General features: G+C 48.0%; 1 protein-coding gene across 1 annotated transcript; it reads left to right on the top strand.

The window, feature by feature from the left end:
• Positions 1 to 11,823: 11,823 nt before the first annotated feature.
• STK35 (serine/threonine kinase 35) lies at positions 11,824 to 49,290 on the top strand. The gene is made up of 4 exons (XM_052650781.1): positions 11,824 to 12,129; positions 12,721 to 13,321; positions 24,570 to 25,319; positions 49,073 to 49,290. The coding sequence occupies exons 1-3, from the start codon at positions 11,824 to 11,826 to the stop codon at positions 25,280 to 25,282; spliced, it is 1,620 nt and encodes a 539-aa protein (XP_052506741.1). The 3' UTR covers positions 25,283 to 25,319; positions 49,073 to 49,290.
• Positions 49,291 to 71,300: the final 22,010 nt, after the last annotated feature.

The following is a 71,300-nucleotide window of genomic DNA, read 5'->3' as shown; positions in this document are numbered from 1 at the left end:
CTGGCCAACCAAAGTCTCCAGAAAAGTCACAGTGCGATACAGCCGGAAAAGACTGAGGACCCAGTGCTTCTTTCTGGTCCTCCCGAGATCCTAGGTTCCTCTATGACAGGAACTGGGTTTCACTCATCTCAGTCCCTAATCCAGCAGACAGTAGGAGCTTAATCAATACTCACTAAGCAAGTGAGCAAGGAAGTGCAGTCTACATTATTGCACATTCTTATAAACTGAATTTTATTTCTTTTTATATCTACCAAAAAGTACTTAAAAACTAATACCAAAGATTATATACATAAAAAGTTCAAACAATACAGAAACGTTGAAAGAATCACCTAGCGAGAATTCTTTTTGGCATGTAGAGTATTATTTATCCAAATGTTTCCTTTATGTATGTAGAAACTAACATGAGTACATATAAATACCACCAGCTTTGGAATCAGATATACCTCAGTTTGAAACCAAGCTCCATCACTTCTTAGTGCTATGGCTTTGAGAAAGTAACCTAACCTCTCTGAGCCTTAGTTTCTATGGAAAATGGAGATAATAATGAAAAAACCTATAGGTGTATTGGAATAAATTAGTATTTATTTATTTAGTATTTATTTATAGCACCTAGGACAGTCCCAAATACAGAGAAACAACTCAGTGAAGGCTAGCAGCTATGTATATATATTTCACAAACTTTGAGGTTATGTTAGTTTCCAGTTTATATTTGCATTTTATGTAACAATATGTTCAGTTTCCTGATAGCTCAGTTGGTAAAGAATCTGCCTGCAATGCGGGAGACCTGGGTTCTATCCCTGGGATGGGAAGATCCTCTGGAGAAGGGAAAGTCTACCCACTCAAGTATTCTAGCCTGGAGAATTCCATGGACTGTATAGTGCAAGGGGTCGCAAAGAGTCAGACACGACTGACCAACTTTTCTTCTATGTTCAGTTCAACTGCTCAGTCCTGTCCAACTCTTTGCGACCCCATGGACTGCAGCACACCAGGCCTCCCTGTCCATCACCAACTCCCAGAGCTTACTCAAACTCATGTCCATCGAGTCGGTGATGCCATCTAACCATCTCATCCTCTGTCGCCCCCTTCTCCTCCTGCCTTCAATCTTTCCCTTCATCAGGTGAGTCCGTTCTTCACATCAGGTGGCCCAAGTACTGGAGCTTCAGCTTCAGCATCAGTCCATCCAGTGAATATTCAGGGTTGATTTCCTTTAGGATTGACTGCTTGGATCTCCTTGCAGTCCAAGGGACTCTCAAGAGTCTCCTCCAACACCACAGTTCAAAAGCATCAATTCTTTAGCACTCAACTTTCTTTATCGTCCAACATCCATACATGACTACTGGAAAAACCATAGCTTTGATTAGACAGACCTTCATAGGCAAAGTAATGTGTCTTTGATATAATGTCTAGGTTGGTCATAGCTTTTCTTCCAAGGAGCAAGTGTCTTTTAATTTCATGGCTGCAGTCACCATCTGCAGTGATTTTGCAGCCCAAGAAAATAGTCTCTTACTGTTTCCATTATTCCCCCGTTTATTTAGCGTGAAGTGATGGGACCAGCTGCCAAGATCTTTGTTTTCTGAATGTTGAGTTTTAAGTCAGCTTTTTCACTCTTCTTTCACTTTCATCAAGAGGCTCTTTAGTTCGTCTTCACTTTCTGCCATAAGGGTGGCGTTATCTGCACATCTGAGGTTACTGATATTTCTCCTGGCAGTATTGATTCCAGCTCATGCTTTATCCAGCCCAGCATTTTGCATGATGTACTCTGCATATAAGTTAAATAAGCAGAGTGACAATACACAGCCTTGACATGCTCCTTTCCCAATTTGGAACCAGTCTGTTGTTCCACTTCCTGTTCTAACTGTTGCTTCTTGACCTGCATACAGGTTTCTCAGGAGGCAGGGAAGGTGGTCTGGTATTTCCACCTCTTGAAGAATGTTTCACAGTTTGTTGTGAACCACACAGTCAAAGGCTTTGACATAGTCAATAAAAGCAGAAGTAGATGGACTGGAAGAAACACAAGCTGGAATCAAGATTGCCAGGAGAAATTTCAATAACCTCAGATATGCAGATGACACCACCCTTATGGCAGAAAGTGAAGAGGAGCTAAAAAGCCTCTTGATGAAAGTGAAAGAGGAGAGCGAAAAAGTTGGCTTAAAGCTCAACATTCAGAAAACGAAGATCATGGCATCCAGTCCCATCACTTCATGGGAAATAGATGGGGAAACAGTGGAAACAGTGTCAGACTTTATTTTTTGGGGCTCCAAAATCACTGCAGATGGTGACTGCAGCCATGAAATTAAAAGACGCTTACTCCTTGGAAGAAAAGTTATGACCAACCTAGATAGCATATTCAAAAGCAGAGACATTACTTTGCCGACAAAGGTCCGTCTAGTCAAGGCTATGGTTTTTCCAGTGGTCATGTATGGATGTGAGTTGGACTGTGAAGAAAGCTGAGCGCCGAAGAATTGATGCTTTTGAACTGTGGTGTTGGAGAAGACTCTTGAGAGTCCCTTGGACTGCAAGGAGATCCAACCAGTCCATTCTGAAGGAGATCAGTCCTGGGATTTCTTTGGAAGGGATGATGCTAAAGCTGAAGCTCCAGTACTCCGGCCACCTCATGCAAAGAGTTGACTCATTGGAAAAGACTCTGATGCTGGGAGGGATTGGGGGCAGGAGGAGAAGGGAACGACAGAGGATGAGATGGCTGGATGGCATCACGGACTCGATGGACGTGAGTCTGAGTGAACTCTGGGAGATGGTGATGGACAGGGAGGCCTGGCATGCTGCGATTCATGGGGTCGCAAAGAGTCGGACACGACTGACTGCCTGAACTGAACTGAACTGAGATGGTTTTCTGGAACTCTCTTGCTTTTGCTATGATCCACTGGATGTTGGCAATTTGATCTCTGGTTCTTCTGCCTTTTCAAAATCCAACTTGAACATCTGGAAGTTCTCAGTTCATGTACTATTGAAGCCTGGCTTGGAGAATTTTAAGCATTACTTTGCTAGTGTGTGAGATGAGTGCAATTGTGCAGTAGTTTGAACATTTCTTGGCATCTCCTTTCTTTGGGATTGGAATGAAAACTGACCTTTTCCAGTCCTGTGGCCACTGCTGTGTTTTCCAAATTTGCTGGCATATTGAGTGCAGCACTTTCACAGCATCATCTCTTAGGATTTGAAATTACTCAGCTATTTGTTGTGAATTCTTATTCTGTGGTAGCATACAGGAGATAACTCCTTCATTTTGGGCTACATTATATTCAAATGTGTGGCTATATGTAACTAATCCCCTGTCTCTGGCCCTTGAATATTTCTAATATTTTACTATTACAAATGACCAGAATAAAAATCCTTGTAGCATACATACTCTTCCATGCATGGACATGTATTTCTATAGGATAAATCCCAGTGAAATCCCTGGTTCAAAGTGTATGAATTTTTAAATATATTAATAAACAATGAATTTTCAAATTCCCTTCCTAAAAGGATGTATGCTTCACACTTTGATCATTTTGTGTACTTTGATGCCTTCCAGTCATGTACATTTCAACTAGACTCCTCAATAGTTTATTTTGAATGTCCCATAGTAGTTATAGAATCAAGGACTTTGCCCTGCCAGCTCATTGTATTCCTTTACCTTTCGAAGAATCAAAAACAACTCCTGAGAAATTAACAGCAAATTTTCTGCAGCAAATACTCAGATAAGAGCTGAACAAAGAATTTCTATGCCATTCCCAGAAGAGAGCAGTGGAAATTCTGAGCACTGAAGTGGCTGATAGGAAGAACATTTGAAATGAGAACAATCCATTAAGTTGGGAAACAGAGTGGCTGTATCTGCTTCCATCTTTGTTTTCTGACTCAGGTCCTCAATAAATAGACAAGAGGCCACCTCTGTTGAGTCTCACTGGATATAAAGTCTCCAGTGTAGTGTCCCCAGGGTGTGATTTGGATACTTACTGCTTGTAGCCCTCCAGATGCTTCTAGGCAATTCAAGGACAAGAGGTGGGTATTGTGGCCAGAAGCTGAACAGCGCCACCAAGCTGACAGGCTGTTTCAGCGATGGCTAAATCCTCTTTTATTTTTAATTTCAATTTTAATCTTGGTAATAAATATATATATATAATGTTTAAGAGTCAGTTACCGCTACAAGTTAGATAGTACTGCTGCTGCTGCTAAGTTGCTTCAGTCGTGTCCGAGTCTGTGCAACCCCATAGACCACAGCCCACCAGGCTCCCCCATCCCTGGGATTCTCCAGGCAAGAACACTGGAGTGGGCTGCCATTTCCTTCTCCACTGCATGAAAGTGAAAAGTCAAAGGGAAGTCGCTCAGTCGTGTCCAACTCTTAGCAACCCCATGGACTGCAGCCTACCAGGCTCCTCCATCCATGGGATTTTCCAGGCAAGAGTACTGGAGTGGGGTGCCATCGCCTTCTCCTAGATAGTACTACAAGGCTCAAAACAAAAATCCCTTTCTTGCCACTGAGACCCATTCTATGAAGCAACAACTCATTCTGTGGTTACTTTCTGGAGGCGAGGAGCTGCGCTAGGTCTTAGTTGTGGTGCTTGGGGGTAGTATCTTTTGTTGAGGTGCACACACTCTCAAGTCAAGGTGCGTGGGATCAATAGTTTCGGTGCTCAGCTTAGTTGCCCTGTGGCATGTGGGATCTTAGTTTCCTGACCAGGGATCAAACCCAAGTCCCCTGCATTGCAGGGTATCCACCTGCCACCTGGGAAATGCCCACTTACTTCTTTATACCTGATTATGGTATCATGCTAAGATTTTAAAATTTTAGACTTTTTCTATTTCTTACAGCTATAAAGAATAAGGATACAGTTTTTCTCTTTCTCTACACACACACACACACACACACATACACATGCTCCCACTCCAATTTTCCCCAAATAATTATATCATAATTTCTGGTTAAATCAATGTACTGTTTTACACTATAATGACAATGTAATATTATTTCCAGCTGAGTGTTATAGTTTATGATGATTACAATGTTTTTCTTAAAAATTGTTTTTATTTTCTTGGCTTCAATAATCACCTCATGACTTATTTGCTTAAGTTTTCAATGTAATAGCTCCAATCCATCCCGATTCTCTGCCAGAACTCCAGTCCTCTACAACTGTATCATTGTTGTGCTCAGTCCAGGGGCAGTCTAGCGTGTGCATTAGTTTTCAAAGTGTGGCTCCTGGGCCAGCAACATCAACATCAGCATCACCTGGGACCAGTGAGATGTAAATAATCAAGCCCACTCTAGGACTCACTGGTTAGTGGCTCTGGGGGTGGGGCCCAACAATCTAGGTGATACTGAGGTGCACTCAAGCTGGAGAACCTTGGTTTGTATAACAGTTAAGAGTTTAGATGGAAACAGTGACAGCCTTTATTTTCTTGGGCTCCAAAATCACTGCAGATGGTAACTGCAGCCATGAAATTAAAACACTCTTGCTCTTTAGAAGAAAAGCTTTGACCAGCCTAGACAGCATATTAAAATCCAGAGACATTACTCTGCCTACAAAGGTCTGTTTAGTCAAAGCCATGGTTTTTCCAGTATTCATATATGGATGTGAGAGTTGGACTATAAGGAAAGCTGAGTGCCAAAGAATTGATGCTTTTGAAGTGTGGTGTTAGAGAAGGGACTCTTGAGAGTCCCCTGGACTGCAAGCAGATCAAACCAGTCAATCCTAAAGGAAATCAACCCTGAATATTCATTGGAAGGACTGACGCTAAAGCTGAAGCTCCAATACCTGGGCTACCTGATGCGAAGAGCCGACTCATTAGAAAAGACCCTGATGCTGAGAAAGATTGCAGGCAGGAGGAGAAGGGGATGATAGAGGATGAGATGGTTGGATGGCATCAGCAACTCGATAGACATGAGTTTGAGTAAGTTCCAGGAGTTGGTGATGGGCAGGGAAGCCTGGTATGCTACAGTCCATGGGGTGGCAAAGAGTTGGACAGGACTGAGCAACTGAACTAACTAACTAAGAGTTTGGATACCAAAACACAAGGCTGCTGGGTATCAGATTTCAGCCATTCAGCTTGTTTGTGATGTGACAGCTTCTGAGGCTCTGTCTTCTCATTCATAAAACGGAGTCAACCGTCTCTCCCTGTAGTTTTGAGAGACTAGTTAGAAAGCATGACAGGCTCCAGTTTTTCTTGGAGACAGAGCTCCTGGAGCCTCAGAAATACAGTTCTGTCAAGGGAGGGGAATTCAAGCCAACAGCATAGCCTTCCCCCCAGCTCTTCCCAGTGTCCCCGGCTCAGAGTACACCGTCTACCTGAGGCATCCACCTCAAGCTTCTGTCCTTCAGCACCTCCACGGTCCCCTCCCATACCCTGTATCAGCTTCTCCCCCCTTAGGAACCCCCCTGAGCTGCCCTGTTAAAATTGTTATTTCAGATAATTCTCCACCATGGCCCCCTGCCACCTCCTGCCCCCAACCCTCAACCCCCAAGCTTTCTCCTCATTCTCACTACCCTCTCACACAGCCCACTGGAGCAGCCTCAGCCTTCGGTCAGCTTCCATCCCTTCTACCCTTCTCCACTCACCCAACCTTTCCCTCTCAGGCCAGAGCCTAATGCTCTTCTCACAGAATCACTCCCCACCAACCCAGGGTCAGCTGCCCCTTGGGTATTCTCAACCCCCTGAAGTACCAGTGATGAGAAGGGAGCATCATCATCCTGCTTCCCACTACTCTTCTCTATTCCCGTGCTCCAGTCACACCAGCCTCTTCACCTGCTACCGTCTCAGGGCCTTTGCACCTGCTCTTCCCCCTGACACAGAACGTTCTTCTAGTCCGCGTGCATTTGGCTGATTCTTTCGCTTCTACTAGGCTCTGCTCAATCGTCAACTCCTTTCCTGAACCCTCCATTCTAACATAGAACCTACACCACCCTTTGCTCTTCCTTCACCGGCTTTATTGTCCTTTGTAAGGCTAATGTTATTTGGAATCACATAATCCCACTATGTCTTACTTTCTATGTCAGCCCCTCAAAGGCAGGGTTCTACTGGAAGGACCTAAAGTCTCCCTGCTTCGCCTCCCTTTTCTTTCATCTCTTCTGTCACTAAATACTGAGCTCTAGTCATATCTGGCACTGTGCGAGGCTCCAGGGAACTGGAGGTAGGGCTGTTTGTCGACAGAGAAAGGCGTGAAAGAAGTTTTGCCATAATTGTTCAAGTAAATGCTTACCGTGGGGAGGCCGAGCAGGGTAAGGTGGTGTGAAGAGCCTGAGGTGCCAGTTCAAATCCCAGTTAATCAAACTCCTCTCTGTCTCTTCACCTGTAAAATGGGGCTAATGACAGTAACTACCTCACAAGATGGGCATGAGAATTCTCTGTTAATTTCTGTGCTGGACAGAAAACATTAATACATATTGGCTATTGGTCATAATAATAAGAATAGGTTATTTCTGTAACTTAAACCAAAGTGCAGGGAAAAAACATCAAGCCATCAACAATTTTTCAAATAGCCTGGCCCTTCTCACAGCATGAAAAAGAGTTTACACACTCATTATGGTTCTCCCAGAGCTTCAGGTCTGATCTCTCCTAAAGTTCAGGTAGGAAAACTACAGGAAGGGCCACTCCACGGGGCTTGTTCAACACGAGGCCAGTGAGGACAGGAGTGGAGCCAGAGCTGTGCCTGAGCTCGATGCCGCCGTCTGCCCTTAGAAACTCTAGGTAGGACTTTTCTGGCGGTCCAGTAGCTAAGAATTTGCCAGCCAATGCAGGGGACTCAGGTTCGGTCCCTGGCCCAGGAAGATTCCACATGCTGCAGGGCAACCTAGCCTGGGCAACACAACTACTGAGCCCACATATTGCAACTACTGAAGCCAGCATGCCCCAGAGCCCACGGTCTGCAACAAGAGAAGCCAGTGCAGTGAGACACCTGTGTGCTGCAGCCAGAGAAAGCCTGCCAGTAGCAACAAGGAACAAGTGCAGCCAAAAATAAAATAATTTTAAAAATAATAATAAATTATTGAATGAAAAAGAAGCTCTAAGTAAAGATATGGGTGTTCATGGTGGCACAGTATGGTTTTCTCATCTTTTAAATCAACTTTACTGCAATGTAATTTACATACAGTAAAACTCCATCACCCAGAAAATCCCCTTGTGCCCCTAAGCAGTCAATTCCCACCCAAAGATGACCACTGATATGATTTCTGCTACCATAGATCAGTGTGGCTTGTGTTTACATTAATGGAATTACACAGTATGTACTCTTCCCCTCCGCCCCCATTTATAAAGTAGCTTTATTTAGGTAAAGGTGTTAACTTGATGTACAAAAACTGCACTTATTTAAAGCGGACAGTTTTTTTTTTTTTTTACACATATTCCCCTCTTGAAAGTATAGTAAGATAATTTCATGGTCACGAACATATCCACCCCCTCAAAAAGTTTATCAAGTCCCTTTATATTCCATCTCCTCCTCCCTACCCCAACTGCTAATCTTCTTTCTTAGTCACCATAAATTAGTTTGCATTTTCAAGAATTATATATAGAATTACCCAGTATAGACACTTTTGTACCTGACTTCTTTACTTGGCATAATTATTTTGGTTCAGCCATGTTGTTCTATCAATATTTCATTCCTTTTTTTCACCCAATGAACAGCATTTCTTGGTACAAGAATACAACAATCTGGTTATTCATTCAAATATTGTTGAACATTGGAGTGTTTTCCAGTTTGGGACTCTTAAAGAAAAAGCCACTATAAACACTCTTATGTAAGTGTAATAATGAATTCTTACTGGGCTATAGTGTAAATATAAGAAACTGCTAAACTTTTATCTCCAAAGTGGTTGTACCATTTCACATTCTCACCCACTGACTTAATTTGACATCAATCATGTTCCTGTCTCACAGCTTCTGTACTTATTCCCTCTTCCTGAAATGCCTTTCCACCAGCACAGCTACCTTGAGGTTCCAGTTCATGTCACTGTCGAAGACTTAATTGTGTCACTCTCCCTTCACACCCTTGCCAAACTCACGTGTGGAATTTACAGTCTCCCAGTACCTTCGTTGTTCAGTCATTCAGTCGTGTCCAGCTCTTTGCGACCCCATGGACTGCAGCATGCCAGGTTTCCCTGTACTTCACCATGGAATTCACAATCCCCCAGTACCTTAGAATATTCGGAGATAAAGTCTTTAATGGGGTGATTAAGCTAAATGAGCTAGTTAGGGTAGGCCCGAACGCAGTATGACTGTGTCCTTTCTAGAGGAGGGAAAGATAACCAACACAGAGGGATGGTCTTAGGCCTTACAGCCAGAAGGCAGCAGCTACAAACTAAGGACAGAGGTTTCAGGAGAAGCCAAAATGCCAACACTTTGATCTTGGACTTCCAGTATCCACAACTATGAGAAAATAAATTTATTAAGCCACCCAGTCAGTGGTATTTTGTTATGGCAGCCCTAGCAAACTAAACCAGAGGCTCTCCCACCACCAATTTGTGATCATTGGAAAAACTGACCGGGGCAAGAATCCTCAATGAATGTAAAAAGCTGGGTGAGGGTCTGAGGCAGAGCAGGATAGTCTCAGGGTATCTTCCCATGAGATACTTAATAACCAAGAAGGGGAAACAGCAACTTTCCAGTGGAGGACCTTGGCAGACACCAATGGATCAAAGTGGACGTCACCAGTACTGGGACAAAACGACGTCACCTGACCAAGTGATCAAAGTGGACGTCACCAGTACTGGGATAAAATGACATCACCTGACCAAGTGATCAAAGTCGACGTCACCAGTACTGGGATAAAACGACATCACCTGACCAAGTGATCAAAGTGGACGTCACCAGTACTGGGATAAAACGACGTCACCTGACCAAGTGATCAAAGTAGACATCATCAGTTCTGGGATAAAACGACGTCATGTGCCTCCTAATGTGGTCCACGGAGGACTCGACCTCTTTTGGTGCCATTCCTACCAAAAATGCATAACCTGATTCTGATCATGAGAAAAGATCAGACATATCTAAATTTAAAGGACATCTAGAAAATAACTCATCAGTACTCTTCAAAAACGTTAAGGTCACAAAGACAAAGAAAAGCTGAGTAATTAACTGCTTTTCTGAAGAAACTGAAGAGGCATGGGGAATCCCTGGTGGCTCAGTGGTAATCTGCCAACAATGTAGGAGACTCAGGTTCGAGCCCTGGGTCGGGAAAATCCACGGGAGGAAATCGGAACCCACTCCAGTTTTTGCCTGGAGAATCCCCGTGGTCAGAAGAGCCCGGCAGGCTACAGTCCATGCAGGTTACAGTCTAATACGACTTAGCAACTGAACCACCACCACCAAAGAGGCATGACAACTAAATGTAAATATGTGATCCTGATTGGATCATGGGAATAGCTATATTATTGGGACAAGTGGCTACATTTAAGTATGGAAGACGTATTAAAAATTGTGTTATTGTCAAAATTCTTGATTTTGATAGTTGTACCAAGGTTTTGCAAGACAATATTCATGTTCTTAGGAAATACACACAGACGTATTTGGGATTAAAGAGGCACGATGTCTGAAACATAAAGTGGTGTGGGGGGAAAAGTACACCCACGTCTATATATAATACATACACAAATACACAAGAGAATACGACAGTGCAAATGTAGTAAAATATAGCAAACTATTATCCTGGTTTAAAAAGTTATGAGAATCTTTACCATGCTTGCAATTTATATATAAATTTGAAATTTCACCCCCAAAATTTATTTCAGTGATCATACCAACAAAAGTGGCCTGTCCCCAGCCCCCTGGCACTCTTTAGCTCATTCTTTTCATCTATCACACTTACATTGTGAAAATGATTCTGTGTATTAATTTATTTAATAATATCTAACATTTAATGTGTGTGAAGGCCCTAAGTGCTTTAACCTTCTAAACTCAGTGAATTCTCACATACTGCTCTTCCCATTTTACAGATAAGGAGGAGAGACACAAGAAAGTGTGTTAACTAATTTGCAGACACCCATATGATTTGATACCCACTCCAGTGTTCTTGTCTGGAGAATCCCAGGGACGGGGGAGCCTGGTGGGCTGCCATCTATGGGGTCGCACAGAGTCGGACACGACTGGGCGACTTCCCTTTGACTTTTCACTTTCATGCATTGGAGGAGGAAATGGCAAACCACTCCAGTGTTCTTGCCTGGAGAATTCTAGGAACGGGGGAGCCTGGTGGGCTGCCGTCTATGGGGTCAGACAGGGTCGGACACGACTGAAGTGACTTAGCAGCAGCAGCAGTGAACAAGATATTTTAAAATTCCTGCCTAAACGGAGCTTACATTCAGCGCTCTCAGCCCTGCACCCAATTAGCCACTTTCTATTTACATCTAAATATTTACATATTAACATTTTATATAAAATATACTTATTTAATTTGGGACTATCAATCCTGGGAGGTAAGGGCCAGTCTACCCATTTTGCAGAAGAAGAAACTGAGGCTCCAAGTGGAAGCAATGGTTTGCCCAAGATCAACAGGTTTAGTAGGGAGACAGGGTATGGAGTCCAACCCAGTCCGGGCGGTTCCCAGGCAAGACCCATGAATCAATTAAACCGACCAATCCAATCGACCAATCAGTATTTATTAGGGCCTACTGCGTGCAGCTCTTCTCGCAGCGCGGGCGAAGAGAGGAGGTTGCGGTGCACAGGCGGCTGCGAAGACTAGAGGCCATAGCCGAATCGCGGGAATTTGGCGCCTATTTTTTGTTGGTTGGGTGTTCTCGCCTGTGATTGGGCCCCCGCCCCGCGTGGGTGCGCCGGGCTGCGGCTGGTCGGCCGACCCTGGCAAGACGCCGGCGGCGCAGCACTCAGCCGGCCTTCCGGGGGATGGGCCACCAGGAGCCTCCGCTGGCCCGACTGAGGGCCGGACGTGCGGCTTATATAAAAAGGTTACGTAAAGGGCTCAGCTGGCGCGAACACGTGGAGAGCCGCGGGAGCCCGGACGCCCAGCTGTCCCCCGAGAGCACTGCTGCCGTCACTCGTGCAGTAGCAGGCGCCGTCGCCCGCCCGACTCGGGCCGCGGCCTCCCGCGCGGCTCCGTACCCGAGGCAGCCCTGTCCCGGGGCGGACCATCCCCAGCCGGGGGCCTTAGGAGGGAAACGCGCTGCCCGGAAGTGGAAGGGCGCCGGCCAGGTAAGCGCGCTGTCCGCGGCGTAAAAGCTAGCACCGAAGCTGGAACTACGGCTGCCGCCTCGGGCGTCTGTGGGGGCAGTTCGGCCCCAGGTTGGGCGCGCTCAGAGACGCCGAACTTTTAAGCCAACCCCTTACACCCGCAGTCCGGCGGGACTTGGGTCGGTCCGCTGGGCTCTGCTCGGGCTTAATTCAATGGACTGTTTACACCCGGGAGAACTCAGGGCGGGACGCGGGGAGGGGCATCCCAGAGGGAGCCAAGCAGCGGAAAAAGATTTCTACAGTCTGAATTGCTTCTGAAGGCGATTTTCATCAGTCATGGAAACTGCGGGTCCGTGTTTTTCGTACTGCTACACGATAAATTAACTGAAAAGGCGGGAACTTTTTGCTCTTTTCTCCGGCTCCCCCCTCTGAGCCAGTGCCCCGTGGTTTCGTCTTTCCCGCTTTCCCCTCCCCTCCCCCGTTCGCTCTGCAGCCGTGGCTTCCGTCTTAAAGGGGCCGCAACGGCCGGAGGAGGAGGTGGGACGCCCTGAGGCTTACGCTCCAGGCCTCTCCGCCTTGGCCTAGTCGTTTAACCGACTTTTTCGCCCGCAGGTCACAATCCAAGGTCCCGCTCTTCCGCGTCCCGGGGCCGGACGGAGGGATGAGACAGGGGGGTCCCGGGCAGCGCCGTTGCTGCTCCCCCCGCCGCCCGCAGCCATGGAAACGGGGGAGGAGGACGGCGCTCGCAGAGGTACACAAAGCCCCGAGCGGAAAAGGCGAAGCCCAGTGCCGCGGGCGCTCAGCGCGAAGCTGAGGCCGGCGGCAGCGGCCCAGGCCATGGATCCGGTGGCGGCCGAGGCCCCGGGCGAGGCCTACCTGGCGCGGCGGCGGCCGGAGGGCGGCGGCGGGTCGGCGCGGCCGCGCTACAGTCTGTTGGCGGAGATCGGGCGCGGCAGCTACGGCGTGGTGTACGAGGCAGTGGCCGGGCGCAGCGGGGCCCGGGTGGCGGTCAAGAAGATCCGCTGCGACGCCCCCGAGAACGTGGAGCTGGCGCTGGCCGAATTCTGGGCCCTGACCAGCCTCAAGCGGCGCCACCAGAATGTCGTGCAGTTTGAAGAGTGCGTCCTGCAGCGCAACGGGCTCGCCCAGCGCATGAGCCACGGCAACAAGAGCTCGCAGCTTTACCTGCGCCTGGTGGAGACCTCGCTTAAAGGTAGGAGCGCTGAGGGCCGCCCTGGCCACGCCGGGCCTGGGCCCAAGAGTCTGGTGGCCAGACCCGAACTGACCCCGGGATCCCTAGAACCTGGTTCCAGTCCTGTCACCCTGGACCCGACACACCCTCCTTTCTGCGCCAGGCAAAAAGTCCGCCCTCCCCTCTCCCGATCCGGAATCAATTCCCAGCCCTAATGTTAGCTGGTATTTTCATAACAAGGGCTCATTAAGTGCTAACCATTGTGGTACTAGTGCTCCTTAAGTGAGCCATTATTATGAAACGTCTAGCACTTTGAAGGTCGGATTTGGAAGTGGAGGGGGTTGGGCTCAGAGTTAGTGGAAGAACTCCTGAGCCCCCTCACAGGCTTGGGCCCTTCTCTTTCCCTCCCAAAGCAAACAGAAAGGAAGAAACTCAGCCGGACCCACCCACACCCACTCCTTGTCTGGTTCCAAAAATCCCCGAACCATCGGGCTCCACCCTGCAGACTCTGGTTCGTCTTTTTCCTCTGAGACCCCCCAGCTCTTCTTCCCAGGGCACTCCAGCTAACTGATAGTTTTTAGGCTAGGTCCTCTTGGGACCCGCAGCATAATAACCCCACAGGTGGGCCAGAACTGTCACACAACAACATCGAATATCTTTTTCCTCTTGTTTTACACGTTCTTAACTTTCTGAGGCTGACTTGTAAGTGGTTTTATTTCTAGAAAAGGTAGGGCTCAGTGAGGCAAAGGGGTTTTGCAGTCCTGGGCAGGGCAAGTCCTCGTTTGGGGGTTTTAACTGCAGTCAGGGGGTGTGTCCATCCTGAGTGCTCAACGTGTCTTGTTCAGACTACAAGTAGCTGGGGGTCTCTTCCTAGCCAGTGGGCTAGGAAGGCCTGAGGAGTGTTCTCAGGGGAGAGGTTGCTAATCTGAGCCCCAACTCTGCCCTAGATCTCTTACAGTGACTGGAGGTAATAACTTTAAAAGTAAATCCTCTCCTCTTTCTATAAACAGAGAAACTAAGGATTAGAGATGAACTTGAAGGTAAGTTGATGAAGGTTAATCAGCTTGTAAGGGATGTAGGGTTGTCCTCCTGTTTTCTTTACAATTTTTCATAGCTTAAGGGATGTGATCCCAGATTTGTCTTGATTCAAGGTCTCAATCCTTTTAAGAGGGGGAACAATTTCCTCTTCTCCCCTGAAGATGCACTAGATCTGACCTTAGTAAGGATGGGTAGGGTCTGGGGTAGGGTGGCATCAGCTAGTGCATTTTGTTTGGAGCTTTTGCCTGATCTCAAGATTCTGCAAGGCCCATCTCAAGAGAACTTCTTGGCCCACTTCAGATCAGTTTGATAGTGGATTGAGAACATGCTCAATATCACCTGGGGTCCTTTTTCAAAATAGGCCTCCACTTTTTATGCCCATCTCTGCCCCATCTGTCCTGAAAAGCCCACCCTCTCTCCATGGTGAATCTATTTGTTTTGAAAAGACTTTCCAGGAGATTCTTCCAGTTTCCCTGTATTCTACAAGCTCTTCAGTTCACTCTTAAACTGTCTTCTCTGTGGTTAATGAATGGTCTGGACTTAATCTTACACCACTCCTTGGGATGTAGCAATTTGCATTGCCAAAGGGTCCCCTATGTCAGTCTTGAAACTTCAACATGGGTTGGAAGTCTTGGCTTTGTCTCCCTACATGTACTGTTTTTTCCCTCACTTGTAGAATTTGTCAACTCCACAGTAAACAGTGGCAGCCTAGCATGGGCTTTGGGGTTTAGATTTGCTTTTAGACATCTCTTGTCTAAGCTGACTGCATGAAACATGGGACAAGTTGTTTCGAATCTGTGGGGAGCAGTCCTTTATTCATAGGGTGAGGGTTCCTCTGTCATAGGGTTGCCGTGCAGCCTGGGAATGTCCACAAGTGCTCCAGAGTCGCTGCTTCAGTAAGTTCAGGCTGCGTTGTGAACCTTCCAGTGTCATCCCCTTCAAGATTCACAAAGTTTCTGTACAAGTTTCCCAACCTGGACCGTGGAACACCTTCTCTTTCCTGTGTTGTCTGCAGCGCCAAGTTGACAGAAACAGTGGTAGTTTCTTCCTCCCTTTGTGACTAAAACTGAGACCTAAAAGAAATGAAATATTTTGCTTTAGGCCACACACTTAATGCATCTCTTTCAGTTATTTGAAGTCTTCAATATATGAGCCTCTGCTATGGGTCAGTTAATGTTCTGGGCCCAGGGAAAGAACAGTAAAGGCAGTGTATATTGCCTCTGCTTATAGGCTGATGCTCAGAGTGTTAATTTAACAAGCAGTTAATACGCGTGTTTTTTACTGTCAGTATTAAAGTGAAGAACAGTAAGTATCCAGATTACCCCAAATTAAGTTTCCCTGACTTCAACTTCCAAAATTTAGCAGTCCTGATATACCCTGGAGCAGATTGCTTCAGTTTGCAGATAATCTGGTTCAGCTCTGTCTGTAAACAGAATGTCCTTTGCGGTCGCCTCTTGACCAGTCTCCTGTAATTTAGAATAAATAACAGACTAAAAAGTGTTAATCTCCCTTAAAGTCTCAATGAACCAAACCCACAAACTTACTGAGGTCCGTATAGTGGTATTTGCAGAGGGGGAAAAAAAAAAAGCACAACTCTTAGCCCCAAGGGAACTTAATTTGAAAAGTTTGAGAAGCTGTAGAAAACTCAAATGCTAATCAGGGTCACTGGAGGAAAAGGCAGGTTGGCTCCTTAACAACAGCTTTGGACTGTGTTGTGCAAATTAGCAAGAATGAGAACCAGGAGGTAGCAGGGAAGGTGGGCTTTGAAAGAAGGGAGCCAGCCTGAGAACACATGGATAGGTAGAGAGAAAGTGAATTTTACTTCATGATTCAGCTGAATAGAGACTGGTTCATCCCTGTCCCCGAGCCCTACTTCAGTGTCAACTCTACCCGAAGACATTTCTATAGTTTTTAAAAGTTATGTATGAATAAACCAGTGTCAGAAAAGGGGTAGAGGACTTCTTAATACAGTTCTCATCTTATCCAACTTTGGCAGACTTCTGTGATTTATGTCCTTCTTTTCCCTCTGAATATAGACCAAAAGGTCCTACCCAGAGCATTATATAGAGAACAGAAGTTTGACAGTCAGTAGTGAGCCGTCTTAGACGTCTCATCTGGCCTTCTGTTTCACAGGGGAGGAAACTGAAGCCCAGAAAAGGGACAGGACTTACCCCAAGTGAGTGAGTGGTAGTATTCAAACCAGTCTGTCAGGCTTTCTCTTTTAAAAAAACAAATTAACAGTCTCGTAAATTATTTGGTTGATGGGTTGGTGGCTTTGTTTAGCTTTTAAGAACTTTTCATTAAAAAGGAGTTTACAGTTTGCTTTTTATCCCCTTGTTTTCATTGCCAAAGCACCCTGTCTTTTGCACCTAAAACTAAATTTAAGGTTACTGCCACTTAAAAGATGGCAACCAAACCTGAGCTCACTGTCAAACTCAGAAATTCTGATGCTCTAAGGTACACACTGATCCTTCTAAGAAATAACAACAAAAAGGACCAAAAAGAAAATCCAGGACAAACCCTCAAGATTCATAAAACTGAATAATTAGAAGTTTGGAAAAGCTAGGAACCTAGCTTATCCCAGCTTGGTAAAACTTGTTCCGTTTGACTGATTATTTGATGTTTATTGTACTCGAGATACCTTGAGGGTCTTCAGGTGGGTGAGAATCTTGGCCCCTGGGAGGTAGACTTGTCTGCACACTGATGCCTAGTGATGACTGTGAGCCACATATTATTCTAGAGAAAGCTATGCAGTTTCCTCCACGAGGCATGCAGAAGACTTCCCTATAAGATCTTACTCTTAAGGGTGAAAGGTGAAAGGTCACAAGTGGTGGGTTTCCTGGAAAATAGTAGAGGTTCCCTCTGGGAGCAGAGAGGCCTGAGGAAGCAAGGGAAGGAGGTGGACCTCAGTAAGCTGAGGGGGAGCCAGTGTGGGGAGGGCCCAGGATCTTAGTGGATATGTTGTCGGCCTGCAGACTCCTCTCAGGCGTTGAGAACCCAGGGAAACCTTGGGTTCAGAGCTGGGTTGCCCCCCTTCCGGGCCCCTAGAAAGCAACTCTGAATTCTCTACTGCAGCTTTGGGGCCTCAGAGTATAGAGAGTCCCCCAGGTAGAGGCAGAGAGCTGACTGGTAATCTTTGGCTACCCTGACAGAGATAAAAAGGCGGCATTAGGGGCCCTGGAAATAAATGGGATACAGTAGAACATTGGCATTGTCAGAGGCTGTTAGTCCCAGTTTTTCACCCTGTTCAACAAAACGCTAGACCTCACTGATTGCTGTGTGCCCAGAGCTGTTCTGAAGGCTTACCGGTTAACTGATTTAGTCCTCACAAGTACCTTTTGAAGTGTATACTGTGATTATCCCTATTTTACAGGTAGGACAGTTGAGGCACTGAGGTTAGTGAAATTGCCTGATATAAAGCAGCTAAGCAGATAGCCAAGTCAGGCTCAAAGCCCTGGCGTTCTGGATCAAGCCTGATTTCCTTCGCAAAGCTGTGCTGCACTTTTGAGACAGGTGGCTTATGTCTGAGCTCTCCTATTTCTCTTGGTGGTTAAATGGGTGTAATGATATTTTACTCAAAAACTATTGACTGCTATATATTTTAGATTCTGTATTAACCAGTACTCGTGGCGCTGCTTATTTCTGCTGGTGCCTCCCCTATGTCTCAGCTGCCAGGGACCCTCTACTTCCTTTCTGTTCTCTTGATTGTCTTGGGACAGCCACATAGACTTTTATTTTCTCTTGCTACTGGCAGACTGCCTTCCTTCTGTGTGCAGTGGGGGTTTTAGATACCAGCCCCAGGAGATAGAAGCAGCCCTTACTTGAGAGCTTTGATTAATTGGGATCGTGTTGGGTAGGGCCTTTTATGGCATAAATAAACTGTCAAGGAGAGCTTAGGGTCCCAATAGAACATCAGTTTATTTTCAACTTGAACTTGGCTTTCAGTGGTATTTAACCAGTGGCCCTCCTCATGGGCTCACAAATTCTGGATGCTTGCTTAGTTGTCTTAATCTACATATTCTGCAGGCCCTATACTAGAACGTTTTGTTATTTCTCTGTTTTACGCCTTTTCAGCTAACAGCTCTCATCTTGATTCATTTCACCCACTTATTGATCACTTACTCAGTGTGTGTGAGGTACATCATGGGAGCTCAGAGACTTGGCCTTGTTTCACGGTGATGCCCAGTCTAAGGGAGGAATCAGACGGGCACAGCACAGCTGGTGATACTTGACTGCAGCCTGTGAGAGGTGCTCTAGGGGGACAGCTGGCAGGAATGTGGACTAAGTTGAGCAGAGGGAAGGATGAGTTATTAAAGGGCAAATCAGAAGTCGGCCTGGCAAGGCCCATTGCACATGGAGAGAGAAACAACCAGGACTGCCCTGGCCCATCTGCCTGGCCAGTGGGATCTGCATTTTTAACAAGATCCCTGGAATGTTCCAAGTCCTAATAACTAACCTTAGATTTTCATGGTTCATCCTCTCATTTAATCCTTTCCTCTTTAGGTTAGAGTTTCTGTTACCTAGTTTTACACACAAGAAAATCAAGAGCCATCAAGCTGAGTAACTTAGAGTGTTGTAGCGTTACTTGAATAACTTGTTATACTAGTAGTAACTTGTAGCGGTGTAGGGTCAGGGTCTAGGTTTATATCCAGATGTTCTTCCCAGTTCTTGACCTGCTGCTTTATGACTATCCTTCTTTATGACACGTTACCATGATTAACATTGGATAGTTACCTGCTCTGGTGTCCAGGCACCTTGCAAGATGCTTTCTGTGTCACAATTAAGCCTTATTCCAGCCTATTGGGGTACGTGTCTCTTCCAAGTTTATGAGAAATGAACCATTCATGGGGTCTTTTTTAGAAGTTGGCCTAGGGTGACATAGCCATGAAAGTGTCGGAGTGGGTGATTTTGGCCCCAGGAGGGCCACTGGGCCAGAGACTTCAACGTTGGCCTCATGGCCTCTGTTGGACACTGTATCTTGCTCTGGCAGCCACTCGGAGGGGGTCTGTTCTCTAGTGCACAGTGACATTTGATTAATGAAGTACTTTGAATTGAACACAGCCTGTGGTGTTGACACTGGACCCAGCCTCTTTATAGTGACACAGGTCAAGGTCATTGAGGCCGGGACCAGGGCTTGGTCTATGAGCTCATCTTGGGAGAACATGCTGGGTGGTCCTCGTCTTTGGCATCTTCTTGGGACTGATCTTCTCAGCCACTTCTTCAGTTAAAAGTTATATATTAAATTTTTTATTTAATACAAAATAGGGATGGCTATGGTCATAACAAATTTTCAAACCTCAATTCTGGCTTCCTTTATAATGTTTTTTGAACATAACTTAAAAATTTTGTACCTTATTTCCTATTTCACATTAACTATGCTTATGATGTGTTACGTGACCTTTCTCTTTTGGCTAAGTAAATTTTGTTGAGTAAAGCATGACCCTGTGAGCATTCAGCTAAGCTGGCAATGCCATTACTAATCGTTGCGTACTCGTGGACGGCCGTTCTGCCTCCCCACTTTACTGTGCTGGGTGGAGATCAGTGCTGCATGTTTGAGTGCTTGGTGTGCTGCTTTTTTGATGCTGGTAGATTTTTGTTTTGTCTTTTTGGTTCTCTTAAATTCCGGGAATGGGATTTTTATGTCACATTGACTGAGCATTTTGAAGACTTGTGATGAATATTGCTGAATTATCTCAGCACACTTATCAAAATCATAGTTAATCCTTTATGAAAAATGCATCAGCATGTTGTGTGATTGGCCTTGATGAATATTAAACTCCTTGGGGGCATACGTAAGAGTACTTAAGGAGCGGCATCCAAGTGGGAAGTGGAACATCCAGGTATTAACTTCTGCTGCTGGCAGCAAGAGGTGGCAGGAAAGCGTCACAGTTAGAACCCCGGGCTGTGGAGGCTCTCAGGTCTGCCTCTGTGAGACTGCAGGGAGACCGTAGCCTCTGTGTCCTCACTTGTGGAAGGGTCGTGTGAGTAGAGCGAGTTTGGAGTGAGGAGAGGATTGCCTTCTTCCTTCCTGCCACGTGGGACAGACACGTGATACATTGCTAAGTTTTGTTGATTCTACATCTCCAAGACCTTTCCCATCCCCTCCTTGCCTCCTCCCTTGCTCTCGCGTCTTCTGACGCGTCTCTTGGCCACGAGTCTGTCTTCCATTTCTAACTCCTGCCTCCAGAGGGAACCTGGTTCTCGGATGTGTTCTTCCACGTGTTGACATCTCTGAAATCAGCACTAAGTGGCAAGCCAGAGTGTTGTCAGCTTGGATGTCTTGCCTAAATGGTATGCCTTACTTGACATTAGTGACCTCTTAATTTCAGTAAGCAGCTTATTTTTCTAAAGTACTTCAAGGACTTCTAGTCACTTGCCGTTTCTTAGAGTTCACATTCTCTTGACCTGACTCCAGGACGTCTCCAGCCTCATTTCTCCCTGTCTCCTACCGCATTTCTTCTGTGATTACCCCAGTGACGTGGGTCCCTCACTGCAAGCACGCAGCCCCCTGAGCTGTGTGCGCTCACTCTCTTCATCCTGGGAGACACAACACGTGAGCCTCTTATACTGTCAGCCTGCCTTTCTCTTATCCTAACCACCTGTCCCTACTCCTCAGGCAGGACTGCCTCCTGTTCTTTACTCACATAGCTGCAGTCATTCTGCTTCTAGGGACTGGGAGCCTTCATAAGGGCAGAGAGTGCCACTTATCCCATCTCTAGTGTCAGAGAAGCAGTAGGTACTCTAGTACGACCATGTACTTATACTAGAGCATAGCAGATGTAAATGAATTATTATATACAGGATGGATAAACAAGTTCCTACTGTATAGAACAGGGAGTTATATTCAGTATCCTATGGTAACCTATAATGGAAAAGAATATTAAAAGAATGTATGTGTATAACTGAGTCACTTTGCTATATAGCAGAGATTGGCATACATTATAAATCAACTGTATTTCAATTTTTAAAAAAAAAGTCTAATTTCTGGAGGATGCTTGGAAACAGGCTTATAAAATTCTGGGTATTTTGTATCCCTTTCCAGGAAGTGCCAGCCTTTCCATAGCTCATATTGATTCATCCCTATCCCGAGTCTGCTGGCCTCAAGTTTCTCGATAGAGCCCATTTTGTTGGACGATTTCAACACTACTTATGCCCATGAGTAATGAGATGTGAGACACCTGCTTAATTTTGTTGTTAATTATATCTCTGTGAACTGTGGCACAGGTTATGTTTTGAAGTACAAAGTTTATCTTGTGGTCTTCTGGCTACTGGACTTGGAGAAGGTAATAAAATGCCTGTGAAAGTGGCCTGCTCTAGGTAGCATATGAGTTTTAGCTGTTACAGCCTGAGAAATGTGATGTAATCACCCACTTTCATTTTCTGGTCTCTGTTTCATCTTTGCCTAACGTGTGAGAGGTGAGTTCTCTGGCCTCCCGCACTTGGGAGTACTGAAATCAGTGACTTGCTGGGCCTTGGCCTGAGGTCCGCTGGGAATGATGGTGTAGGAGATGGCAAGGATGTGATTCCCCCAAAGCACCTTAAGCTCTGCTGACTGTGGCTTACCTCAGGAATATGTGGCGTGTCATTCTCATGAAGTGGATGAGAAGATGGAAGCTGAGAGGTTCAGGGACTCACCCCACGTTCTAGCCAACTTCCCATCATACTCGGTCTCAAAGTCACCCAGTAAACCACGGAGCAGAATTGGGGTCTAAACCTGGGCCTGACTTCTGGCCCTCTCTCACTGTTCTCCTGCTGGCTTCTCGACAGAAATGCTCCCAGTGCGTCCAGTGCCCTCCCTCCACCTTGCTGTGATGCGAGGTCACTGAAAAGAGGTCCAGGGAGGCAATCTGCCTGAAGGAAGGGACCAGAATTCTGACATGCCTCTCCCAGTTTTTGTGGGCAGCCGGGATTCCTGCATGAAAACATATGCTGCAGCTTCTCATAAAATAAGCCCAATGCCCTTGCCTGTGCAGAGAAGTGCTTTTTGTCCCTGGGACATGTTGCCATGTCCCCCCACCTTCCATTCCGTCACGCTCACTGATGTGTCTGCTTCCTGTCCAGCACTGGCATCTTAACACAGAGCCCTCTCCTTAGGTGTCTCCTGACCTTAGCTTATTCTCCAGAGCAAGTCCCTCAGTCTTGGGTGTCTCCACCCACCCACCCACTCACTGACTGAGGGCACTTTTTCACCTTTTTTTTTTCTTTGCCTGGATTCTCATAACCTGAACTTAACAGTTATGTAGTCATTTTTGTAGAGTTGTTTTCTTTTTACTTCAGTTGCCATAGTTACCAACTCTGTATATAAAATAATCATCCCCACCCTCTGTTACCCCACCAGAAGTCTCACTGTTTTCTGATGTGGCCTTTGCAGAAGGAATCTGATGGCTTTTTAATAGTTTCCTTTCTGGCTCTACCATCAGCAAACATTTCGTGGTCTCCTTTTTATGGATCTTTACTCTGAAGTCTAGATTGATCGGGGCTCAAATCATTGCTTTATTTTGCAGTCTTTTTAGATAGAGCCTCAACCCGCTAGAGCTGATGACCTAGAAAGAGGATTAGGAGACGGGAAACAACTGGTTTTTTTGTTTTTTGTTTTTTTTTTTAAAAAAACCATCTGCCCTAAACTGGTTCTACCTGTATTGCTTTTGATTGTGAGCAATATAAACAAATTATATAATTACAGGGGCAATGTGGTTGTCAGATGATGGTCAAAAACCTAAAGCATTTGCCTTGTGCATCTAGTCACCTTCTTGCATCAACCTGAAATTCCCAAACCACTGGCTTTTTGTTGACTGTGTGCCTTGGTGATTTGGGGGCTTAGTGGGGTCTCATCTGAATCACCTGTTCTCCTTGTAATAAAGTAAATGGTAAAAGGAACCTTCTGGCAGAGACTTGTGTGATGGGGTGCAGCCTTCATTTTTGGTAGAATGAAGACACCATGTGAGGGGTCAGAGGACTTGTCATGAAAGATCCGTGTGACCACCCAGGGCAGGCCCAGCCTCCTCATCAGCAGGATGAGACACCTGCCTACTTAGGCTCAAGCTATTTGGGCTCAAGCTATTTGGGCTCTTGCAATCATCAGATAGCTTCCTGCTAAGGTTTCCGTGAACTGTTATTGCTTTATAAAGGATATTGGGATTTGTTTGGGTGCCAGTCACCAGCTTTCCTGCAGTTTCTGTGCTTCGAAAGGAAAGACTTTCTGGAGAAGGCAGAGCTAGAGTTTCAAGCCCACACAACTTGATTGTATCTTACACCCACTTCAGACTTCCTCTTTACACCTCTCTGGTCCTTTTGTTCCTGGGCTTCATTATCCATCCCATCTCAGCCTAGAGTTCCCATCTGGCTGTCCCCTGCTGATTCACTGCCTGTCTCTTAGGGTCACTCAAGTCCTGCCCCTTTGGACTTTTTTAGATCTGGTGACTCCTGCCCACTCTTCATTGTTCATAAAACTTGACCTTGATGCCGATGCACAACTTAGGATGCTTGCTGTTGTAAAGATCTGTTCTCTTCAAACTAAACTTCATAGAGACGGGCCTATCACATATCTAACTGGTGTTGGGGGGGCTACCAGAACACACTGAGTGAAAGATGGCTGAAATAAAATTGTAGTGCCATTCTAGATACGTCGATAACGAGAATCCTGTACAAAGCAGGGAGGGATGGAGGCAAGGTCTTTGGCCTCTCACGGGGTAACAGACATTTGACGGTCTTCTCACATGTTTTCAGTCATCGCAGCAGCAGCCCTGGGAAGTATGCTACCTATTTGGACACAGTATAATGAAACACAATGGCTCTGCAGTCACAGATTTGAGTCCGTGAACCCTTAAGTCTCCGTGAGCCTTGGGTTCATTTCATTAGATGGGGCTATTGTTTTCCTTCTGCGGTGCTGGTAAATTTTAAATGGAATGTCAGGTGCCTGCATTGGTACTGTGTCTCACACACGGCCATTGGCAGGTAAAGAAGCAGAAGCGGAAACTGGGCAGGGCGTGCTCCTCCTGGCTGAAGAGCGGTGAGCCCGGGCTCCCTTCTCATGCTATCCCTTGACTCCCCTGAGTGAGTGGAGGTGGGTCTTCTTGTGTAGTTAGCTCCGCGCCAGTTTTGCCGGTCCTCCTGGATCGAAGCAGTCGTCAGCACCGTCGTTCCTTCTCCCACGTGCCGCATCTCTGTAGTCCGTAAGTGGTGTGACTGCGTCCATCTCACTCAGGCTCTTTCTGGTCTTCCCTTGATTTAGGAGAAAGGATCCTGGGTTATGCTGAGGAACCCTGCTATCTCTGGTTTGTCATGGAGTTCTGTGAAGGTGGAGACCTGAATCAGTATGTCCTATCCCGGAGGCCGGACCCAGCCACCAACAAGAGCTTCATGCTGCAGCTCACAAGCGCCATTGCCTTCCTGCACAAAAACCACATCGTGCACAGGGACCTAAAGCCAGACAACATCCTCATCACAGAGCGGTCTGGCACGCCCATCCTCAAGGTGGCAGACTTTGGACTAAGCAAGGTCTGTGCTGGTCTGGCCCCCCGAGGTAAAGAGGGCAATCCAGACAACAAAAATGTGAATGTGAATAAATACTGGCTGTCCTCAGCCTGTGGCTCAGACTTCTACATGGCCCCTGAAGTCTGGGAGGGACACTACACAGCCAAGGCTGACATCTTTGCCCTGGGCATTATCATCTGGGCAATGATAGAAAGAATCACTTTCATTGACTCTGAGACCAAGAAGGAGCTCCTGGGGACCTATATCAAACAGGGGACTGAGATCGTCCCTGTTGGTGAGGCGCTGCTAGAAAACCCAAAGATGGAGTTGCACATCCCCCAGAAACGCAGGACTTCCATGTCTGAGGGGATCAAGCAGCTCTTGAAAGATATGTTAGCTGCTAACCCACAGGACCGGCCTGATGCCTTTGAACTTGAAACCAGAATGGACCAGGTCACATGTGCTGCTTAAAATTCAGGGCAAAGCATCTTGGGTGTTTCTCAACTAGGTGAGTGTCCCTCTGTTCGCTCTGCATGTGCACTTCCTGGACTGCTGGATTCCTCAGACTTGGCCCCGGGATGGGAGGGGACGTGGGAATGGAGTTGGGGGAAATGCAGGGTGGAAGAGAAACGAAGTGCTCGTTACCACACGTTCCTCCCAAGTCTCGATGAGGAGGCATGGGATTGTTTGAGTACAAATTAGAAAGTCTAGAGAAGTTTTGAGTGGACACGGCATTTGAACTGAGTCTCTTAAGATTTTTAGAAACACTTTTTCTCAATAAATGCTTACTGTAGAAAATGTGCGAAAGTACAGGCAATTTTTTTTCAGAATAAACACTGTCCCCAATTTGTATCCTTCTAGGTGCACATCCAGTTCTGTGTAGTTTAGATCATGCTGTTTTAGGTTTAGTTTCCTGTTCTTCCATTCAGTTCTAACCTGCACATTTCCCCAGGTCATTCCTTGAAAGCATCAGTTCAGTTCAGTCAGTCGTGTCCGACTCTTTGCAACCCCATGGATTGCAGCACACCAGGCTTCCCTACCCATCACCAAATCCCAGAGCTTGCTCAGACTCATGTCCATCTAGTTGGTTATGCCGTCCAACCATCTCATCCTCTTCTCCTCCTGCCGTCAATCTTTCCCAGCATCAGGGTCTTTTCCAATGAGTCAGTTCTTCATGTCAGGTGCCCAGAGTATTGGAGCTTCAGCTTCAGTCCTTCCAGTGAATATTCAGGACTGATTTCCTTTAGGATTGAGTGGTTTGGTATCCTTGCAGTCCAAGGGACTCTCAAGAGTCTTCTCCAATACCACAGTTCGAAAACATCAATCCTTCAGCACTCAGCTTTCTTTATAGTCCAACTCTCACATCCATACATGACTACTGGAAAATAATTGATGTTCCATTATAGGTGCCATAAGTAATTATTCTCCCCCTTCAGATAGCAAATGGTTTCTCCATTTTAGATACTATAAACAGTGGGTGAGTGAATTCTTACAGAGAAATCTTTGCTTATTTAACAGATTGGTGGTGGACTTTAATTTGTCAAGCACTATGCTAGGCTTTGGAAAAATGATGATAAGCAAAATCGGAAACATGCCCCATCCTTGGGACTTCTGCAGCTTAGTCAAGGAGAGAATCATTAAATCATTATTTATCATAGTTGCTTTACAACGTAAGGAAATTGACCTTCCAGAGAATGGTGCCCAGAAACAAGAGTAGGGAACTGGAAGCAGAGGGGAGTGTTCGGGTAGAAGGCCTAGTCTCTGCAAGGGAGCTGAAGCCAGCGGCAGCCTAGCAGTTTGGGGTAGTGAAAGATGAAGACAGGTAGTAGTTGAGGAGGACCTGCAAGAGCGTGAATAGAGCTGAAGTAAAAGCATACGAAGGTGTATACCAGGAACAGCGGTGGTAGTTCAGTTGGACCAGAGTCTGAGATGTGAGCAAAGGAAGCAAAGGTTAGAAATAAGATGAAATATGGGACCCTGGAATCTGACCTTGACTTAGTAGGCATTTGGGAGCCATCTATAAGCTGGAGCAGAACAGTGCATTAACAACTTCAGCCTGTGCATGCTGGTTTGAACTGGAGTTTAGAGGACCAGTTGGACCAATTGTTTGATTCATACTAGTAAGAAGATGTTGAACCTAAATGGATAGCACTGAGGGTAGAGAAATACCCTGGATCTTTGGGGCAGAATTAGCAAGGCAGCTGGCCAGTGTGGAAATAATAAATACTGGGGGATTGATACACATGCTGGCTAGTGTATTGGTCAGATTTGATTTATTTTCCTTAAAGGGAAAAGAAAAGGACATTGATCACCTCGAATGCTAGGTATTTTCACATGTACCGTTTTGTTTCATATTTGCAGCCCTGCAGAAGGTTAAGTCATTTACCCAAGATCCTACTAATTTGAAAATAGGGGCTTCCTTGGTGACTCAGTGGTACAGAGCCCGCCTGCCAGCGCAGGAGATGCAGGTGCAAACCCTGGGTCGGGAAGATCCCCTTGGAGAAGGAAATGGCAACCCACTCCAGTATTCTGCCTGGGAAAGCCCATGGTCAGAGAAGAGCCTGGTGGGTTACAGTCCATGGGCGGCTGCAAAAAGCGTCAGACACTATTTAGCAACTAAACAGCAACAGCGATGTCTTCCTCATGCCCCCTCCTCCCCAGCTCCATTTTTTCTTAGTATCAAGATGGCAAGCTGAAAATAAGCTAGTCTTAGATTTTGCTGAAGCCTTGAGAGGGGTTGATAGGTAGTAGAAGCCGATCCCTGTGGTCATGAGCAAGGAGCTTCAGCACCTGGGGCTCAGAACTCTCCCTTACCTGGGTGGGTTCTTAGTTCCTGCTTTCCCTTGGTCACCCTTAGATTTCTGGTTGGAATTGGTTAATGCTGAGTCAGTGAACGTCTCCAATGAGTCACTCCAGGTTTAATTCTTCCATTCCACAAACATTTATTATCTTCCAGGTGCCAGGCCACTTTGTCCTACTGCCCAGTAAGAGAACTGCATTCTTAAAGCTAGGTTTGGGGTAGTACCATGTTCAAGCCTAAAAAGAGTTGGCTGGACAGTATTTTAATTGTATTTCATGCTGACAATTCCCATCTCATCTTTTCCACTTTAAAAAAACTTCTTAGAATTCAAGTTTGCCCTGGGGTACGAAGAAGGTCGTCATTGGAAAAGGGACCTGAATTTGGGTTAGGGTTATGGGGTTGTCCTAACTAGTTGAAATTGTGGCTCCCATTTGGACACCCACCCTTGGGATCTGTGCTGTGTTGCAGGGCAAAGTTAAAGCTAAATAGGAGTACTGTTTCAGGTAGGAGAAATAAGTGACCTTGAGAAAAGATCGGGAACCTGGTATGGCCAAGTGTCCCACACTCTGACAGCTGATGAGGACAGGGGTTGGTCAGTGGCGTCTGTCCTGCTCTGTTCTAGCTGAACACTTAGAATTTGGCCCGGATTCAGGGCTCAAGTCTTTGTGACTGGGAGCTGAACCTTGTGCCAAAGGTTCAAATCACTTGTGGTATAAATGAGTATCTGGCTGGTTAGAGAATCAGAGGCTTGGGCTGGGAGGATCTGTGGAGTCTAAACTCCCCTTTCTGCCAATCAAGCTTTATATATAGATGGAGAAACTAGTTCTGTATATTCATTCAACATACTTATTGAGAAACTATTTGCCAGGGACTATTTCAGACACAGAAGATAATTTGTAAACAAAACCAACAAATTCTTGCAACTGTAGAACTTATATTTCCTGGAGAGATGAACAAACATAACTGTTAGCTATAGGTTGGCAGGGCAGGGTGGGGGATGGTGGTGGTATAGACCAAGATAAGTGAAATTAGAATGCAGAGAGGTGAGGGATGGGGGTGTACTTCTAAGTGGAAGAGATCGGGGTGGGTCTCCTTAAAGACGGTGACTTTTGATCAGAGGTTAGAAGAAGTTGAGGGAGTGAGGTACTAGGATTCCTGGAGGAAGAAAATCTCAGAGGCAGTAACCATTATAACAGCTTGAAGGCTAGACAGAGTGATCAGGGAGGTGAGTATAGGAAAAGAAGCTAGAGAGGTAATTAGGAGTCAACTGAGAGTGCTTGGACTACAAGGAGATCAAACCAGTCAATCCTAAAGAAATCAACCCTGAATATTCACTGGAAGGATTGAAGCTGAAGCTCCAACTCCTTGGCCATCTGAAGTGAAGCGCCGACTCATTAGAAAAGACCCTGATGCTGGGAAAGATTCAAGGCAAGAAGAGAAAGGGACAACAGAGGATGAGATGATTGGATGGCATCACTGACTCAATGGGCATGAGTTTGAGCACGCTCCAGGACAGGGAAGCTTGGTTTGTTGCAGTCTGTGGGGTCACAGTGTTCTTACCTGGAGAATCCCAGGGACGGGGGGAGCCTGGCGGGAGTCCGTCTATGGGGTTGCACAGAGTTGGACACGACTGAAGCGAGTTAGCAGCAGCAGTGGGGTCACAAAGACTCAGACTGAACGACAGAAGAGACATTGTAGGCCACTAAGGATTTTGGCTTTCAATCTTCAGTAAGATGAAAGGTCATTGATGTGTTTTCAGCTGTGTGATATCTGATCTTTTGAAAGGATCACAGTAACTACTGTGCTAAAAGTAAACTGGAGGGGGCAAGTGAGGGGATAGGATGGGAGGTTACTCTGATAACACAGGTGAGAGATAAAGATGGCTTTGAACAGTGGAGGGAAGATAATGATTGGATTTGGGGTGAATTTTGAAGTCAACCGATAGGATTTCATGCTAGATTGAACATAAGATGTGAGAGAAAGGAATTAAGGATGACTCTAAGTTCTTGGCTTTGTAAACCATTGGAAGCATAGAGAGGATCAAATGAGATGGGGAAGAACAGGTTTGGCTGGAGGAATTTAGGTCTTGGTCATCAAAGTTTGGAATGCCTGTTCAGAATCCAAGTACAGAAGTTGAGTAGGCAGGTGGAGGAGTCTGAAGTTCAAGGGAGAAAATGGTCTAGAAGTACAAGTGTGGAGATGGCCAAGGATGTTTTAAATGTTTCTTTCAAATGCATAATTTAGTTCCATGCTATCGCACATAATTTATGAAAAACAACTTTCCAAAAACATTTAGTGAGTTGTTCAGTTGCTAAATTCTGTCCAACTTTGGTGACCGCATGGACGGTAGCCCACCAGGCTCCTCTGTGCATGGGATTTCCCAGTCGAGAATACTGGAGTGGGTTGCCTTTTCTTCAGAGGATCTTCCCAACCCAGGGATAGAACCTGCATCTCCTGTATCGCAGGCAGATTCTTTATCGCTGAGCCACTGGGGAAAGCCCATGTTTAGTCAGTAGGTTGGCATTGTTTTATATTTTTGCAAATCAGCATCTGCTTTGATAGTCAGCTGAATTCTCATTTGCTTCCGCTGTGCGCCCTGGTGCTACATCACTCGTCGTGTAACTTCTGGAAAACTTCACCATACACTTAGAATGAAAGTGAAAAAGACAGATAACTGAAAAGTTTTGTCTCCATGTATTGCCAAGCAGCAGACCACATTTTGATGCCTCTTCCTGTTACCATGATGGGGAGCCGAGACGTCGGAGAGACTTAGAAGAAATTATTCAGAGTTCCAAATGAATGGGCAGCACTTGTGTGACCTGATTCCTGGCCAGCTTTCGTACCATACCTGTGGCCATGGATCACATTCTAGCTGCATAAAGGGAACCCAGTTGTCCCGAGTATCCGCATGATGAAAGGATGCCTCAGCAGTCTAGGACTGTAGATTTCAGAGTAGTGTTTAAATTGGGGCTAAATGGTTTCGGTGTTTTGCAAACCTTGAATGGAAATGCACTTTGGATTGGAAACACGGGATTCCTCTTAAAGGAGTGTTGCCTCGTGGACTGCCTAGAATTGAGTCCCATCTGTGCTTTTTAGGCTGTGTGACCTCAGGCAAGTTATTTACCTCTCTGGGTTTTATCGTCTGTGAAATGGAGTAGATCATATTTATCTGAGTGAGGCTGTTGGGGGAATTGCAAGAGGCTGTGAAAGTGCCTTGTGTAAACTGTCTAAATGAAATACTAAACGGTAAAGTTTTAGATACCCACTTGGGCTTGAGGTGGAAGCATTGTCTCTTCTCTGAAGACAGTGGCCTTTAGTTGCCTTGCTTCTGAGGATTACCAAATAAATAGCTTTCTTTTTTGAAGCAAAACTATAATCAAGGCAACTCGGTTTAACAGCTTGTTCCAGAAAAATGTATCTATTTTTTTAAAGGTTATTCAATGATGGGCCCTACTACTGCCTTATTTGTCAGTTTTTGAAACTATTTAATAACTCGTAATGGTGCCTACCAGCCAGCCAGAAGCCTTACCGAAAGCAGGAAGCCAGCCAAACTAATGTTCCAGGTGCCACTGCCCACGTGTTACCAGGGAGGGTGTTGAGGGATAAGAGACTCCATTCACGGCCAAGTTTGCTGTCTGTTACACAGACCTCAGTTACTGGGGCCTTTTGAAGCCAGGGCCTTGAATGACGTTGTGTGGAGTGGGCAGTTCAGGCCTGAGGAAGGGGCGCAGGTGTTGGTAGATCTGAGGGGTCACAGAAAACGTTCTGTGTACCATATGCTGTCTTGGTGGCTGCTCCACATCAGAAAGAAATTGAGCCTAATTTCTTGAAGCGATGTGTGCGTGTGCCAAGTCTCTTCAGTCATGTCCTGCTCTTTGTAACCCCATGGACTGTAGCCCGCCAGGCTCCTCTGTCCATGGGATTCTCCAGGCAAGAATACTGGAGTGGGTTGCCATTGCCTTCTCCAGGGGCTCTTCCCGACCCAGGGATCAAACCCGGCTCTCTCCCACATTGTAGGCAGATGCTTTACCATCTGAGCCACCAGGGAAGTTGAAGTAGATGATTAGGCCCTTGGAAAGAATGGAAGCTTTAGTTAAAGTAGAGAGATGGAGGCAAGGGTATTTAGACAGTGACTGTTAATCTTAGACCCAAGCAGGACTGGAACTGCTGAGCCTCTTTTGAGTCCCTGTCTATCAGTGGGGGCCCCAGCCTTGTTCTGCCCTGTCTCACTAGCCTTTACAGAGCTGTGAGAGCAGAGGGGTGTGGTTTGTTTCTCTTTTTCTTGGGAACGTCAAGCTCGGTGTTCACTGAAGGACCTGGTAGCTCCAGGTACTGCCAGTATGCAGTGTGCAGGCTGTCCTTTGCTCTGGGTCTGTCTGCTGGTGTTTTCTGGGAGTTTCAGTTGGGGAAGGCTGGTGGTAGTAAGGCCAGGCCGCTCCCTGGGTGCCAGCTTTTGCCCCTGCTGTTGCCCTCTCTGTCTGTTGCTCCTGCTGTATTAACATGAGGAAGCTGAGCTGTCTGTTATGTAACGGGATTGGTTGCCCCCAAGGATAATCTGTCCCTTGAAGCTCTGCAGGACATCAAAGCATCCATGAGGGGACAGGCCTTCCCCAGGGCTGTTGTTGCTCACTTTCTCCTCCTCCCTGGCATCCTTGGCTCCTCCTAGGCTAGGCAGCATCCCTTTGGGCAAATCAAAATAGATCTTATAATCCTCCAGCTGTGAGCCAAGCTCCTGATGGTTGAGGTCCTTTCAACTCCCATTTCCTCTTAGCCCAGGGACACAGATACTCCCCCAGCAATAGCAGCTCCTGGTTATAAAAACTTTTTTTCCAGGAGCCCTCTGACTTGTGCAGGGCAGAGGCCCCGTCCTTTTATTGCCAGCCCTGAATTAAGCACTTTACCTACAGTATCTTATTTATCACATCATCTGGGCAACTATTCTGTTCTCTGCCATCATTCTGCAGATGAGGAAGCTGAAAATTCACTACAGTTCTGAGAGTCAGGATTTGAAACCAGGTACCTGGCTGGAAATTCTACTGTTCCATCCTGCCTCCTAGAGTCTCTTTCAAAGCATCTTTGGTGTGTTTCTATTTTGAGGCAGATGCTGGGTCCCTGTCCTGTCAGCTCCACACGAGAGGCCCCCAGGTATTAGTGTCAGCGCTGCCCGTGGGCATCCTTCATAGTCCGACGGTCTTGGCACAGTGCACTGCAGCAGGGCCACCTTCTCCTTCAGGTGAGGTCACCTGTGTGTTGATTCCTCTTCCGTCACCGTGACACAGCCTCAAACATGGGCAGGCGAGGCAAGACTGGGATGGTGAGGCGCCCGTATAACCAGGGGCCAGGCAAGGGTAGGCAGAAGCCACACAAGCAGACAGAGGTTAAAATTGGAAAGCAGGGGGCCCAAAGCACACCCCAGGTGGAGCAGCAGGAGAGCACAGGCACCGTGGGGACAGGACAGTCCACACACCAGGACAGGGAAGGGCTCTGACGTGACACAGGCATCATGCTGTCTCTGATCCCCAGGGCCTGGAAGAAGCCCATTCTGAGTGAGCTTAAGTAAAGGTTGATGAGGATCTAAAGCAAAATGGCAGGGGTTGCTGGGTTTCTCCCTGACCCATCTTCCAGCTCATTTACTGATCAGAGTGGAGGGCTTTCATGAATTTCGTCCCTGTTGTTGATCCAGCTGTCTGCAGCCCTGTGTTGAGTGATTCTGAGGCCAAGTCAGATTGGTGAGCAAGAGCCCTCTTACGGCAGACACTTGCCTAGCAGTGGTCTTGATAGCATAGACCCCGCTGTTGTCCTCTACGACTCCCAAGTTCTCCACGGACTTGAGAACAACTTAATTGTAGTAGGCGTGGCTGGGGAGAAATATAGGAAGCCTGCAGAGAGTGAAGGGAAAGCTTGCTGGAGAAGGTGGTGTCTTGGGCTGGTTCTTGAAGGCAGGTTTAGGGGCACTTTGTAAGCCAGGTGGTAAGTGAGGTGATCACATCTCAGGGTTTGTCTGAAACTCGCCCTGGCACACGGTGGCCTTGTTGAGTATAGGAACTTGGCTGGTGAGGGGAGAGAGGACTGTTGTAGTGAAATCCCCAACTGGAGGGGCATTCGAGACCAGGGCCTGGAGAGAATGCCCAAGGTCTGTCTTGATAAACTAGGGCAGTAGCATTTAAGCTCTCAGCCCCTCTTTTCATTTCCGCTGGTGAGTCTTCTGTGATTTTACAGAATCAAAGGAAATGGAGACCTCCTCCAGCATTTCTAGGATTCAGAGGCATGGCAGGCCTTAAAACTGCCAGCTGAGTTTAAAATAAATCAATACCATAAAATAGTGCAATGAATTTCCTAACTTTAAAGGAATTTCACTTTCAGTTAGAGGTGCCAGGGGAAAGCTATAACTCAGCCTGCATCATACACAGGTCAGAATTCTGTATTTTGTTTCTTTGTAAAAGAAAGTGATGTCTGGGGACTCGGGAGGAATGGATTAGAGCCACCCAGGCACCCCTTAGGGCATAATGAGGAAGATGAAAATGCTTCTATTTCCCCAGACTGCACAGAGGAGCCAGATGTGGGGCCTGGGCAGGTAATCTTATGAATAGTAGATAACCTTGGCTTTTTGTCATTCTGAGACCTGGCCCCCTGGAGAAGTAGTGGAAAGCAGGCCGGGTATATGGTATCTCATGTTGGATTTTGGTATTAACCTTCTATTCCAATGGAAGAGTCACAGATGATGTGAGCCAGTTGACTCAGTCTGTGTTTACTTCCATCCTTTTGCAAAAAGGAAGCTCTTAAATATCGTGTACAGCACCCTTTTGTGTTTTTCCTTTCTGCTCTTTTCAGACATGTCTAAGACATGTCCTCCCGGAGAGTTCCAGTCTAGGGCAGAGCTAAGGCATGGACAGAAAGAGGGGAGGGCTGTCAGATCTTGGCAGAATGCATGGCCTTTCCAGCCCAGCCCAGCCTTGTACCAGACGTAAGGAGAGCTGGAAGTCACAGCCAAAGACTTATTTGTTGTTAGTAACCAGATTGCAGGCTTGGATGTGATGAATGTTTGGATGGAATCGTTGGTTTGTATGGGACAGCAGAAATGAGTGTGAATATACCACACCCAAGACCAAAGGATGACTTTTACCTTCCCCCTGCAAAAAAAAAAAGTTGCTTGGGAGTTTAGGCCAGTTGCCTAACCTGAAATCCAGATGTCACCACTGAGGTGATCCAGGGATCATCCTCTGTCCCCCCACCCTGAGCATCTCCGGCCACGGGCACCTACCAGGCGTATCCCAGAGAGCCTTTGGAAGTACATTACTCCAGTCTGATGTTTAGGAAGCCCTATAGCAGGAGGACAGCAGTCCCCAGAACTCCAGTTTCCCACCTACTCTTTAGAATTTCACTGAGATGAAATGAAATGCCGTTACAGTAGTAACAGCGTAGGCAGACCCAGGTGCATCTTCAGAATCCACAGCCTCATTCTGCACGGCCCAGGTAGAGTTCAGTGGCAGGAACTGAGAGTGTTGGGGCTAAGAAGTTTTCTGCTTAATAGATCCAGAATCTGTCCTGTGACACCTGCCTGCTCCTCCTCCCCACCCCCCGCCATGGCCCCACAGGAAGCTTGGATCGAGGCCTGAGAACTAGGAGGGGCTGCTGGGTTCCAGTCGGGCTCTGTCTAATATGCTTACCTAGCGTGGGACTTTGGACAGGTCACACACAGTGGGTCCTGGATGCCTCATCCAGAAAACCAGTAGTATGAAAGGACCACTCGGCCCAGCCCCCTTTCCCCTCCTGCCTCAGCCCCGGGATGTTCAGAGCTCCACAGTGGGTGAAGTCCTAGGAGGGGGACTCCAGATTCTGGCACAGTTTCTTCCTTGTGCATGTGTCTTGGGACTGAGGTGAGGCCCTGTGGCCTTCTATCAGAGAGGGGGAAGGAAAGCAATTGAACTTTTCCTCAGGCTTCCCAGACCCTGGGAAAATGGGCTTCTACGGCATAGTAACAGTGAGCGAGAGTCCTTCGGGGGAATAACATCATGTGAGGCCACTGTGGGACAGGAGGTTGCTCTTAGAAGAGGAAGGGGAAGTTGAGGGCCAGCAGGCGCAGGACAGGGAGAAGTGATGGGGTTGGAGACGGGCTTCTGTCTCTTGAGTGGAATCTTAGACATAGCTTTGAACCAGACTAGGAAATTGCACTTACTTGTTCCACAGGCATGTATTAAGCACCTGCTGTGTGCCTGGCATGGGCCGTGGAGATGAAAATTTCTCCTGGCCTCAGTCCATCTAAACCTTAGACATCTGAGTCTGGGAGTCCTCACTTATAAAGTGAGGTTGCCAGCACTTGCCCATAGGTTTTTCAGGAGGAGTAAATTGAAAAATTCATGTAAAACTAGCCTAGGGGTGCTGGGCATGCAGGAGGTACTCCACAGCTGTCGAGTCCTGCTGTTTTTTCATACCAGCTCTTGGCATGCATAATACAGTAACAGAGAGGTATCTCAGCATGTGTGCAGGTTCTTGTCCCCCTCTCCGCCCCCTGCCCAAAAAAACACTGAAAATGAAACACCTTCTTGGGCTCAAGGTGACCTCCATAGACCCAGGGCCCCCTTCACAGCCTTTATTTGATGACTGAGTCTTGCTATCTTGTGTTCTTCCTCTTTGTAATCAGCTTCTGATTAGTTGACTGATGGGTCTGGCTCTTCTGGGTCTTTATTTGCATTTTCACTCTGCTGTAATTATGTCTCAAGAAGACAGCGTTTTGTTTTTGTATTGACTTTTGCTTTTTAGAGCTGAAAACTTGTGCAGTGTCCTGTCACATGGGTAGGCTGGTTGTTCTGACAAAGAGCATCTTTCTAGCTCTGGCATCACTTTTTTCCTTTTTTTAATAGTTGTACATCAGAATCATGATTATTGGCTATGAACTTGATTTTGAGAGCCACCCAATTTGTAAACTGGGCAATACTTTGTATTGGGAGTTAAGGAACGGAATACTGAGGAAGGAGGTGAAGAGAGACAGTCTGTAGTCTGTTGCCTTCAGGCTTCTAAGTGCAAATACCAGAAGCAGAGGGGTGGCACTTCCTTCAGCTGTCCTGTCACACCTTGGTTTGAACTCTTCATAGGCCTTGGGGTGGAGAATGGCCCCACCTGCCTTCCACAGATCTCCTTTCTGGAACCCAAGAGAGCCTGAGTCCTTTTTTGCACTTGTTTAGCAAATGCTTAAGAAGAGCTTTTGCAGCTTGGTGGTGGTTCTTATATGCACTGTGTTTGTTTCTGTATAGCGTCAGGCCTGCTGCAGCCTGGAGCCTTTATCATCTGTCAGGCATGGTGGGGGAGGTGCCAGGGAGCGCCTCCTCTCACCTAAACTTACTGAGCACAGGCTGTTTGCCGGATTCATCCCCTCCCCATTTACTGTCTTGTTAAATCCTCACATGGGTGGCTTCCTAGGTGCTGTGTCCACCCTGCTCCCACAGGGCACATGGCTAGTGCCCGCCAGCTCCAGGCTACAGCTTGGGCATCCATGCTTTTTTCCATCGGGTTTCCAAAGATGTGGCAACACAGTGGTGTCTCATAGCTCCCAGGAACTCAGAGGACCATGTGCTGGCTTTTTGTTGAAGAAGTAGTGGCAACAGTAGGATGTGTGACTTCAGGTGGCCCTTGGAGAAAGGAGAGCAAGCAAGTTCTTCTGAGCAGGAGTGTGAGCAAAGACAGACCACTGGGGATCTGTGGAAGGAGCAGATCTTTGGGTTGGTCCATGCAGAGGCTCAAGTTGGAGAGGAAAGTAACACCAGTTTGCCAGGAGCCTTGAATGTTAGTCTAAGGAGAGTGAACCTCATCCTGCAGAAAAGGTGGCAGTGGTGTGCACTGCTCGGGTTTTGACAGATGAGTCTGTCGCAGAGATAGAGAGGGAGGTGGGATGCTGCACCCAAAAGTGCCTGTCTTCAGAAGGTACGAGGCCTGCCCTGCGAGCAGAGACCCTGTGCTCCCGTTTTTGCTTTTGAATCTGATATGCTGATACACCTAGGTTTGAATCACAGCTCTGTCTCTTATCAATGAAGTGCTTTGGGCAAGTCACCTAACTTCTCTAGGCCCCTATTTCCTTACCCATTAAATGATGCCCGTTTAACACTGATGCTTACTGTATACTGTTGGGAGGACTAAATGCACAAGAAACAAAGGGCCCAGTGCAGTTCCTCGCTCACAGCAGGAGTTCGGTAAGTGGTGGCTGCCTCTGTATAGTTCCTCGTTCTGTTTGTTTTTGCCAAATCTCTTAGGCTAATCATTCGTTTTTGCTTCATTTCTCACTAACAATTTGCAGTGCCCTTCTTTTCCCTAAGAGAGTGCCAAGCCTTTAGCAAGTGCCCCTCGTGAGTTCCTCTCGACACACTGGGCTTCAGACTTCTTGCTGTAACCAGAGTCCATATCGTCTCCTTTGGCCCAGACCACTCTGGGTACGACCTTGTTTGAGCTGTGATTTTCACAACCACAAATTGTTCCATCCCCATATGGTGAGCCTCCTCTCCCCTTTAGCTCTGACAGCTCCTTAGACATCTTCCTCCTGGCTAAGGGCCCAAGAGGTGAGGAGAACTCTCCCGGGAGCCCACCCTCTCCCCTGAGCCCTTTCTCTGCTAATCACACCAGCCACAGCTGAACCCCAGTCTCTTTAGGGGCCAATTGAGGCTGTCGGCAGCTTTCATTTCATCCTCTCACTTATTTAATAAGTTGAGGGGGGCAGAATTGGGGTATCTCCCTAGCTGACTGCCAATTACCAGTCCTGTTTCTGGAGGCAAAAAAGTTCCCCCTTAGTTTGTCTGGAATGAGTTCCACCTGGACCTGTTCACCACCTGAGCTGGTTTAGGGAAATCCCCAACCCCCAGACCCTGACAGCCCAGTGACTTCTCCAGGCCAAAAAGACTGGGTTTAATTGGATCTGCGTCCTCAGACCCAGGTGAATGACTACATGCAGATCCCTAGAGACCTCCAAATCACAGACTCTTAGGTCTTGCCCCATGGTTCTTCTTTTCGTACATTTGGCAAACTTATGAATACTATCAGCATGTTTCAGGGAATGAGAAGGTTTAAGACAGTATTGAGCCGGTCAGCAGTGGCCACACCACAGACACTGCTGTAACAGGAACGAGTCTCCGTGCTGCAGTTGCATGGTACTGTTGGCTGCCCTGACTGAATTTGGGATGTTCTTGAGATAAAGACGCCTTGTGTTGCATCCACACACCATCCTGGCTTTAAGCTCTGCTCACTCCTGTCTCCCTGTAGCCATGCCCTTTTGTATACTGGGCCTGCCACTGCTGCCATGAGAGCATGGGCCCTTGTTGTGCTGCGTGGGGCACCGCTTGAGCTCCGCTGGCATGCATAGAGCCCACCTCCTCTTAGTGACATTTGTCCCCTTTAAGGGCATCTTGGGTTCCACTTGAAAGCCTGTAGGAGACGGACCTCGCCATCCCACCGCTCTGTGTGGAGGGGCCCCGGTGCAGGAGCTGGAGTCGCCCCCCGACCCTGACCCCCAGCACACAGTGCCCAGTCCTCCTTTGCCTGAGACGCCCCCACGCTGCCTTATAGGTAGAGGGTTTCCTCAATGGAGACGGAGCCTACAAAGCTCAGTACTCCTTGGGTCCTGGACTCCTCAGACTCTGCATGTTGAGGATATTTCCCCAGAAAAATTGACATGACTCACATACATTGTGGAGAAGGCAATGGCACCCCACTCCAGTACTCTCGCCTGGAAAATCCCATGGACAGAGAAGCCTAGAAGGCTGCAGTCCATGAGGTTGCTGAGAGTCGGACACGACTGAGCGACTTCACTTTCACTTTTCACTTTCATGCATTGGAGAAGGAAATGGCAACCCACGCCAGTGTTCTTGCCTGGAGAATCCCAGGGACGGGGGAGCCTGGTGAGCTGCCATCTATGGGGTCACACAGAGTCGGACACGACTGAAGCGACTTAGCAGCAGCACGTGCATTGAGATGTGTCCTGTGCCTTCAGGAGGATTTCTGCCCATTCTTGAGGTTAGAAGGACCCCTGGTCCCAAGCCCCTCAGCACATGGAGAAACTGGGTCCCGAGAAAAGAGTAGGGGGTGTTTGATGAGCCTGGGAGCCAGGTTCCCCCTGTACTCTGGCCACCAGGCGGGTCAGTGTCTCCATAGACCGCCGCATGGGGGTACACGCCTCCGGTTGCGTTTGTGCTGTCACAGCCTGGGTGACAGTCTGCCTTTCGAGAACTCACGGGGCACTTGCACTGGATGTGCGTCAGTAGGTGAGGAGGATGTGAAAATGGGAGGGATGGTTTCTCAGGCAAAGTGAAGGCCTCTGGCTGCACAGGGGCTGCTGCTTAGTTCCTCACGGGGCTGCCCTGTCTCGCCGCCTGTGTCCACCGTCCATGTCCTCCCAGTGTGGAGAATGGGAGCGCTAGGGATGAACCCCCAGCCCCTGGAGCCGCGTCAGCTAAGGGGACTTATGGACATTTTTTGGCAGATGGCTGGGCCTGGAAGAAGGCTACAGTGGAACTTTAAGATCTGGGAAATCTGCAGAGTTGAGGCCAAATCCAAGTCTTCCGGTCCTTCTCATTAACCCTTTACCGTGACTGACTGAGACTGGGGACATTCTCTGAAGCCAGGCTGCTCCAGCTAGCCACAGCCAGGTTTCAGGCTCCCTCTCAGTTGAAGCAGACTTGTTTGCAGACTGGGCTGTCTTCTTCCCCATGAGAGCCGGTGTTCTGTGGCGAAGTCAGTAAGAGGGGGTAGTCACGGAGGAGCCTCCTGGTTCTGTCACTGACAGGCTGTTATGTCAGGAAAGCCCTTCCTCCCCGTGTGCCCATTTCTCTCACTTGGTTCTGAGGGTGTGGGGGTACCAGACTGGGGGAGCACAGTGTAGCATGGGAGAAAAACAGCACCAGCCAAACCCCAGCTTGTCCCTTTGCAGCCACTGGAGTATGGAGAGGTGGCCAGCCTCCTGGGGTGGGGTGAGCGTCTGTCTCTGCACCTGGCTTGCTGGATGTTCAGTCAGAACTCATCCAGAGGCAGGGGTTTCAAAGCCATATTTTTATGTTAAACTCCTGTCTTGTTGAATGAATGGTTCCATGAAGCTCGTAAATTAATTTTTTATTGCCATGTGCTAACTCCCAGTTCCTATCAGTCACACAGTATTCCAGCTCCTTTTGCACTTGGCAACCTGAGAGGCTCCAGGGAAGCACGGGACTGTCCCTGTCCCCCAGGAAGCTTGTTGTTAGCGGTGATGAGAAGATGTGGAGTGTGATTAGTGGGGGGGTCTCTCTGGTCATCCTGTGCCTGCTCACCAGAGAACAGAGAAGAGTCCCTGAGGTGGCTGGGCCCCTGGGAATGCTTCCCGGAGGAGGCAGGCACCATCTGAACTGACAGCAAGGGGCAGGGCAGGCAGCGGCACAACCAGACCTGCTGTCCTTGAGGCCCAAAGGAAGGTGGGCCGTCAGAGCAGGACGGACGCTGTCGCCTCCAGAGAAGACTGACACGAGGCCAGTCCGTCTTGTCTGGAGTTTTTGCCTGAGTGGATGAGAGGTGTTGGTTTGGGGGATGTCTCTGAGGCTTGATTAGGTATCTCGTGTGTCTCACCGAGCCCATCACAGGGCTTCACACCTGCAAAATAGACGTTTCCGCATTGTAAGCTGAGAATACTGAGACTTGACTGAGCTGGGGTGTAAACTTTAGATCTTTCTACTCTAAACCCCAGGCCCTTGACAGAGCGCTAACGGTGCCATTGTGTAACCTGTGGTCTGTGAACAGTGGTCCTGCCACGCTGGGGACCTGCTCCTGGGCTTCTGCCTTGTTTTGGTCCCCTGGTCAGGACTCAGAGACCACAGAGCCCAGCACCAAGGCCTTCCAGGTTGTCTAAACCTGCTGTGAAGCTCCTGCTGGGTAGGCTTCGGTGCTCTCTGAACTTTCCCTTTCCTTGACACCGTGCCCTTTCTGGGTACCTGGAGACATCGTTATCCCATTTGTAGTGTCTGCTTCATTTTCTTTTACCCTGACAATAGGACCTCATATGCTGTGCAGTGAGGTGTCCACAGCACAGTCGTCCCTGGTTTTGCTCTATGCTGAGCACCACTATTGGCTTAGCTGAGCCTTAGAGAAGTGATACGCCAGAAAGCTTGGCTCCCTGGCCTCAGTCCCTCTGACAGATTAGACAGTAGTCCTAGAGCCGCTGACAGCCCCCCATCTGTCCCCTCCCCATTCCACCCACCTGCCCCCCCCACCCCTGCCAGGGCTGGCATGTTGATATCTTTAATGAAAAGCCAGCTGTCTAGTATGTAAAACAAATGAAAATGACTCATTTTGAAGCTAATCCTGCTTAGAACGAGAGGCTAGCCCTCTGTGACCCTGAGATTACCCTGCCTCTGAGCTTCCCCAGAATGATATGCTGGAAATGAATAACCTGAGCCTCGATGCGCTTATCCATAAAATGGAGATAATTCCTACATGATCCTTTGCCTGAACAAAAGGAAGCTTTGCATATCAGGCCTTGCACGATGTCTAGTTTTTTCACAAACATCATTAACTGCAGTGCTAAGACCACCAGCTAGGACGTTGGGAGAGCTTAGGTAAGGGTGAATTCTTGGCTTCCCACCCAATGACACCACGATTTGAGTATGCCAGTCAGGTGACTATTTTCTGATAAATACATGAGAGGCAGAGAGGAATAGAGAGAACCAGAGTTTCTGTTTGAATCCCAGTCAACCCTTTACATCTTTTTGGATTTTATTTCAAATCCTAAAAGGTGATTCTGTTAAAGTGCTGCACTCAATATGCCAGCAAGTTTTGGTAAACTCAGCATTGGTCACAGGACTGGAAAAGGTAAGTTTTCTCTCCAGTCCCAAAGAAGGGCAATGCCAAAGAATGCTCAAACTACTGCACAGTTGCACTCACTACACACACTAGCAAAGTGCTCACAGTCCTTCAGGTTAGGCTTCAATAGTACGGGAACCGAGAACTTGCAGATGGATTTAGAAAAGGCAGAGGAACCAGAGATCAAATTGCCAACATTTATTGGATCATAGAAGAAGCTAGAGAATTCCAGAAAAACATCTACTTCTTCATTGACTACATTAAAGCCTTTGACTATGTAGATCACAACCAACTGTGAAAAATTCTTAAAAAGATGGGAATACCAGACCACCTTACCTGCCTCCTGCGAAGCCTGTATGCAGGTCAAGAAAAAACAATTAGGACTGGACATGGAACAACACACTGGTTCAAAAATGGGAAAGGAGTATGTCAAGGCTGTATATTGTCACCCTGCTTATTAACTTATATGCAGAGTACATCATGCAAAATGCTGGTCTGGATGAAGCACAAGCTGGAATCAAGATTGCCAGAAGAAATATCAATAACCTTAGATACACAGATGACACCACCCTTCTGGCAGAAAGCGAAGAGGAACTAAAGAGCCTCTTGATGAAAGTGAAAGAGGAGAGTGAAAAAGCTGGCTTAAAACTCAGTGTTCAAAAAATGAAGATCATGGCATCCGGTCCCATCACTTCATGGCAAATAGATGGGGAGAAAATGGAAGCGGTGACAGACTTTATTTTCTTGGGCTCCAGAAGCACTGTGGACCGTGCCTGTAGCCATGAAATTAAAAGATGCTTGCTCCTTGAAAGAAATGCAATGACAAACCTAGACAGCATATTGAAAAGCAGAGCCATTACTTTCCCTACGAAGGTCCATATAGTCAAAGCTGCGGTTTTCCAGGAGTCATGTACGGGTGTGAGAGCTGGCCATTAATAAAGACTGAGCACCGAAGAATTGATGCCTTCAAACCTTGGTGCTGGAGAAGACTCTTGAGAGTCCCTTAGCCAGAAAGAAGATCAAACCAGTCAACCCTAGAGGAAATCAACTCAATATTCATTGCAAGGACTGATGCTGAAGCTGAAGCTCCAACACTTTGGCTACCTAATGGAAGAGCTAACACATTGGAAAAGACCCTGATGCTGGGGAAGATTAAAGGCAGGAGGAGAAGGGGATGACAGAGGATGAGATGGTTGGGTGGCCTCACCGACTCGATGGACGTGAGTTTGATCAAACTCTGGGAATGGTGGAGGACAGGGAAGCCTGGCGTGCTGCTGTCCATGGGGTCGCAAAGAGTTGGACACAACTGAGCAACTAAACAACAACCACCCTTCACCAACCATTTCACCTTTTACAACTTGGTATGTAACCTCTTGAGACTAAAATCCCTCGTCTGTAGGGAGAGCCTTTTTCATGGATAGATGTGTCTGTAGAGTGTTGTGAGGACTGTGGCTCAGTGTTCCCCGCTCACCTTAGCAGCCCAGAGCAAGGACTCTTGTGTTTCAGATTTCTAGGTCCCTGGACTTCAAAAATCCACCTTTAGGCCTGAGCAGGTTGAAAAGTGCTAAGGATACCTTTGCCACCATCTGGCTGCCCTTGGGGCAAAGGCGTGGCCATGGAAAGCTAGCCCCCACCCCCTCAACCACCACCCTGCCTGCCCTTATTCTTAAATCTCCGTTCTGAAAACATAGAAAGTTGCCAAATTAAGCTTTGACTCCAGATGAGTTATAGAGAGAAAGATAACTAATAAGGTAGAGAGCTTCCTCCATGCCCCACTGCTGGGGGCATGCCCCACTCACCCCTCGCAGCTGACCCCAGAGGGCAAATAGCTTCCCCGTTTGTTAGGAGGGAAAAAAAGATTTGGATAATGTAAGTGACTAAGGTGAAAGTGCCGAGTGAAAGTGTAGCTGTGGCTCCCAGATAGTTTTCAATCCTGTGATTGCCAGACTTAGATGTTTTGAAGGAGAGTAGAGTTTAAAAGCTGAGAAGTCGAGGTAGGAGATGGAAGACAACTTTTTTAACCACTCCCACTTACTTTTCATTATCATTTCATCAAAGAAGTGACATTTTGACCAAAGTAGGAAGGCTATACCTTTTAGGATAAAGGGTAATCATCTATTTACCCGGCTGTTCCCAGTCTGTGAGCTGAGGACTAGGGGAGGGCATTGGCTGTGTGAGCCCGTTCTGTCCCCAGCCCCATGGCTGCCTGCTCCCATCTCTTCTTTACCCAGCTTTTGTTCTCCAGCCTGCTGATGGCCTTAATGGGAGCAGTTTGGTTCCTCAGCTTCCTTGGACAGACCAGACAACTGCTTGGCTGGCAGAGAAACCTGCCAGAAGGCTGCTCGCTGCCTGGCTGGCACCACATCCCCTTTGTGCTCTGGACCTCAGACCCATGCAGAGGTACTTCAGCCAAGCCTTCCACAAGCCTTTTCTGAGTGAATCTGTTTATAGGTGAAGGGATTAAATGGCTTTTAAACTCTACTTAAGCTCTTCTTGTCTCTCTAGGGAGGGATTCTACATGTAATAAAAAGCAGGAGCTTTGGAGTGAGACAGACCTAGGTTCAACCCTTTTCTCTGCCACTTATTAGCCATGCAGGTCTTCTCTCTGAACTTTCATTTCCCTGTCTCTGAAACTGGGGCCACAACAGCTCCCACGTAGTATGGTGGTTGAGTGAGAAGAGGCAATAGATGTAAAACATGTGTGTCCAGTGAGTGGGAAGCAGTGTAAGAGGGTTGACAGCCTTACTAAGTTGTTACCTATGAAAGTGGCCTACATTAATATGTCATAGAACATGCCTGGTACATAATCAGTGCTGACCAAGTGATTGCTGTTACGATCATTATAGAGAAATAAGGAAGTCGGATGTGCTGGGGGAACTTAGTTCTAGAGCTAACATAAAAAAGGGAAGAATTTGCCATCACCTTCCTGGGCCCCTTACCCCCAGGAGACATCTCAAATACAGACTGTTAGAGCCACTGATGGAGCCAGCTCGGGAAGCACTAAAAGGAGGCTTGTAGCAGAAAGGCTCTGGGCTGTGAGGCTGGAGAAGAGGGGCTGAGGGCTGGTCCTGCTGCACTGCTGTGGGGCAGGTGGCTCCGTCTCTGGGTCTGTAGCCTTGTTAACTCCTCACAGGTGAGCTCATCAGGCAGGTGGGAGACGGGAGTGCACTGCCAGTGGCACCTCACCTGCAGGCCAGCCACGTCACCAGTTTCCACTGTGCTCAGAGGGATGGCTTCGCCTACTTGGAGGGCTCTACTATGGTCAGAAGTCAGTGTTCCAGCTGAAACGGACAAGGCAAGCCGTGACTGATGCCGAGAACCAGGCACTCGGAGCGGAGGTGTGGCACCTGCTAGGAGGAATGCCGAGGGCCCCCCTCTGGGCTGCTCCTGGCTGGGGCCAAACCATTCCTGTTCCAGGAGGGCCTGCTGCTGCTTTACCTCAACCCATGTGGTCTGAGCCCTTCCCACTCCAGGCTGTAGGGAACCCCACCCCTGCTCTCTTCCAGGGAGGTTGCAGCCATGGGCTCCCTGGGGAAGGTACACCTTCTCTCATGGGAGATGGAGAAGAATGCAAAGCCAGCGTTCTCTCTGGAAGAAAGGGTCGTATTTTTCTTGTCCCTGCCCACTGGGCAGAAGCAGGCAGACCTGTGGATTGTCCTGAGATGTCCTACCAGGAGGGCCAGTGCCAAAGCTGGAGGGAGCATGGAGGAGCCTGTGGAAATGTCAGCCGTGTCCTGGCAAGGGACCCAGTGGTTACAGCAGTCATTATGCCGGTGTCTCCAGCACTCTCACGAAGTGCTGGGCACATGGTTTGACCTTCTTCAGGCACATTGTGTTCTGCTGGTTTCTTATGTAAAAGAGACTTCTGGCTTCTGAATTTCCCTGCCGGCACTGCTTTTCAGCTGCTGTGGGCCACCTTCCTGTTGTGACTGATGGTCATCCGTTTGAGGTTGTCCTCAGCTTGGGTCCAGCCAGGGGAGGGAGGAAAGCAATGTTGAAAAGGACATCATTGATTCCAAAGATTATGTCAGCATGACCATACCGCTTCGCAGGCCTTTCTTGTATCTCACAAGGGCTTAATGTCTTAGATGGTGAAGTTCCCCCCAAGCCTTCCCTCCCCCATCTTCCGGTTGCTCTGCTTCATCTACTGGCAGCAGCAGGGAGAAGGCACTCGGCCTGCTGAGTGGAGCTAGAACTGGGGATGGCTGCAGGACCATCCCAGGATGTGCTTGCGATGACTGTATTTTTCCAAGTCAAAAACTGGCGTACAAGACCCACCAGTGGAGGTTTGTTGAGGGGGATTAATAGGCAAAGCAACAGAAGCAGCAGAAAAGAAGGCTGGGGCGAAGAGGTCCCAGCGTCTCCTTCTGAGATCATATACTTCTCCAGTGCCTTTATCATCCATTCTCACTTGACTCCACACAGGGACCCCAGGTCACGCCTCCCCTGTGCAGTGGAGGAAGGGTCCCACAGTCTGGTCTCTCATCTGAAGGTGTGGAAGGTTCTCCACCATCCACTGTGTGTGGAGGAGGTCAGAGAAGAGCCTGGGTCTGGGCTCCGGGATCCCTCACTACTCTAGGGACCTTTCCCAGGGATCTTTCTTATTCATCCAAGGACATGGTTTTTCCCACTAAAAAGTACAGTGTGACAGTGTGATGTGTACTCAGTATCAAAAATACAGAGGGAGAGAGGAGGAAGAGGAAAATCCACCCATGACAAGTGCGTTTCGATGTATTTTGATGTGTTTTCTTGCCAGATTTCTTATAGTTGGAGGTTTTTGTCTTTTACGTAGCTGTGATCACACTGTGCATTACAGAACTTCATAGCCTTTTTCTTCCCACTTAACCCATGGAAATGCTTCTGCCACGCTTTGTTTAGAATGCCACACAGTTTTCTCATTTCCTCTGTAATGTGTCATTGCGTAGATGGATCGTTTGCTTCAATCTCTCATTTTTGGATTTGCGGTTATTGCTTCAATTTAAATACTGCTTCTGTGGACATCTTTATTCATAAAGGCTTTTTCATATTTAGTATATTCAGTTAAACTTGATTTCCAGAAGTGGAATTATAGGGTCTAAATACATTTGAAGCTCTGAAAACGTTGCCAAATTGCTTTCTAGAAGGCTTTGTCATACTCTTCCAGTGGCATGCGTGTCCTTGCCATGGTTCGCCTGGCTGGAGGCAGTTAGGATGGATCAGTGGCCGAGGGCCATGGCCTCTTAGCCTGACACATTCATAATTTCTGGTTGGGGGCAAATGGCCGGGAGAGGATGGGCTCATCAAGGAGTCGGGTCCTGCCATAGGCCAGGTACTTCACAGTCGTTATTTCACTCAAACCTCAAAAAAGAGCCCCCATTTCACAGAAGAGGAAAGGAAGGCTGACCTGGAGAAGTAAATTGTCCAATATCACCATATCCTGCCGCCTCCAGTGAGGACTAGCCAGGCATCTCCCCGGGACCTGAGGATTACAGTGTGCTCTGAGTGTACAGATGTCAGGTAATGGGGGGAGGCGGTGGGGCTGGGATGGGACGCCGTGTTGTCAGACTGCACCAGCTCACGGAGCCTTGAAGCCAGTGGAGGAGTCAAGCACCCTGGGTAAGGCTGGTCTGATTCGGTCGTTCAGATGGGCACTTAAAACTGATGAGACCATGGGTTGCCACGGAACACTACTGACCTGGGTGGCCCGCCTGCCAGGCTTAGGCTATACTTAGCTCTTTTCAGGCTCAGACTGGGAAAGTAGCACTGGGCAGGGTGGGACCCGCCCAGAGATAGTCTCTGCAGGTTGTTGTATTCTAGGCCTCCCCTAGAACAGGTTCCTGAAGCATAGGCCACTGGTCTTGCCATTTCCAGATAGCTAGTAATAGTACGGCTAGGCACTGCTGTAAGCTTTCCATGTATTAGTTTATTTGGATCTTGTAATAACCTGTGATGTGGTACAGTGACCAGACCAAAGAACCAGACGACTCAGATTTGCTCACAGTCAAGTGGCAGAGCCTGTGGACTGGGCTGCAGTTCTGGCTCCAGCCTCCTTCCTAAGCACGGCAGTGTCCTGAGCACAGGGCCCAGCGGGTGGCTGGGAGACACTGCTGCTGCCTGTGGGACTCTGGCCTTCCTTATGACCCGGGCGGGTAGCCTAGTGCAGGTTCTCAGAGCCCTGAGCCTCACTTTTCTTGTCCCTGAAATGGGATGAGAGGGTTGCTGTGAACGTTCAGGGCAGCCTGATTAGTCACAGAGGGAAGGAGGGGGTGGGGGGGATGAGGGATCTTGGCTGCCACGGTTCGGGGACAGATGACTAGGATGCTGTTCATCTTCTCTGGAGAGGGTGGGGAAGCCAGGAGAGAGAGACTCAAATTTGTAGCCAGGGCCTCACATGTGGATTTCCAGCCGGAGCCTGCCCCTCAGGCAGTGAGGCGACCCGACGTGTGATGCTTAGCCTGCATCACAGCTGATCTGGAAAGGTGGGGGTAGCGTGTCCGGGACCTGGTGGCTGTAGTGAGGCTGGATTCACTCCCGAGAGTGAAACCAACTCCCGCACCCCGCCCCTGCACAGCTCCTGAATTCATCTGGGTTGGGTGCTGGCACCTAGGGAGGCATCTGGAGCTTGGAGGGCACCCACACCTACTGACCCACGTCCACTCTCCCTGCCTTCTGTCTTTCAGGTTGACCCTCGGGACCCACAGTCTCATCATGTCTCGCACAGAATTCAGCAGAGGGCACAGGTGGTGGCTTGGCCGGTTGGTGATCTCCTGACAGCTGGGTCTCCAGCAATGTGAAGCTTTCATTTGGGTTTTCCCCCTCCTCTTACTTTTGCTTTATTTTTTATTTTTTTGTCTCCCCCCCCCCCTTTTTTTTTTTAATTTAAACGATTAAGACTTCAGAAGAGCAGGAAGTTATGCTGTGGACAGGCACCACTTTCTTTAAAGAAACTCAATATGGACAAAGCATATGTATAAATTTCACTTTTAATTTTTATAAGGGGTTAGGGAGGTATTTTGTTTTTGTCCTTTATTTTCCCTGTCTTCTTTCTTTTACCCATCTCTTAGTTCTGCTTATAACACCTCACTTCCCCAGAGAAGGCCTACTCCTCCGTGGAGAATTTGGGGACCTCTCCTGGATCAGGGGCATGAGGACAGAAGGAGGCCTCTGTGCCACCTCCCCACCAGGTGCAGGAACTGCTGGACTCCCTGGTGGGCTGCTCCTGGTTGGCCCTTGGGCCTTGGAGATGACCAGAGGCCAAGAACCACCTAGGAGGGGAAGACCCAAGCTTGGCCAGGAGAACTCAAGAAAGAAGATCCCTCTTTGGAGTTTGTCTTCTTTAAGCGGTTGGAAATCCAGAGTCACACCAGGACTTACTACTGCCCTTCATAACCAGGGGGTTCTGACAAGGGAGGGCCAGAAGGTGACCATCGCTTACTCCCCGGTAATTGAGCTGCCAGCCCACCCCAGCTCTACAAGCCTATCTTTCTGTCAGTGATCTTCCTCCCAGACGATGATTCCCTGGGAAAAAATGTCGTGCCAAACCTCTGCCTAGGATACAGCAGGGTCTTCAGCGGGCATCTGTCATTCCTGTGAAGTCAGCACCTACCACCTCCTGCCTTCAGGATCATCATCTACCCCGATGTGGCCGCCAGATGTCCAGGGTGTCAGAGGCCCCTGCGACCCAGTTGTGAGCATTGCCGTAAGAACAGGGTGTCCTAAACCGGCTGTTATCTCCTTACAGTGCAGCGGGTGCCCTGTGAGCCAGGCCCGTGCTGTCGTATATGGTGACAATACCGAGCGTCGTCTCCCTCCCCGCAGAGACTTCCTGTTAGGTGCCCACCCTCCATGTAAATGTGTCTGATGGGAAAGGATGGACCTGGCTGAGCGGGTGGACCACAGCCATCAGCTGTCTGTGGGCTTGGTGGCCGTGACTTCCGACCCCACCTCCAGTGTCTGTCTGTGTAGCCTTTCTTCCGCTCTCCATCGACGCTCTCGCAGCCTCACTCTTGAAGAGGCTTTGGAAGAGGCATGTCTTTTGAAGAGGCGTGTCCTCTCCCCTTGCCAGGAGGAGAGCTGTTCCTCTTGCCCCGTACCCAGAAGCCCCTTCAGCTGCTCCACAGGCTTCTCACCCCAGAACAGCAAGGCGAGGAAGGGAAAAGGAATTCTTCTTTTGTGTTTATCTTTATTGTTGTTTTCTCTAAACCAGCGTAGAATGGATAGGTGGAGATGTTGGAGGGCATTTTAAGTTGGTATGTGACCAAGGGGGGCTTCCCCCCAGAGCCACAGTCCTTCCACCCTGGGAGTTTGGAAGAGACCAGCACAGCATCAGCCCAGATTTGCAAACTCAGCAGTATGTTTGCTCACATTCTTTCCGCCTTTTCTCAAGGCTTCCTCCTCCTGGGCAGATGGCTGGCTGGCTGTGGTTAGCAGGATCCGGCAAGGAGGCAGGTGGTGACCAGGCCCCTCACTCCCCTGGGGATATGCTGAGCTGCAGCTGGAAGAGCGCATCCCCTAATTGCAGTCAGTGCCCCTTCTCCGCCCCACCTCCCTGCCCTCCCTTGGGGGCAGCTGTCTATCCATGAGCACATGGGAAGCAGTCCCTAGACTCGGCACCCCCACCTCTCCCTGGCCATAGCCCACACTCTGAAATCCTAGTGAGGGTTCAAGTCTAACCGGATAGTTACCTTTTGCTTATCTTTCCCTTCTGCCCTCCCCAGGTGTCTTAGCTCTGAGTAAGGTCCCCGGTGGCCATTCCTTGTGGGTGAGGTGGGTGGCCTCGGTCAGGTAGCAGTGTCCACGTACCTTTGTCTTGCAGGACTCCCAGCCCATCGTCGCCTGGTGGCAGGACCTCCTTCCCTAGCTCCTGAGGCCCAGCGTGTTAGCCCCAAGTGCCTGTCTTTCCCCCTCCCCTGCTCTCCACTTCGTCTGCCTCGGGCGCCCAGCAGCCAGTGGAAGGCTGGCTCTCCCTGGGTGGCTGCCCGTCCCTCCGCCACTCTGCATCCCTTCCCACTGGGGTCGGCCACCTGCCTCTTCCTGCCTCTTCACCTGGGTCTCGGGCTTGGCAGCTGCCCTGGGGCACATCATCTCAGCACCACCAACTTACCAGTCCTGTGCAAGTTGTAGAAATCTCCAGTCCTAAAATAACAGTCGGTTATTCTCCTGGGATCGGTGGAAAGGAGAGTCTTTGGAGGGAGGATCTGAGCGTCATTCTCCCTCAGTGAGAGGAATCAACAAGACAGATCATAGTGCCTTATTCCATTGCCCTCTCCGCCAGGCCGTCTGGCTTAGTACATGGCTTCTGTCTCCCTATCCGTGTCCATCTGTCCCTTAAACTCACTCCCACACACAGATAGCCACATGGGAGGATGGTTTCCCCGCAACCTCCCCATCCCTTCCTCAGAGCTGTAGCCAGCCATGTGTCCCCCACCCACCACAGGGCACCACTAGCAGCTTCGCCAAGGGCAGAGCTGTGCTGCAGATGGGTGTGCGCTCTGCCCTCCTCCCCAGCAGGTCCCCGCCTCTTCCCTCCAGCCAGGAGGATGCGTGTCTCTTTCTTCTAGGCCTTCAAGGCCGGCTCCATCTGACCCCCTCCTGGGCATGGGGACTAAGGCCATGGACCTTAGCCTCCTCTCATCCAGAGGCACTGGGTCAAAAGCGGAATTCTTTCCCCTAACCCGCTGTGATTCGTGCCCCCATGGTTGTCTTTCTGAGGGATTGTATTCAATGTTTACTTAAGAAATAACCTGTTTACAGCTGGAGGAGAAACGTGCCCGTTGCTGGGTGGAGATTTGACTCTCTGTACGGCTCCTGGCCTCCTTTGTGGCACTGCCCATGGTGACCCCAGAGCGAATGAAGGCAGGGGGCCGGGCCGGGGTACAGGCCCCACAACCCCTCTGCCCCTGACCCTGCGGTGCTAAGACCACTTGCCACCTTCCTCACAGCCTTCATTCCCCGCCTCTCATTCCCTTCCTCCAAGATCTCTCTCTTTAACATATCAGTTATTTCCTAGAAAACCAGTGTTTGGAGCAATAAGATTTTTTTTTTTTTTTTTGCTTGAGTCCTTTTCTAAAAAAAGGAAAAGAGCAGACATTGTGGGAATCTTCTTTCTCTTTCTGCTGTTGCTGTTTACCTTTTTAGAAGACAGCTCTAACTTGGATGGATATCTGGGTTTCAGCCTCAGGTTATCCTTAGGAAGCTTGGAGAGGTAGGATCAGGCCTCCACCCCCTAACTCTCTGCTCCTGCTGCCAGGCTCCCAGACCTGCCCACCAAGTGCGTGCCCACCTTTGCTCCTCTGTGCCGACCTCTCCCTGCCTGTCTGGGCTATGCCTCTCAGTGGGGTTTTTAGGTTCTTGCCCCTTCCCCATCCTGGGCCTGGGCAGGGGGCCCAGCTGCTGGAGTCTCCAAGATCTGGTGACCTGAGAAGAGCTGAGTTGTGTGGCTCCAGGCTCCAGACCCCTGGCTTGGGGCTGAGGCGCAGCCTTAGGGACAGCGTGGGCCATTTCCGATCCTGCCCTGCCAGGCTTTAATGGCCAAGCCATCTGGAGAGAAGGCGTTGGGAGTGGAGCACCAGGATGTGTCATGAGGTTGGCTAATGTCAGCACGCATAGTCGAGGGCTGAGTCCACTGCCAGTGGCTCCCGGAGTCCCTAAGATTGGGAGGTAAACAGGAAGGAGACCCCTGCATCTTTTTCCCTGAGAGGCTTCAGGAGGAAGGGAGTCCATTTAGGGACATTTTAAAGAAGCCTTTGTTCTCCAGGTGCCTCTTTCCATCAGCGCAGGGAGGATGTTGGAGTGATTTACATTCGTGTGGGGCCAGCTTGGGTGCAAGGCAGGTTTTAACCCAGGCACAAGGTTAGTTTCAAAGACTAGTTAATCTATTTTCTTTGTTTTCTTTTTTTTTTTTTTGCACAGAAGCTGGTAATCTAGGACCTACGTGTGAACAACTTTATATATGAATATTTTTTGTACTTGGTTTACTTGGGTTGGTATGATACATTATATTTAAGTTCCTTGAACACTGTGGATCCCCCTAATGTGTATGAATGACTGAGGCTTTGTAAATTAAGGGACGTTTGTGTGAATAAAGTTATTTGATGGGGTCAAAGAAGCCATATGTGATTTGAAAAGGCGTGCTTTGTGGTTTTGTCATCTCCTGTGCAGAGGAGCTTGTGTGGGTCCTGGTGGGTGAGCGGCAAGAGAAAAGGATGCTCGGCTGCTTGGTGAGAAAATGCCTGGTGGCCTTGAGTGGTCCTCCTCCCACTCCACACATGGGCCCAGAAGCCACACCAGGCTTGCTGTTCTCTCCCCAGGGGTCCCAGGCTTTGCCAGTTGCCCAGACATCAAGAGGTGCTTCCTTCCAGCCCCAGCTCTGTGATTCCGCAAGTTCTGCCCCTAGGAACTTTTAGTGTAGAAATGAGAGGAGTCTCCCAACCCTGGCTACAAGGGGAAGAGGACTTTCTTGGAAAGCTCAGCTGGGAGCTGGCCACTCAGAGGAGCAGGGCAGAACAGCCCTGTGGGGGTAGCACCCCTATGTGGAGAGCATTGGTTGGCCTTGGCAGTTCTGGGGAAGGGAAGAATGAGCATACAGCCCATCGCCTTCTGCCTGGCGCAAAGAGCCGTTCCACAAAGAGTGAGGACTGGCATTAAAAGTCAGGTGCTTGGTTACCAGCATGGTGTGTGTGCCCCTCTGTTGAGAAAACTAAAGCCCAGAGAAATCCAGGCTGCGGGCTGAATGCTTGGTGAACAGGAAAAGCCACATGCCACGTGTTGGCTGGGACAGGTGTCAGCCGGGCTGCGTGTCCCTTCCTCTTCAGTGACAGTGGTGATAAACTACCTTCAGAGCAGCTGAGGGCTCCGTAAGAACATAGTCCTGGGCCTGGCATTTAGAAGGCTCTCAAAAAATGGTTCTATACTTTCCTTTTCCCAAAGAGACAGAGTTGGGATTCTCTGGGAGTCTGTTGAACTCCGGACCCTGACTCCTGGTACTGCAGTGTCTGTGAAGCTTAAAAATCTGGAAAGAATTGGTGTTTGACATGGGACCCACGACTGAGACTTTTCCTGAGGAGATCTGGTAAGCCCAGGAGTCACAGAGCTGCAGGACAGAGTCAGGACTCTGGAATGTGGGTTTAGAGGAAGAGATAAGACAGGCTCCCCGCCTAATCTGAAAGTGAGCGGGCTGCATTCCAGGCCCAAGCCTTGGTGTCCAGCAGCTGCTGGGGATGAAGCTTCTAGCAAAGGACACTTCTGTGCTTACCCTGGAGCTTGAAGAAGAACCCTCAAGCATTCTGTTTTTGTTTTTGTTTTAAATAACTACTGAGATAATTCACCCTTTTGAAGGGTACATGGCTGTGGTTTTTAGTATATTCAGTTATGCAGCCATCACCTCTTAATTTCAGAACATTTTTATCACCTTGAAGAAGAAACTCATACCCACCTGCTGTCATCTTTTCCAAGCACACTCCTCACACTGCCCCCCCCCCCCCCCCCCCACCACACACACACCCCCTCCAGCCCTAGGCAACCACCAATCTGCCTTCGTGTCCGTGGATTTGCCTCTTTGGATATTCAGTATAAATGGGATCACATATTAGGTGGCCTCTTGTGTCTGGCTTGTTTCACTTCATGATGTTTTCAAGGCTCATCCCTGTTACTTGCATATACCGGGGTTTCCTTCCTCTATTGCTCAATAGTATTCCATTGTATGGAAATACCACATTTTAGATTTTATCTATCCACTCACCAATTGGTTGACGTTTGGATTGTTTCCAATATAATGATACAATGAAGATTGGTGTACAAGTTTTTTACATGGACCTGTGTTTTTAATACTCTTGGGCACATACACATCTGGCACTAGACTGCATCCAATGGTAACAGCACGGTTTTTGAGGATCTGCCTAACTGTTCTCCAAAAGGATATACTAACACAACACTAAATCAATTTTTTAAAAAAGAAGGTGCACCATTTTACATTCCCACCAGCGATATCAGAGGGTTTCACTTTCTCCACTTCCTTTCCCACACTTGTTACTGTCTATTTTGCAGTCATCTTGGGAGTTAAGAGATGTCTACACCCCTATACCGCTAATGGTGGACAAGGGAGAATAGTGAATAGCTACTTTAGATTCCTATGCAGTCACTACTCCAGCAGGCATGGGGGCCAGAGTTCAGAGAACACTAACTGGCTCTGCTGTTTGTTGGCTCCTTGACCCTGAGGCAGATCACCTTTCTGACTTGACTTCCTCATCTGCAAAGTAGTAAACATCCCCTTCATGTGAGAGTTGGCAAGCCTGAAAGTTTTCATGGTGGTCACTCCGGAGCATTTCTTTCTCTACCCGTCTCCCAGGCACTGGGTTCATTAGAACTAGGATCAAAGTGGAGGGGCTTTGAGAGGCTCACTGTGTGTCGGGTGTGGGTGTGAGTGCTGAATCTGGGCACACCACTAGGACATGGGGTCTCTGGAGGGGGTGGATCTGGGTGCCCTTCACCCATGAAGGAGAGGTCGCACATCCACGCCCGCACTGCCCATCCCCTTCCGCCCTGCTTCCACATGTCCCTCCAACTCCAGCCTCTGGCTCAGTCATTCGGTAAATAGATGCTCCAGCCACCAGCTTGTTGCTTGTGAACCAAGTGGGGCCTGTGGGCCAGGAGCCTCACATCCAGGGGAGGAAGGACTGAGAGAAGACAGGTGCGTCGTGGCATGCCTGGCCTGAGAGAGATGGACATTCTGGGGCTATGGAGTGGTTGTGGTGGAGACATGCTGGACGAGGTAAGGCCTGATGCCACACTTGGTCCAACCTGTGGTCTGACCCGAGCCCACAGGTCTCTCCAGGCCACACTGCAGTCCCCAGCCCACAGTGCCCTGACAGGCTGCAGCGGGCAGAGCACCCAGCCTTTGTTAGCCTTTCATCTTGGAGAGTTGCAGCATCTTCCTGCTACCCAGGAGGTCTTTGCGTCATATCCCACCCTGAGGACCCAAAGGAGAGATTGTGGCATTGAGACCCACTGCTTGATCCAGCCTTTGCATGGCAGATTTCCCTTTAAATCATCAAAATAGGTCATGGCACAAACCCTCTGAGCTCCCACTGCACTCATGAGATCACCCAGACCCTCTCCTTGGCCTGTCAGGCCCTTCTCCATCATCCTCCCTAGACCCTTTTGCTACCAGCACCCCTCAAGGCTCTCCTGTCTAGCCATCTCAGCCTCACTGCTCTCCTAGAAGCACACACAGGACATTTCCATTTCAAGGCCTTTAACTTGCTATTCCTGCTGCCTGGAAGGCATCGCTTCATTGCTCTAGTTAGGTCTCTGCTCATGCCCTTGAGAGAGCTCTCCTGGTCCCCTTATCTAAAGAAAAACCCCATCACTATCTCAAGCCCTTTAACCTGCTTGCTTTTTCCTTATAGAACTTAACCACTAGCAGAAAGTTTTATGTGTTACACACATGTATAATATTACAAGCGTGTGTGAATGTATATAAATACATTAAACAGGACCCAACACGGCCCATAGTTGGTGTTCACTACATGTTTATTAGGCTTCCCAAGTGGCACTAGTGGTAACCCCAATGCAAGAGACATAAGAGACGTAAGTTCGAACCCTGGGTCAGGAAGATCCCCTGGAGGAGGGCATGGCAACCCACTCCAGTATTCTTGCCTGGAGAACCCATAGACAGAGGAGCCTGGTGGGCTACAGTCCATGGGGTCAGAAAGAGTGGGACATGACAGAAGCAACTTAGCATGCACATGTTTATGAAGTAGATGGATGAGGGCACATTGTACCTGCAGGAACATGGCCCCATGGGAGGAACCTGCTCAGGGGCCTGCAGGGTAGGGCAGGCCCCAGCACATGAACCAAGGCTCCTGAGCCTGGCCACCCTTGTGGCTTGGCCTGCAACTCCTGTCTGCTCCTGAGGTTTAGTCACAGTCTACCCATTCCCACCAGGGCCTGAGAAGTAGGGGGGAGAAAAGCTATTTGAGAAGGAATCACCAGTTGTGGATGATGATACTAATTTAATCTGAAGCTTTTTCTGTCAAAGGCCAAGAGGTAAATACTTTAGGCTTTGCAGGCCCTGGGCCCTATCACTGCCACTCAGCTTCCCCATCTTCCTGCACAAGCAGCCACACACAGTATGTAATCAGGTGAGTGTGGCTCTGAATCAATCAGACTTTGGTCATGGACACTGAAATTTGGATTTCACATGATTTCCACTACAGTGTCACAAAATATTATTTTTCTTCAACTATTTAAAAATGTAAAACCGCATATCCAGAGCAGTCTACAGCTGGACATGGAGCAGACTGCATGGCCTGGAACTGATGGGTCCAGCTCGGACTTGTGTCCCTGGGTCACGTGTTATGTCCACAAGGGTGAGTGAGAGGTCATGTAGGGTGATGGGGGAGAACCAGGCCCAGAGGCTCTGCTTCATCGCTAGCTGGTCTGTTGGCTGCAGCTCTGGGTGTGGAGGAGAAAAGGAGAGTGAGTGCAGGGCGATGAACATATGTTCTCGAATCTAGAAAAGTATGAAATACAATTGGAACAGGAGTCCAGAAACCTGCACCCACATCCAGTGTGGCCTCTTGCCAGCAGCAGGATGTGGCCAGTTCTCTCCTCTCTGGGTTGAATAGTATGGTGGATTCTGGGGCCAAACAGAAACATTAGGATAATCACTTTAGCGCTGACAGTCTTGTGACCATGATGTATCATTCTCTGAGCCTCTGTTTTCTCATCTGTAAAATGGCAATAGTATCATTACCCACTTCATAGATTTTTCTGAGGACTAATGATAGTGCATGTATACTCCGTAGTATAGTGCCTGGCATGCAGTAAATTAGCCATAAATAATATATATTGATAATATTTTTTAAAGAGGAGAAACATCCTCTAAGGTGCTTCTCAAAAAAAAGGGAGGGGGCTCAAAGTTCAAATGCCAGTAAGCAATGCTCCCCTCCATGTCCTAATGCACCGTAAAGGCTCTGAGAAGTCCTGTTTCTCAAGCTTCGCAGATCATCAGTGCTTCCACATCGAATGCCGATAACATTTCCTGACACCAGTGTTCTGGGAAGATGCTTTGAAGCCCACTTTGAGAGATGCTAAACAAGAATATCTTTGCAGCTCTTAGATCCTAATTCCCTGTCCAGGGACTTTAGCCATCCCATCCTGTTTCACATGGGGCCAGAATCACTTCCCTCCTGCAAAAGACTCCAATAATTGCTTCTGCTTGGTCTACTGGTTCCTTGAGGGCAGATCAGAATATGAGGAATTTAATAACCATGGTCTGGGTACCCTGCCAAAATGCTGCAGGCCCCCAGCTCAGACAACTCAAATGTCGTGAGAACACAGAGAACAGTTCCCCCTACCCCCCGCCAGCAGACCAAAGCCACTGCCAAAGCCCTCAAATTCCTGCTCCCCATGTTGGCAAAGCCCCGCCGCCCTCCAGCTAGTGTTTACCCAGTTTGATGAGCATTTAGCGTTCTGCTGGGAGGCACCTGTAGTTCTTGGGGCCGCACACAGGCCCTGCCATGAGACCGGCTAGTTCAAACCAGCTGGCTCTGCCTCCTTAAGGACTCAATTTCCCCATGAGTAACTGGAGGTGACAGCTGCACCTGTGTCTCAGAGGTTTCAGTATGGCTGCCTAAACAGGAGACCCCGGGCAGCTGAAACAAACAATGGGGGATGTGCAGTCCAGGGCTATGGTGCTGATGATATGAAGTCATTAGGGTTCCCATCTCCTGTTGACTTCCTGCTGCAACACCTTCCACAAGTAGCTTCCCAGTCAGGTTCATCTTTAAGGTCACTTTCCAGTCCAGGAAGCTGGCTGGAGCTTCAGGCATTGTCTCCTCATCCCAAGAGATAGCAAAGAGGGAGGGAGGAAAAGAGCTCGCCCTTCCTTCTCTGGAGGCTTCCCTGAAGTCCCACGTCACGACTTACATCTCACTGACTTGGCAACTTAGCACAGGGCCACATCTGCTGCCAAGGAGGCTGGGACAAGAGACAGGCAGTGGACCTGTCACTAAGGTTGAGGGAATACTGGGTCCTGGGTAGGCAAGTACTGAGGATGCCTCTGGCTCATCTAATAAAGGTAAGGTATTATCATTATTGGGCTTCCCTGGTGGCTCAGATGGTAAAGAATTCACCTGCAGTGCAGGAGACATAAGAGACATGGGTTCAGTCCCAGGATGGGGAAGATCTTCTGGAGAAGGAAATGGCAACCCACTCCAGTATTCTTACCTGGAGAATTCCACAGACAGGGGAGCCTGGTGGGTTACAGTCCATGGGGTTGCAAAGAGTCAGACCGACTGAGCGACTAACACATACACAAACACACACACACATTATCATTATTAATAACAGTGCTGCAGATCTGGGCTCAAAAAGAAGAGAAAAAACAAATTAGCCAGAAGAGATACAGGGCACCTTATTCAGAGCTGGGAGAGTGGCCACCTGTGTGGTGCAATCAGGGGAACTACCCAGTGCTGGGTATTTAGTCAATAGTTACGTATCCACTGCTATTCTGGGACTGAGGATAGAGAAGAAATGGCTGAAGAGGCAGTATTTTATGATAATTAAGAATGGGGTCTGAAATACACTTTCTGGGTAGAGTCCCAGGTCTGCCACTTCCTGTGTGATCCTGGGCAACTTACTTAACCTCTCTGAGCTTCATTGTCTTCACCTTTAAGTTAGAGAATATAATAAACACCATCGCAAGATTATTCTGAGAGTTCAATGAATTAATACACATAAAGTGCTTTGAACACTGAATAAGAAGCACTGGGATCTCTTGAGTGGGTCGTGAAGTGCCTCAACACCTACTTGGCTTTCTTCCTGCTGCCTAGATCAGATCATTCATTGAACAGCCACTCTGCTGGGCACTGCAGATTCAAAGATGAAATCCATCTCAACCTGATTCCCTCATCACAGGGATGTTCCTGTGCCTCCAACTGTGCACCACACCGACCGTCCTGACGGTGGCTAGGCAGAGGTGCGGGGTCAGGGGAGGGGTGCACAGAGGACATATTCTGAGAACTTTGGTCCAGGCAAGACGGATCCAAGGGGCTAAGAGACTTGGGGTTGGCCCCAGGCCAGGTGGGATGCAGCCTGTCCACGTCTGTGTCTCATAGTTCTGGGCAGGCAGTCAGGCCTGCGGACAGGACCCAGGGGACAAGGCCACCCAGTTCCAACACAAAAGTCATCCTCTGTTTTCCTAGGTTATCAGATAAGCAGTAATCTGAGGACAAAAGGTGATCAGCCGTGGGTGCTGTGGAGCAGAGCTAGTTGCCTTCACCTCAGAGCCTTGCCAGTTTCCTTTTCTCAGGACTCCAGACTCAATTCCCAGGGCAGTTTCTATGACCATTTCTCTCCACCCAACCCTATTCTTGAGACTGTCACACACCCTCCCCAGCCAGCTTCGGGGAGTGGTTAAAACAGTGAGCTCTGACCACCTTTGTCAGGTATTAATTAATTGCCTCTCGGTTCTAAATGTTCTTTCAGTATGTGCTCTATGGTAAGCAACAGAATTCCTTTAAGTACTTCTCTTTTAAGGTTACCGTGAATTTAAGCTCTCAGTAGAAGACTCTGGAGGGACATGGCAGGAGGAAAAGTCTTCCTGCCATTCCCAGCTCAGGGCAGGAGGTGAATTCCAACTCCAGCCGAGGGCTCAGAATGCGGTCCGCATGTGACTCCAGCCGAGGGCACAGAATGCGGTCCGCATGTGACTGCAGCCTCGGCCCATCGATAACCTGTCCAGAGCCCTCTTGAAACCACGGCCCCTTCATGGTCTGTGCACATTTGCCTCTGGCCTGGATTTTACAGACCCAGTAGTGGCCCCTCCACAAGCCTATGTACAGCCCAGGTGGTCTGAAGGCCATCTGCCCTGCTGGTGCCCAGTCTCCCACGGCCCATGATACTGTTGGCCAAAGGCCTGATGTCCACCCCGTTCAAATCCTGGGTCAGGAAGATCTGCTGGAGAAGGGATAGGCTTTTACCCACTCCAGTCTTCTTGGGCTTCCCTGGTGGCTCAGCTGGTAAAGAATCTGCCTGCAATACAGAGACCTGGGTTCGATTCCTGAGTTGGGAAGATCCCCTGGAGGAGGGAAAGGCTACCCACTCCAGTATTCTGGCCTGGAGAATTCCATGGACTGTATAGGCCATGGGGTCACAAAGAATCAGACACGACCCAGCAACTTGACTTTTCCCTTCCCCCACATGTATCCACTCTGGAGCGATGCCTATGACTTGCCCAGAAATTTCAGACCAGCTCCAGCTGGCTAAACCATCAAACTTCTCTGCTCTCTGGTGACTGAACTACACCTTTTCCAACACTGTCTAAACACCATCCAAGTTTGTCCTTCCTTGGAAATTTATGAAAAAATTACCACTAACATCATTCTTAATGGTAAAGGACAGAATGCTTTCCCCCTAAGATCAGAACAAGGAAAGATATCCACTCTTAACATTCAACACTGTACTGGAGTTTTTAGTCAGTGCAAAGAGGTTCTTTAAAACTTAAAAAAAAAAAAAAAGGCATAAGATTAGAAAGAAGTAAAACTCTTAATTAGCATGTGACATTTATATAGAAGATCCAATGGAATCTAAAATTGAGTTTAGCAAAGTTCCAGGATACAAGATCAATATACAACAATCAATTGCATTTCTGTATACTAGCAATGAATAATTGAAAATTGAAATAGAAAAGTATGCCGTCTACAGTATCATCAAAAAATATGAATGACTTAGGGACAAAACACAAGAAAGACTTGTACAGTGAACACTAGAAAACTGCCGAAAGAAAGATCTACAAGTGGAGAGATATAGGCCGCTTTTCTGTATTTGTAGCTTCTACATTTGCGGATTCACATGTTCTGTAAGTTCATTTGTGACCCCAAGTCAGTGGGGCCAGTGCTGCTGCAGATTTGCAGGCTGCCCAGGACTGCATGACACGCATGTTCCCAGCTGAGGTCAACGAGGTGACGCTCTGCCTTCTTGTTGCAGACCCTCAGCAACTGTCCTTTTCACAGCCTATATGAAGCTATGTTTTCCCATTTGTACTTTTTGTTGGTAATTTTAAAATAATCCCCCACGCATAGTGGGGAAAGGCTGTCTGGTGCTTTTCTGTGCAAGAAGTCTGGGAGGTGCCTTTTTGCAAAAACTTGTTATGTCAGATAAACTTCATTCAGGCCTGAGTTATAATGTTGGCTGTGAATTCATTGTTAATAAATCATCAGAAGATATGACAAAAGACATCTTTTAACAGAAACACACATACAGCAAGTTTACTTATTGATCAGTTGACAAAAATGTGCTTAGACACTCACAGGACCTAACCCTGTATTTCCCCTGGGAGTAATGGCTCAGATTCACCAATTTAGTGTTCATGGAGATTGTATAGACAATAACTACTGGGAATAAAGAGACTCAACTGTATTGGTTGGTACATGGGTCAAGCACTCAATATTAAGATGGCAATTTGCCCCACATTGATTTATAGATTCAAGGCAATTCCAATAAAAATCCCAGCAGAATTTTCTATAGAAACTGACAAGCTGATTTTAAAATTCATATGGAAAGACATAAAATGGTCTAAAGAGATTTGACAGAAAACAAAGTTAGAAGGCTAACACTATGTGATTTCAAGAATTATTATGAAGCTGCAGTAATCAGAACAGTATGGTACTGGCAAAAATATAGACATGTAAATAAGTATTAATAGAATAGAGTCCAAACATAGACCCACACATATTTGAACAACTGATCTCTGACAAAGTTATGAAGCCAGTGCCATGGAGAAAGGATAGCCTTTTAAACAAATGGTGCTGGAAGAACTGGATAAACATCAAAAACAAATTTAAAAAAAACTTCCATGTATTCCTCACACTATGCACAAAATTTAACTCGAAATAAATCATAACCTTAAAGGTGAAATATGAAATGATAAAAATTCTGGTAGAAAACAGGAATATCTTTGTAATCTATGGTAGGCTAGGGAAATAGCTCTTAAAAGACATGCCACCAACTATATACAGAATCTAGAAAAATGGTACTGATGAACCTATTTGCAGGGCAGGAATAGAGACTGGGGGTGGCTGCTGTGGCTGACTGCTACAAGTCCATGGACGTATGGACCCAGAGGGGAAAGTAGAGAGTGAGATGAATTGGGAAAGTAGCATCGAAACCTATACACTACCATGTGTAAAATAGAAAGCTAGTGGAAAGTTGCTGTATGACACAGGGAGCTCAGCCTGTGCTCTGCGATGGCCTAGAGGGGTGGGATGGAGGGGTCGGAGGGAGGCTCAAGAGGGAGGGGTATAAGTATATTTATGGCTGATTTGGGTTATTGTACGGCAAGAGCCAACACAATATTGTAAAGCAATTATCCTCCAATTAAAAAAAAATGCCTCCAAAAGTGCAATTCATAAAAGACCAAATGGATGAATTGAACTATATCAAAAGATAAAACTTCTGCATTTTAAGAGACAGAAGAGAAAGAAGACAAAACAGACTGGGGAGAAAATTTTTACAAAGCATTTATTTAATAAAGGACTGGTATCTGGAATATTTCAAGAACTCTCAAAACTGAACAGTAAGAAAGCGAACAGTCTAATAAAAAATTGGCCAGAGATTTGAAAAGACATTTAACAAGAGAAAATAAGTGACAAATAGCACATGAAAAGATACACAACATCACTTGTCATTAATAAAAGTCCAATGAGATAATCACTATACAACTAACACAGTGGCTAAAATTAAAGCCTGACCATAGCCATCTCGGTGGGTAGGCGGAGGAACTGGAAGTCGTATACACTGAAAGGAACGGAAAATGGTATCACCTCCTTGGAAATGCTTTTGATAGTTACTTAAGAATTAAACATAAACCGCCTATAAGATTAAGCTATTCCACTCCTGGATATTTACCCAAGAGAAAAAGAAATACATGTATGTACAAAGACAGACATAAGTGAATGTTCATAAACGTTTTATTTGTAATAGCCACAAACTGGAAATAACCCAAATCCCCATCAACATTATCAACTTACAGATAAGCAAATTTTGATATATCCACGCAATGGGGTTCTACTCAGCAACAAAAACGAATGAATTCAATACACACAATAACATGGATGAATCTCCTAGTACCATGCTGAGTAAAAGGAACTAGATATAAAAACAACCAGACATTTTTTAAAAGTCATTCAAAAGAGTGATTTTCTATATAATGTGGATTGAAAAACTACACAACCTAAAAGATGAGAGTTACATTTTATTTGGCAGACTTTCTGAAGACTTAAGCCCAGGACCCAGCATCTCAGATAACACTGAGAAAACTGTTTCGGAGAGGCTAGGTGAGGAGTTGGGAGATACAGAAGTTTTTTCAACAAAAGACCAGGTAGCAGGAACATCAAAGAATTACTGTTTAATAAGAGAAAAACAGACATCTCAAGTTAAGGGATGTAGTGCTTTTTTGTATATGAGTAGATACAAGAGCCTGGGCTCGCTGAAATCACTCCTTTGATGTACACCTCAGCTCTTCCCTGATACCTCAGTTGGTAAAGAATCTGCCTGCAATTCAGGAGACCCTGGGTTGATTCCTGGGTCAGAAAGATCCCCTGGAGAAGGGTTAGGCTACCCACTCCAGTATCCCTCGTGGCTTAGCTGATAAAGAATCTGCCTGCAAAGTGGGAGACCTGGGTTCAGTCCCCGGGTTGAGAAGATCCCCTGGAGAAGGGAAAGGCTACTCACTCCAGTATTCTGGCCTGGAGAATTCCATGGACTGTATTGTCCGTGGGGTCGCAAAGAGTTGGACATGACTGAGCGACTTTCACTTTCATCTCAGCTGTCTGGGGCTGTCATCCTGAGTTTCCTCTGGGTGCACCACTAGGGGTGGCCTCTGTGGCTGACTGCCAGATGGGCGTGGCAGTGGGCAGCCCCTGTTTGTCTCCATTCTGAGTTCCCTCAGGGCTCACCACTTGGGCAGCTGTAATGTGATGGCTCAATGGCTACAACATTCTTTGTTTTCTGATATGGCAGGCAGTATTTTATTTCTCATATATAAAGCTCTCAGTTCAGTTCAGTCTCTCAATCGTGGCTGACTCTGCAACCCCACGGACTGCAGCATGCCAGTCTTCCCTGTCCTTCACCTTCTCCAGGAGCTTGCTCAAACTCATGTCCATTGAGTCGCTGATGCCATCCAACCATCTCATCCTCTGTTGTCCCCTTCTCCTCCTTCCTTCAATCTTTCCCAGCATCAGGGTCTTGACCAATGAGTCAGTTCTTTGCATCAGGTGGCCAAAGTTTTGGAGTTTCAGCTTCAACATCAGTCCTTCCAATGAACACCCAGGGCTGATCTCCTTTAGGATGGACTGGTTGGATCTCTTTGCAGATCAAGGGACTCTTAAGAGTCTTCTCAACACCGCAGTTCAAAAGCATCAGTTCTTCAGCCCTCAGCTTTCTTTATGGTCCAAGTCTCACATTCGTACATGACTACTGGAAAAACCAAAGCTTTGACTAGGTGGACATTTTTGGCAAAGTAATGTCTCTGCTTTTTAATATGCTGTCTAGGTTTGTCAGAGCTTTTCTTCCAAGGAGCAAGAGTCTTTTAATTTCATGGCTGCAGTTACCATCTACACTGATTTTCAGTTCAGTTCAGTTCAGTCACTCAGTCATGTCCGACTCTTTGCGACCCCATGAATCACAGCGCGCCAGGCCTCCCTGTTCATCACCAACTTCCAGAGTTCACTCAAAATCATGTCCATCGAGTCAGTGATGCCATCCAGCCATCTCATCCTCTGTCATCCCCTTCTCCTCCTGCCCCCAATCCCTCCCAGCATCAGAGTCTTTTCCAATGAGTCAACTCTTCGCATGAAGTGGCCAAAGTATTGGAGTTTCAGCTTCAGCATCAGTCCCTCCAATGAACACCCAGGACTGATCTCCTTTAGGATGGACTGGGATCTCCTTGCAGTCCAAGGGACTCTCAAGAGTCTTCTCCAATACCACAGTTCAAAAGCATCAATTCTTTGGCGCTCAGCTTTCTTCATAGTCCAACCCTCACATCCATACATGACCACTGGAAAAACCATAGCCTTGACTAGATGGACCTTTGTTGGCAAAGTATTGTCTCTGCTTTTTAAAATGTTGTCCAAGTTGGTCATAACTTTCCTTCCAAGGAGTAAGCATCTTTTAATTTTATGGCTGCAATCACCATCTGCAGTGATTTTGGAGCCCCCAAATATAAAGTCTGACAGTTTCCACTGTTTCCCCATCTATTTCCCGTGAAGTGATGGGATCGGATGCCATGATCTTCATTTTTTGAATGTTGAGCTTTAAGCCAGCTTTTTCATCTCCCCTTTCACCGTCATCAAGAGGCTCTTTAGTTCTTCGCTTTCTGCCATAAGGGTGGTGTCATCTGCTTATCTGAGGTTATTGATGTTTCTCCCAGCAATCTTAACTCCAGCTTGTGCTTCATCCAGCCCTGCATTTCACATGATGTACTCTGCATATAAGTTAAATATACATAGTGACCATATACAGCCTTGACTTACTCCTTCCCCAATTTGGAACCAGTCCGTTTTTCCTTGTCCAGTTCTAACTGTTGCTTCTTGACCTACGTACAGCTTTCCCAGGAGGCAAATAAGATGGTCTGGTATTCCCATCTCTTTCAGAATTTCCACAGTTTGTTATGATCCACAGTCAAAGGCTTTGGTGTAATCAATAAAGCAGAAGTAGATGTTTTTCTGGGACTCTCTTGCTTTTTCTATTACCCAAAGAATCTATAAAGCTCTAGATAATGCAAACTCAGCAATAGTAATTGAAAGAAGGATCAGTGGTTGCCTGGGGATGGTGGAGGGCTGGAGGGACGGCTATGAAATGAAAATGGGGCTGCAGCAGGTGGCTTTGGGAGTGGTGTATGCACTCTCTATCTTGACTATAAACATGGTTTCATGGCTGTGTACATACATCAGCAATTATTAAATTGCACATTTTGAATATGTACAATTTACTCTGTGTCAACTATGCCTCAATAAAATTGCTATTTAAAGAAGTTGGGGGATATAAGAGTCAGCTTGAAGGGACTCCCACAGGTCAAACTTGGAACAATTTGAACATCAAAAAGAACAATGATGGTATTGGATTTTTAATACATTGAACAGTAGTAATAATAAAAGGATCCATAAATGTGGGGTAATACTACAAAATGTTGTTTGAAAAGAGGGAGAGGAGAAGAAGGAGAGGAAAACTTTTCTTTACAGAAAAATGTACAAAGAGCAATAGCTCAGCTCAGTGCTTTGTGCTGACTTACATGGACAGGATGATCAGGGTGGAGGGAAGTCCGAGAGAGGGGATATATGTATATATCTAGCTGATTCACTTAGTTTTACAGCAGAAATTAACACTGTAAAGCAATTATACTCCAATATAGGAAAATTCCCATGTTGCAGCCACCAGTGCAATAATTTATTCAGGCAAGATATCGATAGCTGCTGAAATCATTGGGTGAAAATTTGGGGAAAATTTGCACAGGAGATTCACAGTATCAAATATCATCATCCATTACCCAGATTAATTGTTTACAAAGTGGAAAATTAAGTTTAAAGTGCAGAGATCTACATTTAACATCACTGTTGACAGGACAACTGGTGAGACTCTATCCTTACATAACATGCTGGGGAGGACACGACCTCACCTCTGTAGTGTTATTGCCCAAAATGTTCCACCCGAATCTAATCACGAGGAAACAATCAGATGCACTCAAATGGAGAGACATTCAACGTGACAACTGGGCTGTCTCTTTAAAACTATCAACGTCATGAAAGAAAAACCAGGCAGCGTGGGAGTTGAAGTGGACAGGATCCGTTCTAGGTCAGGTGCTAAAGGAGCTAAACAAGCAAGTGATGTTCCTAATCTTGATGGAATCCAGGATTGAAAAAAAGTCCAAATAAAACAGCTATAAAGGATATTATCAAGACATTTGGGGAATTCAGAATTGGGCTGTATGAAATTATTATATATGCTGATTTTATTGTTAACAATGGATGGTGTCAATGTATTGTAAGAACATGAAATATTTTGGTTATTTCGGTGTTTGGTGTTTTGGTTGTACAGAAGAATGCCCTTGTTTCTGGGCCATACATGGGTACACGCTGAAGTATTTAGAGGTGAAATGGTATGATAGCTCCTTCTATGTACCTCCATCCTAGTTGTCCTCAGCCCCCTTCAAGGAGAGAAGGAAGAAGGAAGGGAAGCAAAGAGGGGAGGTGGAGAGAGAGTGTGTGCATTGCGGCAAATACTAACAACTGGTGAGTTTAGCTGAAGGGTATATGGGTGTTTGTAGCATGTTTCTTAACTTTTCTGTCAGTGTAAAGTTGAAGCTAGAGTTAAAAGTTGAAGGAGAATGGGCAGGTTAGGGGTAGCTGGCCCAGAGGGGTCTTTCCAGCTGGGCGAGCCAGCTTAGGGCACAGACCTCTGAGCACCAGGAGTCCCTGGCAATTCTTTCTCTTCTCAGCCATAGCCCCACCTGGCCTGTCCGGCCTGGGCCACTGGTGGCAGGGTACTTGTCACTTCCTGCTCAGCTCCTCTTGCTGCCCCTGTTCTCCTGGAGCCCCTCACCCCCGGTGGAGCTCAGAATAAAGCATGGGTAGGTCTCAGGAAGGGGGCAGGTGTGGAGAAGCAGCCCAGTGGCTGAGGATGTCGTCTCCGGCCCCGGCCATGGCCTCAAGAGGTGCCAGGCCACCAGTTCTCGTAGTTGGGAAATCGTGTGCCTACAGCCCAGCTCGCCCTCAGAAACCCTGCATGCCAGCTCAGGTCCTACCGTGGCACACAGGCCCTGGGTCTACCATCCCCACACTGCCAGTCTCTTCTCCTCCTGGCCTCACTCACACTGCTCCAGTCCCACCAGCCTCTGGGCGGTTTTGAGAACACACAGCAGGGCCACGCCCCCTCAGGGCTTTGCATGGTTTCTCTCTGGAAATGTCTCCCCTCTCCACTCTGGGCCAGCTCCCAGGGTCCTCCCTCTGCTCCCCTCCCATCTGGCTTTGTCTTGTCTTTCTCCGGAGCACTTCTCACCACCTCACCTGCCATCTGTCCTGTTTTTGCCCATCTCTCCCACCATGATGCCACGTCCCCAGGGCAGTCAGTTTGTCTGTCCCGTCACTGCTGTATTCTCAGCACTTAGAAGGGTGCCTGCGACAGAGCAGGTGCTCAATAAAGACTTCTGGAGTCACTGATGCCAAAGCCAGTCCCTGCTTCCCTTTGGACAGTGGCATGTGTGTGCGAATGTGTGCATGCCTGTTGGGCCAGCTGGGTACCCTCCTGAGACCCATCTCCTGGGTGTAGGCAGAATTCTCAGAGGGTTGGGTGGGTGCCACCTGCGGCATCAACACATTACATAATCTGGCACCAGGCAGAGCGAGAGGGGCAGGCAGGGCCTTTGTTATGCATTTGCCTGGAGAAGCTTCCCCAGCCACATCCCGAGCTGCCAACCCTTCAGCTTTGTACTTCCTAATCGCCTCGACAGGCCCCACCACCCATTCACTGTGCCTACTGGCCCTGAAGGGAGGCTGCACAGACACCCGGGGCATGGGAGGAACTGGGGCACTGGTATGTCCAGGGCCTTGCCCAACCTGGGCAGTGGGGTGCTGAGAGGTCACCTATAACCCCCACCCACATACTTCTGGGCTGCAGGCCTCACTTGAGACTGCCTGTCTGCCCACTGACCCTTCCTGCACTGGGGCTCACAGCCTGAGCTGCCGGGTGAGGCACAGCCCAGGCTCAGGCTTCTATTGCCCGCAGTGTGACCCAGGCCAGGCGGGGGCTCTGCCAGCCTTGTCATCCTCTTCTGCTACTAGGGAATGGTAATGGTGACTGGCCTCATAGCACCATGCACACACGTCAAGGGCCAGGCTCCCTCTCAGAGTGAGGGCCACTCCAAACCAGGCCCAGGCCAGCAGCTGGGGACCAGAGTCATCTGAGCATCCCACCCTCATCTGCCTTCTTGGCTCTTAGAGCCCAGCTCAGGGAGACAGATACAAATGAACAAACACAAGCAGGCAGCAGGAGTGAGTGCTGGAAAGGAGAGCAATCAGAAAAATGAGGTGGAGGGGTCAGGGCAGCAGGACAGGTTCCGTGCAGAGGTGATTGTTGAGCAGAGGCCTGGCTGGAGTGAGGGGCGAGCCAGGTGGGCGGCTGGGGAGCGGAGCAGCAAGTGCCAAGGCTCTGAATGGGGTGTCTGGGTAGGTGGGAGGCTGGTGCTGCAGTGGAGCCAACGCCCTCTCCCGCCCATCCTCTTCCCAACCCCAGGGCGAGGAGCCAGTCTCTGCCTCAGCACTTGCCAGGTATTAGCTGACTTGCTGCCCCACACATCTGCTCTTTAAGGCAGGCACCACTACTGTACAGATAAGAAAATCAAAGCAAAGATTGAAATAACTTGCCTAAAATCTGCCAGCTGGTGAGGGATTTGAACCCAAGCAGTTCTGCTCCAGAGCCTAAACCTAGCCTCAATAACAGTCAGGGAGGCTGAGGCAACAGAGAGTGCTTAACTAATATTGCTCCCTTCTCTTTGCCTCTGTACAGGGTACTGCCACTTGGAAGACCCCTTAAGACGCTGTTGTCCCTGACTCTGAGTTTTGCTCTTATTGTGCCCATTTCGGAGAAGGCAATGGCAACCCACTCCAGTACTCTTGCCTGGAGAATCCCATGGATGGAGGAGCCTGATGGGCTACGGTCCATGGGGTCGCTAAGAGTCGGACACGACTGATGTGACTTAGCAGCAGCAGCAGCAGCAGTGCCCATTTTACAGGAGAGAAAACCATGGTCAAGAGCTGTTAAGTCATTAGCCAATTTCAAACAATTAGAGGCGGAACAAGGATCAGACTTGCATCTGTCTGACAGCAGAGCTCATGCAGACCCAGAGGACCAGTA

Source organism: Budorcas taxicolor, chromosome 13 (assembly GCF_023091745.1).
Source record: "Budorcas taxicolor isolate Tak-1 chromosome 13, Takin1.1, whole genome shotgun sequence".
NCBI lineage: Eukaryota > Metazoa > Chordata > Mammalia > Artiodactyla > Bovidae > Budorcas > Budorcas taxicolor.
This window is presented reverse-complemented; position numbering and strand designations above follow the sequence as displayed.

What these genes read in the sequence shown, in the direction of transcription:
- STK35 (XM_052650781.1), top strand. Translation starts at nt 11,824, where the DNA reads ATGGGCCACCAGGAGCCTCCGCTGGCCCGACTGAGGGCCGGACGTGCG. An exon ending in AGTGGAAGGGCGCCGGCCAG is followed by an intron (nt 12,130 to 12,720) that starts GTAAGCGCGCTG and finishes TTTCGCCCGCAG; the next exon opens with GTCACAATCCAAGGTCCCGC. An exon ending in GGTGGAGACCTCGCTTAAAG is followed by an intron (nt 13,322 to 24,569) that starts GTAGGAGCGCTG and finishes CCCTTGATTTAG; the next exon opens with GAGAAAGGATCCTGGGTTAT.